This window comes from Halichoeres trimaculatus, unplaced genomic scaffold (genome assembly GCF_033239565.1).
Source record: "Halichoeres trimaculatus isolate MK-OKI-2021-1 unplaced genomic scaffold, fHalTri1.1 fHalTri1_scaffold_7, whole genome shotgun sequence".
Taxonomy (NCBI): domain Eukaryota; kingdom Metazoa; phylum Chordata; class Actinopteri; order Labriformes; family Labridae; genus Halichoeres; species Halichoeres trimaculatus.
In genome coordinates, this window is record NW_027437185.1 from 4085827 (window position 1) to 4157915 (window position 72089).

A 72089-nucleotide genomic window follows, 5' to 3' on the forward strand; every position below is an offset into this window, starting at 1 on the left:
GGACCACAGCTGAAAAAAGAAAGTGTAAATTTTGTTAGAAAGCCGAGGATTTAAATATAATCCCTCACATCACAGGAGCAGTTTGTGTAGAGTGGGGATTTCAAATCCCAACACACACACACACAAGACCACACACACACAAACACACACTGTACTGAATAAACACAAAGGCTAAAGTAGCTGCACGCACACAGACACACACACACACACAGCCTTCATTAGCTAGTCCCCTCAGTGTCCTCTCACTGTTTCTACAACAAATATTTACCTGCAATAACATTTGAACACGCTCTGATGACATTCATATAACATGGTGCTGTCAGTCATACTGAGCAGGGTGGATCTGTGCGCTAAAAGTGACTAACACACTCACACACACACACTCACACGCACAGGAGCAGGAGCAGGGTGTCATTCAGAGGATCTACAAAGTATTTAAACCCTCAGACTGCTTGCTCTGCTGAGTTTATCTGCCAGCTGGGGCAGCCTGTTACTTAGAGGAAGTGTGAAAGCTTCACACTGAACAGAAGATAAACACAACAAGGTCCAACCTCTGTTAAAGAAATCTGACCTTGACCTCTACTGATTTTAACAATCTACGCCAACGTGAAAACTTTCCTTTCTCCAAGGTTTTAGAAAAAGTTTCTTCTAGTCAAATTTTATCTTTCATAACTCAAAATGACCTCTGAGAAATTTCAATCTGATTTTAGAAAACATCACAGCACAGAAACTGCCCTCCTCAAAGTTCACCAATGACCTCCTTTCAACCATGGAAACAGGGAGAGTGCAGTTTTATTTTTTGGTGGTTAGTTAGGGTTCACAAAGGGCCACAGAAGAAACCTGAACTGTGTCAGAGGGCTGCACCAACAACAGTCTGAATTTAATTCTGCTCAACATTCACTTTTCCCCCATTGTAAAATGAACTAACTTATATATTTGATTAGCTGCTACTGATAACCAGAAGCATAAGGATATTCTGTAGTGAAACTTTGGTGTTGGTCAAATAGGAAATACTCCCTCTGAAGTAATAAACTAATAAACAATCACTGCATTGGTGTTTCATTTAAGTTTATTCTAGCTGACAAGCCTCTATTAATTTCAACATTTCATAGTCATTTTTTTCTGCAGTGAAACAAATCTAGTCAGTCTTGGGCCTTGTCAGTGCCCAAAATGTAACAACAGATAATGTTGTAAAAAAATGCTGAACTTAAATGTGATAACTTTTTGCTAAAAATGTAACAACTTGTTACATAAGCTGGACCACTGTCCAGCTTCAGCTTCAACATCCAGCCACCATACTGTAGCTTCACAGTGGAAAGAAAAACGGCTCCTCTGGTTCAAAGGAGCTGTTGTCCTCTGTTTGTTGATTGTTTAGTGCTGACCTTCTGTTGTTTATCCCTCCGTCAGCTGAAGTTACGTCTTCACTGCTGTGAGCCTGGATTGCTTTGAGCACGCTCAGTTCCAATCAATAACGACCATGAAAAGTACAGTAAAGCACACTAGTGCTGTAGTCAGTCTTGTATGAAGTACTTAAAAGTAGTACTTGAGTAAAAGTAAACTTTGGTAAAAGTGAAAGCTACCTTTTAGAGTATAACTCAAGTAAAAGTCTTGAAGTACCTGTTTTTTATTGTTCTTAAGTATCAAAGCTAGTGCTGTCAGGTGATTTAAAAAAAGTAATCTAATTAATTACAGGATTTGTAATTAATTAATCTAATTAATCGCATTTTAATCTCAAGGTCCCAAATTAAAGAATTTGGATTCTGGGACATTAAAATTACATTAAAAGACATTAAAAAAGTTTTTTTTAAATAAGGTGGGAATATATACAACATATTTTTAGGTACCCTGGGGCATAAGGAACACATGAAAAAAGTTTTATGGTTCTATCTTTACAAAATCTACACAGTCCTGCACCTAAGATAAGCTGATTTGATTTTTAGGATGGTTTTTGCTTCTGTCACATTTTTTGCTCGATGTGGACTCAATTTTCCATGCAATATGAACTTCTATACTTCTGTGAGGTCAGGAGAACCAGGGCTAAAGGCTAAAAACTGTTAAAAACTGTGAAGAACTATGTAAAAAAAACATTTTATTCAAGTCTTGGATCAAAGAAGAGTGAATTATTTTCATTTTAACATGCTCTGAACACACAAACTGTTGCTCATTGGTGCCGAGCAGCCTCAAACTGAAACATGACCCCAGGAAGATGGAAGCAAATTTTCAAATAATTCTTTATATTTGAATATAGGGCAAATATTGATTATTCAGGGCTTGTTTAATGCAAGAAAGAGTGTAGAATTATATGTTTTTTACAGAATTGAGCTAGAGCAAACGGTTGATTTTCTGTAGATTTTCAAAAAGGACATGTGAACAAACGGGATGTGGACGGCAGTTCCCCAAAAATTGCTTCCCCCCCCAGTTTAAAGCATGTTGCTGACGTCATGTGTGATACCTTCAGGGACCGTCAGAAATTCGAAAATCTGACGAGAACTCCACTTTTTCCAAGTAGGACAAACGGTTTGTAAATGCCAGACATTTGAAAATAAGTGCGTCTTTGAACGCCCCGCGGGTTTATTTTTATTACGCGTTAATTTGCAGTGTAATTAATTAATCTACTTAACGCGTTAAAATGACAGCCCTAATCAAAAGTAATTTCCTGATTTAAAATCTACATAAGTATTAAAAGTATAAGTAAAAGTATTTTTTTGAAAAGTAAGCAGTTGGAATTATGATTTGGAAATTTATTGTGACTTTCCTACAGTAAAGGGACAATATCCAGGCTTGAACTTCTTCAACGAAAGCTTTTATGCTGCTGTTTCAGTGACTCTCGGCCTTTCATCTGGTAGGAAGAATCTTTCACTCCAACATAAGAAACCATTTAATGCAAATACAGCCACGGTTGTGCAATGTTTTCTGTGGTAGCACCACAGAGTTCACAGAGTTCACCACTGTGGTCGACATGTTTAACAGATGCTACTGAAGTATCGTTAGCATCAGTGCCTGCTGCAGGTGCTTCCATGATGGTATCAGTTATGTTATACAATCTACGGGCATGTCACATTCAGGACATGCCCAGACAAGCTGAATTTCTTCTTCGCACCTGGCGGTTCGGTTGACTTGACAAACAGGCATTACATCACTATCTTAAATTTCTTCTAATTTTATTTTGTAGCAACGAGTAACAGAAATGACTAAGAAAATGTATTAGAGTAAAGGTACACATTTTATTAAGGAAATTTAGTGGAGTAAAAGTAAAAGTTGTCAGACATAAAAGTAACGAAGTCAATTACAGATATGTAAAAAATTTTTACTGAAGTACAGTAACTGTGCGTTCACACCAAAAGAGGCAAAAGCGGCAAGCATGCTCGAGAAAATGGACAGCGGCCAAAGCGGATAAATACTTTAACCTCCTTTGCTGCTCGTCACGTGACTGACATCAAAGTAAAATCGCGCTTGTCGTTTAAAGGAGCTGCAAAGTGGACTTCTTCACAGAGGCAGCTGCTTGCTGTTGTTCAATTTCAGTTTGAAGCATAGCGTGAACATAATGTAAAACCACCATCTAATCAGTGACGAGCAGATTGACAGGCAGAGAGCAATTTACAAAGGAGATAATATTGATTAATCCACCACATCTAACGTTTACAGTTTTGAAATATACTTAAATTCTGTGGTGGTAAGGAGCGCCCATTTGCGCATTTGCACAGTGTGTGTGTGTGTGTGTGTGTGTGTGTGTGCGTGTGCGTGTGTGTTCTTACTTATGTCCAAATTGGGGAATGTCATCAGCTCACACACCAGTTGATTGGGGGCACCATTGCCTTTGGGGGCCAAAACCACGGTCCCCAATTAGATTTCATTGCAGTTGCATTCAGCATGCTCTAATATGGGTTTCTATGTTAAAATCTCCATTGTCCCCAAAAATGATATTTTTCAGAGATTTTGTGTGTGTGTGTGGTCCTCTGCCCCCAATCTGTGTATAACTCTACATTTCCCCTAGTGGATGTGTGTGGAACTGCACGACCCCAAAGGCAGGGTAATTGGAAGGATACACAGTAAATGATAACTCAGCAAAAATAAAGTCTGACTGTGAAGATATCACGTATTTATTCAGTGCTATCCATAGCTAGAAATGTAGCTGGCACTACAGTAGCACATGTACCGGTGTCATCTGCTCAAGTCATGTGTATTTGTCTAGGGTTTGCTTAACTTTAAACAAACCCAACTAGCTTAAAGTTAAGTACAGTTGTGAGTCATGCTTTTTAAATTTGAGAAACTTAATTCTTTTTACAAACTTTCAAGTTGCACTAACTTGAAGATCAAGTTGGCAAGATTAGCTAAGTGAGTGTTTCCTGAAAATTTTTTCATGGGGCCCTCCTTTTATAATAAAAAATATTTTCAAGCCCCATCAACCATGCAAATACATTTATGCATCTTATTGCATACATCTATAAGACCAATACAGAACTGCAACTTCAGTGTGACATCTCAACTAAAAAAGAATAAGAACAAATGTCTGTGTAAACTGTAAATTAACTTGTGCACAACAGATTTTTTTTCTCTGACATATCAACAGGATCCCTTTTGTGTCTCAGATGTCTTTACTTGTTCTACTTCAGACTGTCAGAATCTAATATTTTGACTTTTGAGACACAGCACATCATGATCTGTCTTCATTAGCCAAAGACTTCATTATATTTCATTGTTTTTGTTTTTACTTTGTTTGGTAGCTTTGCTGAGCCCCCCTTGTGATAACTCTGGGCCCCCCTGAGGGTCCTCCCCAGTTTGAGAACCACTGAGCTAAGTGAAGGTGCGCTCCTATGTAATGCAAACTATTGAAAGCACATAGATACTGTTACTAAGCCTGCGTCTTAAAGCCTTTCTGCAGAAGTTGACTGCTGTCAATGATCGCACCAAATGTACGTGACTGCATTTATGTCTGGAGTAACTGGCAATTGCAGTACAGAACCCAAGGGAAAGTGAACTAGACTGCATTCTGATTGGATGAGAGTACACAGTACGGTGGCTCATGGCAGTCAAACAGTATGATAATTTAGCTAAACCAAGCAATCACAGACTGGCATGCATTAGTGTTCAAATTCAATACAGATACTTAAAAAGATATGATACTTGATATCAGTTTTGATACCACAAGGGAGAAAATGATTACAGATCAAAGGAATAAAGACATATTTTTGATAGTAGGAACAACGCTGAATGCAGTTCTCTGACGTGTATCATTCCTGAATGTGTATCCAGCTGGTTTACCTCGCTTTAGTAAAATAATAGTAATGCATTTAGATATGAATCTGTCCAGGAAATTTTGTCCATGCAAGTAGAGTTATTTTTGTTATGTTTGACAGTGATAGAAGTGCAGTGTGCAAAAGCATTCAGTCCTGTTTCCTCTAAGTGCAGCTGATTACCTTCAAAAGTTGCCTGATGATTGCTGAATTATCGCATGCTGACCTAATGACTAAATAGAGTCTGGGGTTATCTAATCCCACTACAAATTCCGCTGTTCTGTAATGGCCTCAGGGGTTCGTTAAAAGAAAATTGAGGAGCAAACAGCATCATGAAGTCCAAGGAACACACCAAATAGGTCAGGGATAAAGTTGTGGAGAAGTTTAAAGCAGGGTCAGGCTATAAAAAAGATTTCCCAACCTTTGAACATCTCACAGAGCACTGTTCAATGCATCATCTGGAGATGGAAATTGTATGGCACAACTACAAACCTACCATGACACGGCCGTCTACCTAAACTTACAGGCTGAAAGGAGATGCAGCCAAGAGGCACATGGAGACTCAGGATGAACTGCAGAGATCCACAGTTCAGGTAGGGGAATCTGCCCACAGGACAACTATTAGTAGTGCACTGCACAAATCTGGCCTTTAGGGAGTGGCAAGAAGAAAGCCATTGTTAAAAGAAAACCATAAGAAGTCCTGTATGCAGTTTGCCAGAAGCTTTGTAGGAGACACAGCCAACATGTGGAAGAAGGTGCTCTGGTCAAATGAGACCAAAATCGAACTTTTGTGTCCGATACAAAATGCTATGTGTGGAAAAAAATTAACTCTGCAAACGACTTTGAACGGAACATCCCCACTGTCATGGTGGTGACAGCTTCATGCTCTTGGGGAGCTTCTCTTTAGCAGGGACAGGGGAGATGGTCAGAGTTGATGGGAAGATGGATGGAGCAAAATACAGGGCAATCTTGGAAGATAACCTGTTAGATTCTGCAAAAAACTTGAGACTGGGGCAGAGGTTCACATTCAAGCAGGACACTGACCCTAAACATAAAGCCAGGGCCACGGTAATACAAAACATATTTATGTGTTAGAATGGCCAAATCAAAGTCCAGTCCTAAATCCAATCAATAATCCGTGGCAAAATCTGAAAACTGCTGTTCACAAATGCTCTCCATCTACTCTGAGCTTGAACTGTTTTTGCGAATAATAATGATAGATGATAGATCACTGAACACTGAAGGACATTGTACAATAAAATAACATCACTAAAATAAAAAAACAATACAACAATAAAAAATACAACTATAAAAAACAGCAGTGCACAACAGACAATGATGAAGTAGATGAAAGTGGCAAAATGAAGTTAAAGTAAACAAGCGATTCTGAAAAGGTGTGTTCTGAGTCTGGATTTGAAGAGAGAAAGAGAGTTCAAGTTATGGAGGTCTGGGGAGAGAGAGTTCCAGAGATGGGGCACAGAGTGACTGAGGGCCCTGCTCCCCATGGTACTGAAGCGGGCAGACGGCAAGCTGAGGTGGATGGAGGAGGAGGGTGTGAGGGAGCGGGCTGTGGACTAGGATGGAGGCACTGTGAGAAGTGAGGGAGGGGCAGAGATGGTTCATATTTCGGTGGTGATAAGCAGACCCGGTGATATTAATAATGTGTGACTGAAAGGAGAGTGTGCTGTTTAAGATGACACCCAGACTCTTAACCTGAGGGAAGGAGGAGACTTGAGGAGCTGTCAATGGAGAGGGAGAAGCTGTCAATTTTAGAGAGTGATCCTATGATGATCTTAGATCCATAGCTCCATTTATGACTTGCTGATTTTTTTTCTGCAAGTTACTGAAATTAACTTGTCCCTGTCTGTATGAACCATCGATAGAGCAAACCATGTTGATAGCTTGCTATCGCTGGTTAGCCTACATAGATCTTCTCTAGACCTACATGCCCACCAACAACCATTTTACACCCACCTTCCTGCTTTATGAAAATAAACATTGTTATGTGTAGATTTTGGTTGATTTGGAATTAATTTATCATTGTTACATACTTACTAAAATGAAGGGATTTTATTAGTTATTATAGTTCATATACCACTAATTCTTTTTCTTCTTCTTTTCCTTTCATTTTTGAAGCAGGATATGTAGTATATAATTTGAAGGAACAAAAACATTAAAGACACATACTGTTCAATGACTGACAACAATAAAGCCTTGAAACTCAAGAAACTCAATCTAGATGCAGAGTACAGAATTAGATGATTTTAAATCCAAACATGAAGAATTTGTTAGCTGTGGTTGATGTGTAACAGATCACTTAGGTTTGGAATTAATCATAATAAGCTTCTACACAAAACTGATTTCAGGATATATTTCTCTATTACTCAGAGTCAAATGAATCCAAACGTTCTGGGATAGAGGTAATAACTTTTTATACCATGCATCCTTTGTTTTTGTCTTTCTCAAGCAGACTAATCCAACCTTGATCTAACCGAAGCTGAATGGAAGTGGGACACATTTTGACTTCTATATCACAAATCTAGCCAACTGCTTTGATAACTGTTCCAATAATCTTCTGATAAAACAGGCCCTAATTATCAACATGCCATACAGGGAAGGATAAAGCACTGCTGGATGGGTTTCAGTATTATGAGAATTGTAATTAATACTGCTTATGAGGTGAGCAGTATTTGTGAATGTAGTTGAACTTACTACTTATATTATTATTATATTACTAATTATGTATTGTATTCTTATTATTACTAATATATTATTATATGAATAAATAAATACAAGGCCTGCACTCTGGTGACTTGCACAATAAATGATAGTCACGGTTGACTGAAGTGTAAAACACTCATAATGCACAATTCATTCCACACACAATTACAAAGGACAACTCCAATGGGCAAAGCAAAATTTTGCGAAATCGCGCGTCATAGCCCATCCCCCGACAGGAAGCGTGTCTAACCGGCAGCCCTGCGCATGTGCTACGGTCAATGTTGTTTGGAGTGACAGCAGGATGCAAGGAAGGAGCTACCCTCTAAGGTAAGCAAAACATTGTGCTGGAATAGCAGGGTTTTGTGCAGTGTGCCAACATCCAGCCGTGTAATGACTGAGACATCAGTTAAAATGTGCCGCTTCCGAGTTTCTGTTGCATTGGTGCAGATATCTGGGTGCTTTAGCCCCGATGCTAATGACGCTAACAACGCTAATGACGCCAATGACGCTAGCTAACGACGCTAATGACGCTAACGACGCTAATGACGCTAATGACGCTAACGACGCTAACGACGCTAGCGACGCTAATGTAGCATTACCATAGCGGCGCTTTGCAGGCTAACGTTAAGGTAAGCTAGCGGAATGGATGACGCACAGGTACACTAGTTAGTTTGGAACAGATGAGTTGAGGGAGCCGCTGCGCAGATTAGCTCTGGTCTTAGTGAACCTTTTTGTGAATGACCTTACAGTTTATGATTATAACTAATGATACAGTATTTGGAGGAGGGGATGACTCTTTGAATTTCGAGTAGATTTTGCTGATTGCATTGATAAGAATGAACTGCTATTTAACGTTATACCTTGGAGGGTCTTGCACTGAGATTTTCAATCAGTTATGGCATGAACTTTAATATAAGACATTGTGTTAAGTGTATTGTAATGACAACACATTGTTTAAATTATTTGTTTGTTTAAATTAAGCATTTACAAAACTATTGAATGGTACATGTTAGTTAACTGAGAATCTGTTAACTAATCTTGGTGATACTAATAGATTAAAGTTCTCTCTCCAGTAGGTGAGATGGCTCACATTGGAGGTACAATGGAGAGAGAGAGGAAGAGAAAACGAGTCACTCCACAACAAGATGCAGAGCAACACATTCACTCGAAAATTGATAAGGCTGGACTCAAAGAGCGTTTTATCAATCTGCACAAAGGTTAGTTTTTAGATTTTTGATTTATCGAATGTTTTTTAATTAAGTCAGCACTGCATCTGATGCATATCTCATTTTTAATGGTAACTTTGTCACGCTTTGTGGATTGGGAGAGCTGGATTATATTGTGTTTTTGAGTCATTTTGGTAATATTTTGTTAAAATTTCTGTACATACATTATTAATGAATCAGATGCTCCGAGAATAACTCCACCCTATGCTGCTGCACACCCTGAATTTTTTCCCTGCTGCAAGATCATGCCCTGTCTCAATATCAATGCAAAGCCTTTATGTCGGCATTATGATGCATCTTGTAATCAAAAGATGTCCACACTTCTGTTCATTACTTGTTGTATAATTGTGAATTTAGTAATACTCCGGTTTTGAATACTTCCAAGGCACACCAGGACTTTTCTGATGGCCCAGCATTTGGAAACCACTGCTCTTACACAATATCGTTGCACAGCTTTGCTGTAGCTTCCAGAACAATAGCTTCTGATTAAAAATATGGCAGGCTGCTGTAGTAGATGAGAAATATTGATAAAGTGTTTGCTTTTTTCCTTTTTTTAAAGGTCGAGGGGTTTTTGCGACTGAGGCTTTCAGAAAAGGAGATTTTGTGGTTGAATACCGTGGCAACCTTCTCAAACAGGACAGGCCCCTTCATTTTAGGCACTATGATGACACAGAAGCAGTGTTCCTGTTTGATTTTGAGTGGAAAGGGAAAAGTTATTGGTAAGTAAAAGTGAATATGCCCCTTCCTTGCATGTGTAATCAATGCATGACATGGGTAGTTTCCCCCTTTTTTCCATGCAAATGAAAAGAAAAATCCGAACCACTGACTACTATATTACAAACAGGACCATTTAATGTAGAGAAGTCTTGCAGAGATGACTTAAACTATTATACTGGTGTCATTTGATGCATCAAAAGGTGTGAATGACACATTCTTGAAGTACTCTTGAGGAGTTTTTAAATTATTGAGATATTGTGTACCGTGATATAGTCAGAAATTAGCATGACTACATTTTTAGGCCATGTCGCCCAGCCATAATTTGTACAGTTTTATATACGAGAAAACTTAAATGAGACATTTGATGGTTAAATATGTTTAAATGGCCATTTTTATGCTTAAACTCCTAAAACTCCTTCCTGTTCACCTGATCTCTGTGAAACTCCGCACTGAGCTGCTTCACAAGCACTTTGAATTAGAGTTCTATGTCTTCACTAGCCTCATGTAAAAGGGATATTCACTCTAAATAAAGTACAGTTTTTCAGACGAAAATTGAAATATAGTATAAATCTTCATTTTATCAGCCCTAGTAGATGTGATGCTTTCACCTCTACAATAATTCCACAAGAGTAACCTTTGTTTTGATACCAAGATTATTCATATAGGTCTTGTAATTGTATAGATTTTCTCTTTGTTTTTGCCCAGCTTTAGATTTATATCATACTTCAATGGCTTGCTCAGCTGTGAAATCAAACATTCCCTTCTCTCCAATCATTCTTTTTCCAAATTTTACATGATATTTTCAACTTTCTTACTATGCTAACCACTGCATACAAACCATGTAGGCAACTTCAACTGGACTTTGTTCTTTTTCTTTAGTCTTGATGCATCAGTTGAAGATGAGTCGCTGGGAAGGCTTGTGAACGATGACAACAAAAAGCCAAACTGCAAGATGAAAACGATTGATATTGGTGGGATGCCACATCTATGCTTGTTTGCAATAAAAGACATAACCCCAGGTGAAGAAGTAACCTACAACTATGGAAATGCAGACTGGCCTTGGCGCAAGCAGGTACACCAGCAAGTCATGGATATTTGAACAAATTAAAGAAATGTTTGAATTTTGTTTTCAATTGATGGAATTATTACAAAATGAATTGTGATAACATTTGTTTTGGTTGACTGAAAACTAATGTAACATGCTTTTCCATGATGTGCCCTGGAGATGGGTGGTATCATGCTTTGGATGCATTTAGGCCTTAAATGAATTTAACTTGGTTGAACATTTTTTTAGCAAGTGTGTGTGTATTGAATGACCCCAAAAGTTTGGTATGACTGTCCAACTTAACTAAGTTCATCATGGTTGTTTGTCTGTTAACCCTGAGTAGTTAAAATATTCCCAGACTTGACATGAATGGAGTCACCTTCATCCTCACACACTTAAATTCAAACTTAAACTCTTGTTGGTTTCTAAAATTGTGTGTTTCTTCTTTTTCCAGCAGCAATCAACACCTGATGTTTTGGAGCAGACTGTGGATGACAGTGACAGACCTCAGGTAGGAGCCAGATTATAACACACTACTCAGTCTCTCAGAGATAAGAAAGTATTGGCTATCTGTGTTGTATATAGTGGATCAGTGAGTATAAATGAGCCCTCTGCACACTCTTGGAGCAGACCAAGTAGCCTTACTCTGTAAGTTCTTCTCTTGTCAGTTATTGGGACAGATTCTGTTTGTTAGTTACCACACAACAAGTTGGTTTGTACTGAGAAAATGGTGTCTGACAGTTTCATCCAACGGGACGTCCCCAAACAGGGTTTTTTTTTAGCAAGTGTGTGTGTGTTCAAACGTCCCCAAAAGTTTGGCTTGACTAACAAACTGGTGCCTGACAGCTTCATCTTGCTGGATGTCCCCAATTAGGTTTTTTTTGCAAGTGTGTGTGTATTGAATGACCCCAAAAGTTTGGTATGACTGTCCAACTTAACTAAGTTCACCATGGTTGTTTTTCTGTTAACCCTGAGTAGTTAAAATATTCCCAGACTTGACAGGAATGGAGTCACCTTCATCCTCACACTCTTAAATTCAAACTTAAACTCTTGTTGGTTTCTAAAATTGTGTGTTTCTTCTTTTTCCAGCAGCAATCAACACCTGATGTTTTGGAGCAGACTGTGGATGACAGTGACAGACCTCAGGTAGGAGCCAGATTATAACACACAAACTCAGTCTCTCAGAGATAAGAAAGTATTGGCTATCTGTGTTGCATATAGTGGATCAATGAGTATGAATGAGCCCTCTGCACACTCTTGGAGCAGACCAAGTAGCCTTACTCTGTAAGTACTTCTCTTGTCAGTTATTGGGACAGATTCTGTTTGTTAGTTACCACACAACAGGTTGGTTTGTACTGAGAAAATGGTGTCTGACAGTTTCATCCAACGGGACGTCCCCAAACAGGGTTTTTTTTAGCAAGTGTGTGTGTGTTCAAACGTCCCCAAAAGTTTGGCTTGACTAACAAACTGGTGCCTGACAGCTTCATCTTACCGGACGTCCCCAATTAGGTTTTTTTTTGCAAGTGTGTGTGTATTGAATGACCCCAAAAGTTTGGTATGACTGTCCAACTTAACTAAGTTCATCATGGTTGTTTGTCTGTTAACCCTGAGTAGTTAAAATATTCCCAGACTTGACATGAATGGAGTCACCTTCATCCTCACACACTAAAATTCAAACTTTAACTCTTGTTGGTTTCTAAAATTGTGTGTTTCTTCTATTTCCAGCAGCAATCAACACCTGATGTTTTGGAGCCGACTGTGGATGACAGTGACAGACCTCAGGTAGGAGCCAGATCATAACACAATACTCAGTCTCTCAGAGATAAGAAAGTATTGGCTATCTGTGTTGTATATAGTGGATCAGTGAGTATGAATGAGCCCTCTGCACACTCTTGGAGCAGACCAAGTAGCCTTACTCTGTAAGTACTTCTCTTGTCAGTTATTGGGACAGATTCTGTTTGTTAGTTACCACACAACAAGTTGGATTGTACTGAGAAAATGGTGTCTGACAGTTTCATCCAACGGGACGTCCCCAAACAGGGTTTTTTTTAGCAAGTGTGTGTGTGTTCAAACGTCCCCAAAAGTTTGGCTTGACTAACAAACTGGTGCCTGACAGCTTCATCTTGCCGGACGTCCCCAATTAGGTTTTTTTTTGCAAGTGTGTGTGTATTGAATGACCCCAAAAGTTTGGTATGACTGTCCAACTTAACTAAGTTCATCATGGTTGTTTGTCTGTTAACCCTGAGTAGTTAAAATATTCCCAGACTTGACATGAATGGAGTCACCTTCATCCTCACACACTTAAATTCAAACTTAAACTCTTGTTGGTTTCTAAAATTGTGTGTTTCTTCTTTTTCCAGCAGCAATCAACACCTGATGTTTTGGAGCAGACTGTGGATGACAGTGACAGACCTCAGGTAGGAGCCAGATCATAACACACTACTCAGTCTCTCAGAGATTAGATATTATTGGTAATGTGTGTTGTATATGGTGGATCAGTGAGTATAAATGAGCCCTCTGCACACTCTTAGAGCAGACCAAGTAGCCTGAGTCTGTAAGTTCTTCTCTTGTCAGTTATTGGGACAGACTCTGTTTGTTAGTTACCACACTACAAGTTGGTTTGTACTGAGAAAATGGTGTCTGACAGTTTCATCCAACGGGACGTCCCCAAACAGGTTTTTTTTTAGCAAGTGTGTGTGTGTTCAAACGTCCCCAAAAGTTTGGCTTGACTAACAAACTGGTGCCTGACAGCTTCATCTTGCTGGACGTCCCCAATTAGGTTTTTTTTTGCAAGTGTGTGTGTATTGAATGACCCCAAAAGTTTGGTATGACTGTCCAACTTAACTAAGTTCATCATGGTTGTTTGTCTGTTAACCCTGAGTAGTTAAAATATTCCCAGACTTGACATGAATGGAGTCACCTTCATCCTCACACACTAAAATTCAAACTTTAACTCTTGTTGGTTTTTTAAAATTGTGTGTTTCTTCTATTTCCAGCAGCAATCAACACCTGATGTTTTGGAGCCGACTGTGGATGACAGTGACAGACCTCAGGTAGGAGCCAGATCATAACACACTACTCATCTCTCAGAGATTAGATATTATTGGTAATGTTTGTTGTATATGGTGGATCAGTGAGTGTAAATGAGCCCTCTGCTCACTCTTAGAGCAGACCAAGTAGCCTTACTCTGTAAGTTCTTCTCTTGTCAGTTATTGGGACAGACTCTGTTTGTTAGTTACCACACAACAAGTTGGTTTGTACTGAGAAAATGGTGTCTGACAGTTTCATCCAACGGGACGTCCCCAATCAGGGTTTTTTTTAGCAAGTGTGTGTGTATTCAAACGTCCTCAAAAGTTTGGCTTGACTAACAAACTGGTGCCTGACAGCTTCATCTTACCGGACGTCCCCAATTAGGGTTTTTTTTTGCAAGTGTGTGTGTATTGAATGACCCCAAAAGTTTGGTATGACTGTCCAACTTAACTAAGTTCATCATGGTTGTTTGTCTGTTAACCCTGAGTAGTTAAAATATTCCCAGACTTGACAGGAATGGAGTCACCTTCATCCTCACACACTAAAATTCAAACTTAAACTCTTGTTGGTTTCTAAAATTGTGTGTTTCTTCTATTTCCAGCAGCAATCAACACCTGATGTTTTGGAGCCGACTGTGGATGACAGTGACAGACCTCAGGTAGGAGCCAGATCATAACACACTACTCAGTCTCTCAGAGATTAGATATTATTGGTAATGTGTGTTGTATATAGTGGATCAGTGAGTAAGAATGAGCCGTCTGCACACTCTTAGAGCAGACCAAGTAGCCTGAGTCTGTAAGTTCTTCTCTTGTCAGTTATTGGGACAGATTCTGTTTGTTAGTTACCACACAACAAGTTGGTTTGTACTGAGAAAATGGTGTCTGACAGTTTCATCTAACGGGACGTCCCCAATCAGGGTTTTTTTTAGCAAGTGTGTGTGTGTATTCAAACGTCCCCAAAAGTTCGGCTTGACTAACAAACTGGTGTCTGACAGCTTCATCTTACCGGACGTCCCCAGTTAGGTTTTTTTTTGCAAGTGTGTGTGTATTGAATGACCCCAAAAGTTTGGTATGACTGTCCAACTTAACTAAGTTCATCATGGTTGCTTGTCTGTTAACCCTGAGTAGTTAAAATATTCCCAGACTTGACATGAATGGAGTCACCCTCATCCTCACACACTAAAATTCAAACTTTAACTCTTGTTGGTTTCTAAAATTGTGTGTTTTTTTCTATTTCCAGCAGCAATCAACACCTGATGTTTTGGAGCCGACTGTGGATGACAGTGACAGACCTCAGGTAGGAGCCAGATCATAACACACTACTCAGTCTCTCAGAGATTAGATATTATTGGTAATGTGTGTTGTATATGGTGGATCAGTGAGTATAAATGAGCCCTCTGCACACTCTTAGAGCAGACCAAGTAGCCTGAGTCTGTAAGTTCTTCTCTTGTCAGTTATTGGGACAGACTCTGTTTGTTAGTTACCACACTACAAGTTGGTTTGTACTGAGAAAATGGTGTCTGACAGTTTCATCCAACGGGACGTCCCCAAACAGGTTTTTTTTTAGCAAGTGTGTGTGTGTTCAAACGTCCCCAAAAGTTTGGCTTGACTAACAAACTGGTGCCTGACAGCTTCATCTTGCTGGACGTCCCCAATTAGGTTTTTTTTTGCAAGTGTGTGTGTATTGAATGACCCCAAAAGTTTGGTATGACTGTCCAACTTAACTAAGTTCATCATGGTTGTTTGTCTGTTAACCCTGAGTAGTTAAAATATTCCCAGACTTGACATGAATGGAGTCACCTTCATCCTCACACTCTTAAATTCAAACTTCAACTCTTGTTGGTTTCTAAAATTGTGTTTTTGTGACCACTCAGTCTCTCAGGGATTAGACATTATTGGTAATGTGTGTTGTATATAGTGGATCAGTGAGTATGAATGAGCCCTCTGCACACTCTTGGAGCAGACCAAGTAGCCTGAGTCTGTAAGTTCTTCTCTTGTCAGTTATTGGGACAGATTCTGTTTGTTAGTTACCACACTACAAGTTCGGCATGTAGTGTGGTAAACTGGTGTCTGACAGCTTCATCTAACGGGACGTCCCCAATTAAGTTTGGATAGCAAGTTTGTGCTTTTTGAACATCCCCAAAAGTGTGGCTGATTGACAAACTACTTAGGGTTAACTTGATTGAAAGTCTGTTAATAGACTTGACATAAAGCCCACTAAATAGCTTTTAATAGAATTTAAATAGATCCATTTTTTAATGAATTTTTAACTGGGCTTTTACACACTTCTGATTATTCCACTACATATGTTCCTTATTGGACTGTCAGTTCTTCAAAAAGGTCAAGTTTTAAAGGACCTTGTAAAATCTTTTGAATACGTGAGCCCACAAGTTTGTATTAGCGGCTGCTCAACGTTTTTGTTCCTTCGTGTGCACTATCGAGTTCTCATCAGCAGCTTTTCAAAAGTATTTCAGCAGTGGAGCGTTTTCCCTGCCTGATCATGTTTACTTGCTTAGATGTTTTTTGATTAGGTCCTCCTCCCTTGTTTATGTGCGTCTGCTATGGATGAGCAGGCTACATAGTAAAATCGTTTATTTTCTGTGTTTTTATGATCGTGAGTCAGGGTGTTTTATTTAGAAAAATAACCAGATTCTACTTCCCTTTTCTTTGTCTGACTTCATACCCATTCAATCTGCTCTTTGGTAATTGTAAAAACAGGCTTGCTGCGTATTGTCCGCAGAGACCTAAGCCACTTCTGGGGCAAAGCTAAAACGTGCTGCGGCGCTTCTGGTGTAAACACTAACTGCATGACTGGCTGCATATCAGCTCGAGTGCCATCCATCCATTTTCTTCCGCTTATCCGGGGTCGGGTCGCGGGGGCAGCAGCCGAAGCAGGAAAGCCCAGACCTCCCTCACCCCAGCTACTTCGTCCAGCTCTTCCTGGGGGATCCTGAGACGTTCCCAGGCCAGCCAAGAGGTGTCGCTAGAGAGATAACACCTCTCAGCTCGAGTGCAGCCATGCCAATTAGCTGCTTTTTACAAAGTTGACAAACGGCTTTATCTTTGTCCATAACTTTGCCATCCACAGTGTAGAACCCAAAATACTTCCACAAGCTGCTTCTCAGATGTTTTGGTGTTGTGACTGTCTGCTCAGGACGGCTTTGCTTGCTCTTGTCCTTAATTATTGTCCCTCATTTAGTGATAGGTCAGTAGGGCATGCAATTATAGTGAATTCTTAGTGCGCCCTAGTTTGGATCACAAGTCAAACTATATCACACTGTCAGATGCACTAATAGAGACTGCAGCTGACATTTCAAACAGGTAATTACAGCTCAAACATGAACTTTTCACATCGTGTCCCAACGAATGTTCGAAACTTGAAAATAAAATGACAGCCCTTGTGCCTATGATTTTTTTTATTTTGAAATCAACAAATATTTTCTATACTTTATATAGAAGTTTTGTACACTTCCTGTGATCTCTACAAAAGTGGTTCTCCACCTGGGGTCAGGGTTGCCAGAGAACAGGATGAACTTAACTTAATGAGCTACAGTAGAAGTGTGAATGTGCAGATTGCAGGATATCAAAACATTGCAATTCATAATCAGCAATGCAGTGCAACTTAAGTTGTCAACCTGAAACCACCAGTTTTTTTTCCTTCACATGGTGCATAGGGTCCAAGTTTGATACATTTTCATGTTGGTCAAAGGGTGTTCATGCATATATATATATGCTTTTTGTCTTTTAGCTTTTATCTGGTCCTGTGGATACATCAGTAATGAAAGATAAGATCAACTTCAGCAGCAGTCCAGGGGCAAATAACAGCCACTTTTCATCTTTCAATGTAATCACTATTACACCATTGCACATTTTTGACTGTTAAGTGTCTTGATTCAGGTAATTTTTGTTTTGCTCAACAAGGTCTTATCTAATTTATTTCTGTCCTCATAGTCTCGAATGGCCAAACTGAGAAAGCACCACGAGGAATGCTTCAATCAACACAAAATTGCAGAGGAACAGCGAAATGCTAAAGAGAGACAACATACCGCGATTTTGTTAAAACGTGCACGGCTGGCTCAAGAACTGGCAGAACTGGATGCTCTTGTGAGTAGTGTGAACACTGCTATCTGCCAAACTCTTTTCATCATGTGTATTACCAGGAGATTCACTGCAAGGGAACTGAACTTGAAGTGATTATTCCAAAATTCTGCTGAAATATTTGCAAGTAAATGTTTAATGATCAAATTAAAAGTAAATTTGAAGGTTAAGGTACTTATTCAGTTCAGTCTACTCAACCTCCTAATCAGATGTGTCACTCTGTACAGTGAGTAGCTGATGACAGCTGCAAATGTGGGGAATAAGGCTGAATTAATTAAAAAAAAAACTTGCTACTTAGGTGCTGATGTAATTAACTCTCTGTGTAGGCACAATTCTGTAGTCTTGCTTAAAGTCTTGCCCACTCTACTACCTTATTTTTATATGCCAACTCAGTTATATATACTGTGTACAACTTATGGGGTTTATACAGTTCACAATTGTCTTGTCTATCTTGTCACTGCAACTCTTTAGTCATGGAATCATGACTGTAGAAACTGACAGCTGTCAAACTGTAACATAGAGAGAGGACAGAACCAGCCCAATGGGATGCAATGGGATTCCAGAACATGTTTCTCCTTTTTTCTGCCTGAACAGTAAGCGAGAGGGACAGATATGGTTTACTGACCAAACACTCTATAATACTGATGACTATTAGAACTATTCAACACTTTGATAAAAGTATATCACTTAAAGCAGCCTTGACAGCTCCAAATTGTACTCAAGAATTGCAACTCTGAACATGCATACACACTGATTTAAAAAAAAATGGAATTAAAAGTCTTTGGTCTCTGAACTGGGGACATGTTTATTTTCAGGCCCCAATTCCAAATTGGTGAAATACCTCTGGCACAAAATATTTAAATTGGGACAACTATGTAAAGAAATTCCCAGCACAAGATTTGTGGAATGTTTGGATGAATATTTTATGTTACTTAATCTATTTGTTTCTAGTGCAAACCAAGGCTATAAATGCAATGCAGCTTCCTCACTTCATGCAGTACATGTTAATAGCTTCTAGAGACAGGATACCGTGCCTTCTTTTATGACTAGCTGACTTAAGAGCAAGGCATTATCAACATTTTGATTTTGATAACAGTTGGTTTAATATTACTGAAAGTTTTGTCATTGTAGTTGGATGGAATTTCATATTTGCTTTAGTTGATTTTCTCTCTTTTCTTCAGCTGACTTCACAATCTCCCCTGGATAATGCCATTGAGGACGAGTGTGATGATATTCAAGTATGTACAAACTTGACTGGGGCCAATTTTTACAATTACTCACATGTTCTTAATTAATCAAGCATTATAATAGAAGTGAAAGGGTTGCTATGCATCTTCCTTTTTCTAAATACAAACTGAATTTGAATATTTCAAATAGAAAGTTTGGTTTGTCTTTTTAGCCACTAGCCTCATCAGACGCTTCATTGGCGGATGAATCATCAATGGCCAGTGATCCAGTGGACAGTGGAGAGCCAGCAGCAATGTCAAAGGTGACACTACTCCATTTTAACTTTAGCTTGTTATTTGGTTTTCAGCTGTTTTCCACAAGATGGATGACATCAGTGTTATCATTTGGCATCATAAATAAATACATAATTCTATTTATCACTATTTTGTCGATTTTATAATGCTGTTCAGAAATAAACCTTCTTCTTTATTTCCATAATTGTATTATCTGGGATGAGGATAGAAGTGTGATTTATTATCATGGTAGTGAATGGAAATGGTCATAAATCATTCCGCCAAAACACCACTATCACTAACTCTTACTTTAAAAGGTCTGTATTGCCTATTGTTTTATACAAGATTTATTCATACTGGAATGCTTTTATCTTTTTGTTTGTCAGACAAGAGCTCCTGCTATGTGTTCGTCATCATCATCATTGTCAGCTTGTCCGAATTCTGAGGATTTTTCAGCAGATGACTCTAAATGGAGGTCATTAAGACAAAGAAAGGTATTCTCCTGCAATAATAAGTCAAGTTGTAACAGTATACAGAAGTCCCAGTTTGGTGTGTACCTTAACACATGGATTTACAATGAGTTTGGGTCATTAATGTTTAACTGGCAGTAGTGCAGTTAGTGTTTTTGACCTACTTAAATATGAGATTTTTTTAATTTGGTGTAAAAAAGACAATAAAACAAAGGACTTTTTTTTTTAAATGTTTCATTCAATTGATTGCCTTTTAAATACAATAACGAGACCAAGCAAATAAATACAGATTATAGAGGCTGATACTAAAGCCACGGAGAACAGAAATGATTTAAGCCCTACTTTAACTATCAACTTATGGTTATTGGTTTGAATTTAGCAAACCTAAAGTCTTCAAAAAGATTGTTTTGCAGGTGGAGAGCTTCGAAACAAAAAGCTGCTTCACCTTGTTTGGGTATGCATTAAGCAGTGAGCATAGATTAGAATGGTAACGATCTCACAAATTCTCTTGCCATTTTACAGCCAAGTGTATTCGTCATAGGAATTTGTAAACCAGACCACAATGTCTATATTCACTTGGTACAGGATAAACACCTGTACTGTTGCATCCTGAGTCGTAACAGTAGTGTACAATTTGATGTGTAAATTATCTCTTATTTAAATAGAATTTGGTATATCTACCCTGTTTTTCTCATATACAGCTAAAAGAGAGAAAGTTTATGTAATAAGAGTGCAATCGATCAACACAGCGCAGTAACCTTTGCATTTTTTTTCCTCAAGGCCCCTGCATATAAGGAAGATTCCCTAGATGAATCTGATCACACAGACTATAATGATTCAGACTACGTTCCAGACTCTGTGTCTGATGAGGACACAGAAATCCATCCAGCTGCAAAAAACCTTCCGCTATCTCTGCAATATCCCCTTTTGTCTTCAGCAAGTCAAGCCACTGATTCTGGAACTCCTGTGAAAAACCCAACCAGAGACAACCCTGAGAAAAGGAACTCCAACACTCCAAGGAAGAGAAAGAGCTCATCTCCTCATTTAGAGAAGATAATGTCAAGCACTCCAAAGAAAAGCAGAGTCCAACATCTTTCTGACTCAATCAAAGTATGTCCTCCTTCAAAGTCTGGAAGTCGTCGAGTGTATAACAAAAGAAACTACTGTCTCTATTGCCTCAAGCCTTCTTCAAAAATTGCACGACACCTGGAAGCTGTGCATGGAAATGTAAAAGAGGTTGCCAGAGCAGTTCTATTTCCAAAGAACTCAAAAGAGAGACGTAATGCATTAAATATTCTGAGACGACGTGGAAACTTTGCCTATAATGCTCAGGTTGTGAGTAAGGGAGCAGGAGAGCTCCAGGCCTGCTACAGACCTCGAAAAGCCAGATCTGCTGTTGAGTTTATTCATTGTTTTCATTGTCAAGGACTCTATGCCAAGAGGACTTTGTGGAAGCACATGAAAATCTGTCCAGCACGAGAAGAAACCGATGATGAATCCAGGACTGGGAAGCAGCGAGTTCGATCCAAATGTGCCCTTAAAACTGCTGTTGTCCAAGAGATTAGTGAGGGCTTGAAAAGTGTGATTTCCTGCATGAGCTATGATGAGGTCACTCAGACCATCCAAAATGACAAACTTCTGTTGCAGTTTGGTCAACACCTCTTTGATCTAAATGGGTCCAGAAAGAACCGACATGACTTGATTAGACAAAGACTTCGAGAACTTGGGCGACTATTAGTAGTTGCTCAGAAGAAAACTCCTATACGGAAAGCAGAGGAACTCATCTATCCATCCAACTTCAACAGAGTGATATCTGCAGTGAAAGAGTTGGCTGGATACAACACAGAGAACAACACATTTCAGACACCTTCCTTAGCCCTAAAAGTTGGCCACAGTCTGGGTGTACTTTGTGAGCTGGTGGAGACTGAGAATCTGTCCACAGTTGACAGGGATGACGGCCTGGTGGAATATGCTCGCGAATTCAAGACCATTAAAAAATTCAGATGGAAGGCACTGATAACCAGAGGTGCAACAACCACTATGAAAGAGTTGAAGTGGAATGCGCCACCAATTTTACCTTTCACTGAAGATGTCAAATGTTTGGACTCTCACTTAGAGAAGGTTAAAGATGTTGCTGAAAGAATGCTGAAACTGTCTCCCTCTGCACACAGTTATGCAACGCTTGCCAAAGTAACGCTGGCACAGGTCATTATTTTCAACAGAAGAAGAGAAGGAGAGGTGTCAAGAATGGAGCTGGCCACTTTCATGGCAAGGAAAAAGTCAGAACTCAATGCGGACATGGAAGCCTGTCTCACCCCTCTTGAGAAGAAGATGTGTGATTTCTTCACTAGAGTAGAAATCAGGGGAAAACGAGGAAGAGGAGTCCCAGTGCTGCTAAAGCCATCAATGCTGTCAGCCATGGAGCTCCTTGCTGAAACTCGTGAGATGTGCGGAGTCCTCAAAGAGAACATATACATGTTCGCTAGACCAGGTGCCTTGTCTGCTTATAGAGGGGGAGAATGCATCCAAAAGTTTGCAAGGGAGAGTGGTGCTAAAAATCCGGAGGCCTTAACATCAACAAAGCTGCGAAAGCACATAGCTACCATGTCTCAGGTACTCAATCTTCAAGAAAATGAATCAGATCAGCTTGCAGACTTTCTCGGTCATGACATTCGTGTGCACAGGCAGTATTACCGCCTGCCACAGGGAACGCTACAGCTCGCCAAAATGAGCAAAGTGCTTTTGGCAGTGGAGAAGGGGACCCTCTCACAGTATAAAGGTCAAGCTCTTGATGACATTGAGATTAACCCTGAAGGTATGGATGTGTGTATATTAGTACAACTAAGGTTAGATAAACGCCATGGTTATTATCCCATGAGAAATGCATCATCACTGCTCTTTACCTGTACTATACTCTTTGTACTGTATTTGGTTATTTAAGTTTAATGATGAAGAATTGTAATAGTCTGTTTCACACTGGAGGGATGCAAATTTAGTCCATCAGTTATTTTTACATATTTTTCCTCATAGGCATTGTGTATGATCATGTTATTTACAAAATTATTTTGTGTAAATGTATAACTTAAGTAATGCAGGAAGTCCATTGAGAGTTTTTGTCTCAAGGCTACTTTTCCTAAAGTGTCCTTTTTGTACTTTTCTGACATTGTCACTTCAGAAAAAGTTGACTGTTCACAAGAACCAGATGTATCAAGTGATGAGGATGAGCTTGCCAATGTCAGCTCAGCCATAGAGACCACAGCTGAGGACGACCATGAGGCAGAGGTCACATCTCCACCTCTCTCCACTTCTTCTGATGCCTCTCTAGATCAAGGTAAAAATGAAATAGGAATCATTTTTTGTACTAAGTGACAGTAATGTATCCAGTAAAACCCCAAAGTTGGGTATGACAGAATATACACAGTAGTCAGCTGCTGTAGCCATCCTATAGCAGGTTGTTGTTTTGGAGAACCAGGTGGGAAGTAACAAAGTACAAATACTTTGTCACTGTACTTAAGTAGATTTTTCAAGTATCTGTACTTGATTGATTAATTTTTGACAACTTTTTACTTTTACTCCCTACATTTGAACACAAAAACCTGTACTTTCCACTCCTTGCATAGTTAAAAATAACCTGTTACTTTTATTCAACTTCCACGGACATGACAACGCAGCTTAAAAACGACAGAAGCAGAGTTGTACTGACTTGTCACCTGATATCACATCACAGCTCCACAGTGACTGACAGCATCAGACAGAAAGCTGTGGTCCGGTCAGTCTTCAGCAGCTTCAGTCTGTTCAGTAATTTCTATCTCCAGTAGAGTCATGTTACCTTCACTGTCTGTGGGATAAAAAAGCTCTGTCACCTCTTGCTGCTCCTGCAGCTGCATGGGATGTCAGCCTAAAAATATGATTAAGCAGATTAAAGTTTTCAATTGATTGACAGCACTTTTAGTTTATTTTTCATTTTGCCAAGTTATCAAGCAAGTATTGTGTATAATTAACATAGTAATCATTTTTACTTTTGTACTTAAGTAAATTTCAGTGTGTTTTTTTTTTTACTTTTACCCTTAATTAAGGAGTTGGATAACTTTTTTTTTCCAACTTTTACCAGTGACTTTTACACAAGTATCTGTACTTGTTAGTACAGAGTGTAAGTACTTTTGCCACCTTTGTGGATAATTAGTAAAAGTAGTTAAAGAGCATATTGAAGGTTCAATTTTTTGTAAATTAACACTTACCATTGTCAAATAATGACTGTAGAATAAGTCAATCATTGATTTTATGTGTTATACATCGATAAAGGGCGACAATTAGAGGAAGAAGTGGCTGTTTTCGGCATAGCTGTTCAAAACACTCTTTTTTTCAACATGGTGTCATTTAACATCACCAAAGGAACTCGCGTCACTTCACTCCGCTGTGAGCCAATATGAAAAACAGGTGGTAGTGAGTGAGAGCGGACTTTAGGGGTCGATTTTATTGTTTTATGATTGAATTTGGCCATTCATTAAGGCGTTTCCTTTAACTGCATTTGTGATGGATACAGATAAATTAGCTTAACAGGACATGGAGTCCTCTTTTTTCCCCAATAGGAAGATGAATGGAGTTAGCTTTGTGCTCGGATTCACTTTGGGCAGGTGAGAAGACAAGACTTTATTTCTGCATCGGTCACCACAACACGGTTCTCTGTGGTGCTCATTTTCGTGAGGATTTTGTGCCTGGCGATATTATGGAGTTTAGGATGGGATACCAGAGCCAGGTCCAGGTGTCAGACATGGGTGCAGTCCCATCAATGCAAATCGCTTCGCTGGCGGCAGCAGCAGCAGCCCGAGCCCAGCTCCCAGTGGCAGATGACGTAAAGACAAAGTTGTCAGAGATTCAGCCCGACAGAAACGTGAGCTGAGCATTGTCTTGTTTTCTGACTCTAGATTAGTTGATAGAGCGCTGATAAACCTCTGTCTTTCTCTATGTGACACATTATAACAGCTGCTTATTTTTTAAGTCAGCTGATCTTATTTAAAACTGTTGATGTGAACACAGCATTCGGCTACATATCACAAGCAAACAGCGGGCACTTACCGGTACAGCTGCTCAGTTCCTCTCTGCTTCTCCTCGCTTCTCCTCCGCTGCTCCTAAGGCTGTTATTCCATCCTATTTATCTTGCCAAACAAGCTCATAATAATAAGTCTGAGGACCATAAGAATGCAGATTTTCTTCTTCTTTATTGACAGGAGTAACAGTCTGATCCATGTTTATTAATGTTAAACAGAGGCAGACTCAGAGTGACCCCCCTGAGTGAAGTTGCATTCAAATGCTGGTTTTTAATGCAAAAGTAAGAAAAATTATACTACAACGTCTTCAGGAGACTCTGTGGTTTCAGAGTTTCTTTCAGAATATTGTTTTTAAGGTTTTTTACTATACATTTCTAAATGGTTGTCTTTAACCAGCAATATGCCCTTTAACATGCCTCATCCATAATTTATTTATATAAGTTCAAATTAATTTACATGTAATTTAAAATCACAAACTATGCCCCTTTTTTAGGAGTGTTTTAAAATTGAAAACTAGTGTAGTAAAACCTATTCATGGTCTTCCATTATTTGTCACTTGACCACTGTTGACCTTGCACATTTAACATTGGTACTGACAGAAAGGTAACTTGACATCACCTTTTTTTCTTTTCTTTATAGACATTTCACTGACACTTCCAAACAGAGACAACTCTAAACGTAAGTGGGATGACCGTGAGGTACGTGCTGTGGAAAGACACATGATGGACTTCATACGCACTTGCAAGGTACCGCAAAAGATTGACTGTCTGCGGTGTATCAATGCAGAGCCCGTCGCACTGAGAGATCGCAGCTGGACTGGTGTAAAAAATTACGTCAGAAATCGAATCACTGCCTTGAAGAGAAGGGTTTGTGCTAAACAATAGTTTTTGTTCTTTACAAAGCATTGTTCATTTTATATTTCTCTTTTGGAAGAAATGGACTCAGTTTGTTACTTGGACTAATGGACAAAATCTTGAACTCTTGTTAAAATGTACCCTAGTAAAGTATACTTGTTGGTGTACACTGATAGTTGAAGTGTTCTTGTCATCTCAAGCTGTTTCTGTTTACAAAATAGTAGCACTTTTGAGGCTGGCCCCTCCTGTTACCTAAACAGCAACTTATGGAGCCATTTGTATGTGTCTAACCATGTTAGTAAAACATGTTTTGACAGCAAAACTTAGTTTGTTGTGTGATGTTCATTTTCATGCAAATTTGATTCTGGTGAAAATGTGGCTAACATATTGAGTCTAATCTTATTTAGAACAAATTGTTTCCAGTAGAATTTTATTGAATCCCAACTGTTGTTGATAGTCTTACCAACATAAAACGTGTAAGTATGGCAAGGATTGGTCTTTAGTTAAGCCATCATCCTTCAGTTGTTTTGGTTTCTGTTGAAAAAGTTAAGTAAGAATAAGTTTCTTAAGATATGTCAAGAGCTACTCAGGAGCAGTGTTGAGACTGATTTTGAAGGTTTTATATTCTCATAACTCAAACATAGCAACAAATAAATGCTAAAATTACTTGCATAGACTTCTGTCCCCAAAGGACTTTGAGGCACCTGAAAGTGACTTTTATGAGTTTGTGTATCTGTGTACAGTTAAAGTCCCCAAAATTGACATTAAAATTATTTGTCCTCAATCTCAAGGTAAAAATTCTAATTGGACAAAAGTTATTTTAAATGAAAATCTGAGGTGATTTTCATAATCTAGATTTTTCTGGTGATACATCCCACTTGCTGGCATCTCTCTAAACCATTCAGAAAGTGGTGTTCCCAAAAGTAGGGTGTTTTCATGTGCGCCCCCAAAGAGGACATAAGGCAGTATGTGTGTGTGTGTGTGTGTGTGTGTGTGTGAACGTTCTATAATCCCTAAAGAAAAATACCCAGGAGCCGGACTCAATGTTAATCTTTTTATCAATGAATTAAACTGCTGTGCAGCCCGTGCGTATTTCCCGTTTCAAAATAAATCACAACCAAATTAAAACAACAATCTCAATGTTCATAAAAACAAAATCATGAAAAAGTTCCCAACTAACGAAAAAAAAAAAAAGCTGTCCTTCTTCACACTATTTTAATCAGTCCTTTAATTCAGTTTTTTTCCGGTCCTCTTAAGTCCGGAACACATAACGACATTGATCCACAAGACACGAAAGATAAATCTTAAGGAAGAAAAAAGGTAGCCCTAAACAGGCAAGTGATAACCAGGTTACCGGCATCCGTTCAGTGCTGGCGCACAGTCCTGTATGAAGCCATCCACGGAAGGATCCAGAAGGATCAAGTGGGAGACTGTTTGGTAATAAAAGTAACCTGCACCCCCGGTGTAAACCTCAGATCGTTGCTGAAAAAAGTAAGTCTGGAGCCCTGGTGTCATCTCATTCAGAAGCATGAAATGCTAGCATGCTAGGCTAGGCTATGTCTTTGCCATAGCAATTACTGCACATTTTTTTGAACTCACTAGAACAATCTACCACCTCCGCGACACAATTTTTTTGTTGTTGGTGGCGGTGGCTAAAAAGACGGATATTAAAAAGAATAGGATGAGCCCGAACACAGTTTATGAGCTTTTCTGTATCCAAGACGGAACTAGGAACCTAAGTTACATGTGTTGTTCCTTAGGGCCCGCTCGGTCGAAGGACATCTCGACTTGCTGCTGCACAGCGTCATAGCTAATTACCATAAAGTTGACCGAGGCTCAACTTCTCATCTGGTGCCTCTTTTGACGCTTTGGCCGCTTAAGCCGCTTTAGCAGCTTTAGCCACTTTAGCCACTGTAGCCACTTTAGCCGCTCAGGGCGCTTTGGCCGCTCAGGACACCGTGCTCTCATTGAAAATGAATGAACTTCCGGCGTGCTTGCCGCTTTTGCTTCTTTTGCCTCTTTTGGCGTGATACACAGTAACACAGTAATTGTACTTTGTTACATTACAACACTGGCTGTAGTATAGTAGAGCCTTGTCCAGTGATAAAACCAAAATACTTAGTTTCTATTAATTCTTCTGACTGCTCTCATTTAAATGTCTGCCAGTTATGAGGCTTTTTCCACCACATTAACAGCGGCTCGTCAACTCCCGATGTTCTTCGGGATTTTTCTTTAGCTTTTTCCCAATCAAGTGACACAGCTTGTATCATTCTTTCTGACTGTGCGCTAAGGTTTGAATTGAGATGGCTGAAGAGAAGACATTGTGTAAAAGACCCATTAGATGGCAACACAGATGCATACACCGTTACACAAAGGGTTATCAGTTAATGGAGCTGATGGTAAGGTGTGAGAGATGAAAGCAGAAAGGCACTGTGTGGGTCTGAGTGAGTTTGTTATCCAGCCTTTGGATTGAAAGTTACATGGTGAACCTGCCTTACATCATAACTCCAGCTGTCTTCTTCACCTCCCTGATAATCCAGCTCAACACTCTGCATGCAGTGTGAGAGCTGGACTTTTATATCCTCATTTAAAGTGTGTTTTCTTCTTTAATGAGCCACCTGGAGTTCTTTCCTCTCTGGTTTTTACCCACCTTTGAAGGCAGGGCAGTTTGATGTCACCTGAAATATACACAGGCACACACCGGAGGAGCTGATTGGTCCACAGGCAGCCTAAATGACGACAGCTCTGCAGATAGCATCTCGTGGAGGGTCAGAGTCATTTCTCTGCATTATCTGTGAAACACCAAAAAGCTGTGCGGCTGTTTCCTCTGAGTGCCAGCTACAGCTGCTAACAAGCACAACAAACTCCCACCAACAGGTGTGTGCAAACACCTGGCTCTGTGCATCAGCCCACACTGGACTCTGAGCACAATACAGAGGATGTGTCTGAATGTGTGAGTGTGTGTTTGAGTGTGTGTGTGTGGAGTAGCTGGAGGAACTGCAGATGTGTGAGTTTGAAGGGAAATGTCATCACCGTGGCCTTTTTAACAGACCAAACCGAACCCACACACACTTTGTTGTGAAGCTGAGAGGGAAGAGAGTGAAAGGAAAACAGTTTGTTGTGTTTGTAAAAAATGAAGAAATGATGAGGCTCACTTGCTTTTCTCAGTCAGGATGTTCCCCTGCAGACCTTGGTTGTGAGATGGTGAATGTGGTGTGTGTTTAAAAGGTGTTATCAATCCACACTAAGAATGTGTGTGTCATCTCTGCTGTAAACATTGGCCGTTTCATGCTCTCTGTCCTGAGGTCCTGCAGAGGAGCACAGGAGTGTGTACATGCTGCAGGTCGTCCTCTGGATAAAATAAGATAGGATACACCTTAGTTCGTCCCACAACGGGGAAATTTACAGAATTACAGCAGCAAAGAAAGTGTAGAATGCAAAAATCAAAATAAGAATATATAAAAAGAGTGATTTAATAAGTGTCACATAGAAAAAAAAAAAGTCCATCAGAGACAACGGCTTGGCCATTTTTCTCCTGTCAGCCTCCACCTCCACAGGGTCCAGGACTGAACTGACGTTAGCCATGTCTGTGCATAGCATGATGCTACCCTGCCTTCTGGTATTCCCTCTGGTGCAGGGTTAGCACAGCTAGCTCGTCCATCTTATTGGAGATAGATCTTACATGCCCCGTAACCATGGATGACAGGACAGGTCGATGTAACTCACACCGCAGTACCAGCATATTGTCCCCCCCTCCTTCTCCTCAGCTCACAACAGTGGGGGCTGGCCAATAGAGGGCGCTCAGGCGTTGCCGCCACCACCACCAACACTACCTTGAGTAAGATAAAATTAAAAAAAAAAAAAAAGAAAGAAGAAGAAGAAATAATAAAATAATACTCTGAGATCTATGAATGTATATTTTTGAACAAGCTAGATAAATAATATATAATTAACAATTTTATAAAGTTGTTTCATTCATCTGTTTAATTGGTGACTTGTTTCCTGCCTCAGGTGCAAAACTCTTTGGCCATAGACTTTTGTTATAAGCTGAACATGCACAGTAGCTTCTCTTCAATACAAGAGATAGAACGAGGTGTGGGTGCACCCTACCTGCACCCAGAGCTGAATGCATCTTGATTTACATATCAACACCCTCCTGCCAATGTCACAGACGTCAGTCACAAAGTGCAGCTGATTGACAGGTTGAGCTGCGGAATTTGGAGACAATCAAAGAGACGCAAAACAGAGAGAGAAATGAATAATGCAGTTACATCACTCCAACACCACCTTTAGAGGAGGACACATCAGGTGAAGCTTGATGTGAAAGGCCAAGGCCCTAATCAGACGGACATCTCAATCACTTCACTGTTTTCACTTATGTAAATACACTGGTGGGACACATTAATAAGTGTTTGCTTGCTTTTTGATAAGTGTCTATTTTGAAGTTATAGCTCCCCTGGAGAAAAACTGCCAGCCACCACTGGCTCACAGGGAACATTGGACATAGCACTGGCTAGCATTGACATGCTACGGGCTGCTAATGACTGATTTGATACTACTAACTTACTATTGCAACCATGGTTACACGTAGGATCCCCAAACACAGTGTCCATGGCCAACAAATGAGATGTAAAAAAAATAAAATAAAATAACAGTAATGGCAGACTCCACATACAAAGAGAAGTAAACAAGAGAAGAAAAGCAAAGCAGACTGTGTACATTCAAGCATGTTTTGATTTCTCTTATTTTTCTGTGGAAATTACAGTGTATCAGATCACTTTGTGCCAAAAAGTTGAAGGTAAATTGAGTTTAAAGAGGGGGTGTTTAGCTTTCCCATATTTTAAACATGGATATATAGTAATGAAGCTGGGTTTTCAGGCTGTGCGCAGATTTAAAAACCTCTATGTGTCTATATGTTTACAAATCCCTGAACTGATCACAATGCTCTGTTCTAAAAAAATAACCAGATCTGCACCAAATCTCCACCAGGCTTGGTGAAATGCTGAGTTCATCACACGAGGATCTCCTAACTGATTCATGACATGTGGAGGGACGGGCCTCCAACACCAAGGTCTGCCCATAGCTCCACCACTGACAGGCAAGAGGGCTATTCCAGACAACGGTTGTAACTTAAACACCCAAGAGAGAAAAAAATAGAGATTTATTTGAGTTGTAAATCATGAAAAGATACTATGTTGGCACCAGAGGGACAGAATAAGGACTAAAACTAACAGAAAAACCCCCTCTCTAAGTAATAGCTATGAGCCGAAGGTGATGAAGCACAGATATACACAGAAAGGCTGTACTGAGAGTCCCCAAGTGAGTGAGTTTTTATCCTGTTTTTGCTCCATCAGGCCCTAAAATCATCCCATCATTAAAGCTCCTCTTTCAGAAAGCAGCAGCAGCAGTGTCTGGTGTCCTCCTAACACTTGCAGACTTGGAGTTCAGTGAGATGTAGCAGCGTGTGTCCTGCAGGAGTCTCCAAGTTTCCACAAACACCCACTAAGTGGCTGCCTGTCAGCCTTCCTGCAGCTCTGTCTGTGCCTGTCAGCTCTGTCATTATGCATTCATGTGCTGTCACTATAGAGGAATATAGGACAAACCCACCACCATAAAATCCACATTTGTTGGGCAGTGAACTTGGAGAAAGTGGGACTGTAGCAGGCTGCTGGCGGTGAAAGTGGAAAATCTCTACTTCTGTCTCTGACTTTAAAACAAAAGTCTTCAGGCTACGACTTAAAAGTGTTTATGTGATGGTATATCCTTCGTCTGTTCACTTACTGATTCTTTTACTGTAAAACCTCCCTGCCTCACAGCGCCCAGCTTTAACCACCACACTTAAAAACCTTACGTCATAAAAAGCTGTGGAACAGGTAACATGGCTCCTTGGCCATGGGACTGTAAGCGCCAGAACCCAAACACAGGCAGCCTCTAAATCACAGAGGCTTCATTTTGGCTTCCTTCAGTGAGTGGAGCTGAAGGAGAAACTCAATGATCCTGATACTACAGAGAAATAAACCAACAGACTCAAATAAGGAACTCTGAAAACCAAACCAGAACTCTGGACATTAATTTAAACACCTTTGTTTTTTCTTCTATTTTTGATGAGCTGAACTCAAAGATCCCAGACTTTTTCTTTGAACACAAAAAGACTATTTCTCTCTGACATTGTTCATTAGCTTGTCTAAATATGCAGTAGTGAGCATGTTTTTTTTTTCTTTTTACAATATAATCCATCCACCTCACAGATGTGGTATATCGAGATGCAGATTATTGCACAGGTGTGCCTCAGGCTGGCCACAGTAAAAGCACACTCTGAAATTTGCAGTTTTATCACACAGCACTGTGCCACAGATGTCCCATGTTTTAAGGGAGCATGCAGTTGGCATGCTGACTGCGGGAATGTCCACCAGAGCTTCTGCCAATGAACTGAAAGCTTGTTTCAGCTGTCTCTGGGATTTTGGCAGTACAACCAACCTGCCTAACAACCCCAGACCACGTGTGACCACACCAGCCCAGGAACTCCACATCCAGTATCTTCCCCTTCAAGATGGTCTGAGACCAGCACCACTGACAGTTGCTGAATCAATCCATTTGCATAACCAAAGAATTTCAACTCAAACTGTCAGAAACCACCTCAGGGAAGCTCATCTGCATGTCGTCATCCTCATCAGGGTCTCCACCTGACTGCAGTTTGTCCTCGCAACAGGGGAGAGTGGGCAAATGCTCACGTTAGATGACGTCTGGCACTTTGGAGAGGTGTTCTCTTCATGAATGAATTCCACTGTCATTGTGAAGAGCAGATGGTTGGCAGCGGTGGCGATTGCTCTAAGACTACAAGAGAAGCTCAGCTTCCCCTAAAATGTCCCCAAACAAAGTGGTGAAATGTTCTGCTGTGTGTACATTTCATTGATAAAATATGAGCTAGAATTCCTTCATCTTTTGTTCAGAATCAGCTACCTATCACAGGTAACTGGCTGAGACGCTGAGCATCTTCTGACTTCACAGTGGGGAAGCATAGAGTGGGTTGTTCCACTGTGGAAACTGGACGGTCATTGGATAAACACTGGGCTTTGTCCCGCCCATCGGACACTCAGCGTCTGTGGGGGTCTATGAGGCAGTGGGCTGGCCTGGACGCTGGGCTTCTGCATGATGATTGGAGGATCCGTCTGAGGCCGAATCCCTTTTTGATAGACAGTGAAATGAGCAGTCAGTGATCTTGAAGTATAACTCCCCACTGCAGCATCTTCTCAGTTGTACATTTTATTGTTCTGGACTGATCCAGAGGCTTTATTGATCGCCATCGAGTTTACTTTTCTTGAAAACAACGAGCGTTGTGTTTAAAGATCTTCTCTCTTTTCACCAATAAGCAGCTACAGCTACAGCTGCAGAGCTTCTCCCCCTGTCACTCACACTTACAGCCTGTCGTAGTCTCACGTAGCAGCTCCAGCTGCAAGCAAGTTGGCACGGAGGGTAGAATTTGCATTTAAATAAATAAAAACTTATGATGTAGGCTGTAGAAAAATGAGCTTCCACTCCTTGACTGACCAGCAGCCGCCACTGGTAGGCAGTGTGTATGGCATTGTGGGGTAAGCAGTTTGCTGGTGTAAGCCTAGTGAATTGTGGTGGCCTGTGGTGGCCTATGGTGGCCTGTGGTGGGGTTACGGTATGAGCAGGCATTTGCAGTGTTGTGCCAGTTTACACTAAAAGTAGAGTTGGGCGATACTGGGAATTTTGATATTGTGCAATACCAAGTGAATGCAGGGCCAGTATCGCTCATACCGATACTGATACCGATACTTTTCAATATTAAAGGTTGTGTTTTGTGATTTTTTTTCTTTCGATTATGTTGTTAAAACCTGGGACAGAACTTGGCCAAAGTTCAGAGGTGACTACAGATTACTTGGATGTCATGATAAGGATTTATGTTCAGAAAAAAATACAACAGTAAAGAAAAAAAAAAAAGAATTTTCTCAAAACATTGTGTGGAATTATTTTCTCAGTGCAAAAAGTTACCAATTAAAGGTAAAATAAAATTGTTTTTTGAGTGTCAGAGTTGAAGACTACAATACCAAAATATAGAAAAACAAAAGTTCCCCCATTATTGCACCCTTTAAAAAAATAATAATAATAAGTATTGATAATTATCACACAAGAATAAATTTTGAAAAAAAAAAAAATTCAAACAAACTTCTTTTTTGGAGTCAATACCAACGTTGGTATCAACATTATTGATATTTGGATCAATCTGCCCACCTCTAACAAAAAGTGAGCTAGCTCAATGTTCAGTTCACACCAATTTAAATGAACTAGTTCACATTCACAGTTCATTTTTGGTAATTCTGAACTTAGTTCAAGGTCAATAAATGAACTAGCTCACAATCATTTTGTTCCCCACAAGTTTTCTTTTTCAGTAGAGCCATCTGAGCTTTGATCCCTATTCCTCAAGCCAATTCTGAAATAGACGAATCCCTGTAAGCTAGTGTAGCACAACTGAGAGTTCAAAAACAGTTACCGTAAAGTGAGAACTGTCTGCAGGATGAGCCATGATGATGATGATGATGATGATGATTTGATTTATTTCGGTCATGTCAGCACACTTATACAATATCACACATTTTCAATAGATCATATTGTACATGTCCGAAAGGGAAGACGGGAGAAGCAGAGCTTATCTAGTCCCGTCCCCATTTCCTCAATATTTAGTCTCCTCTTTTTCACATATCATCAGATTATTATGAATTTTGATTCCATTTACAGATGTATGACATAATTCTTGATTGTCTTTTAGTGTCCATATTTGATCGTTAATGTCCATGATGAATGCACTGTGAGCGCCATAGTAGATACGACTCCTGTTGCCACAAATCACAGTGCTTGGCATCTCCCATCACCTCTCGACAGCTCCCCCCTTCTCTCAGCACCTTTGGGTCCCTCTTTGGCAGTGAGTGGCAGTTCACTGCCCCAGGATTGAAGTACACTCAAATTCCTGTTACTGAGTTATAAACTAAGTGGTTCAGTTCACTGTTCATGAACACGCTCATGTTCACTCATTCACACACAACACTGGCTGTTATTGACAATGAAAACAGGGTGGTAGAATAGAATAGAATAGAATAGAATAGAATAGAATAGAATAGAATAGAATAGAACTTTATTGTCGTTGTAACAAGTACAATGAAAATGAAGTCACAGCAGCAATCAAGAAAACAAAAGTAAGAGTGTAAAAAGTGCAAAAAGGTCCATAAGAAAATAGATGGTGACAGCTTGTCCATCATTCTCCAGCCCAGCCAGTCTCCACCTCCACAGGGTCCAGGACTGAGCCTCCCCTGAGCAGTCTGTTCAGTCTCTGTCTCCTGGATCCTGTCTGCTCACAGCAGGTGAAGCTCCTCCATCTTATTGGAGATAGATCTCACGTTCCCAATAAACGATGGATGGAAGGACAGGTCGATGTCGTCACTTCTTAACTCACACCTGAGAACCAGCATGTCGTCCTCACCTCCTTCTCCTTATCTTGTGGGAAGGCATCAGGCCTTACACCAGTTAGCATTAACATGCTACAGGCTGCTAACAGCTGAGTTCACATGTGAACAACATGGCCATGGTTACATGTAGGAGAAAAGTAGTAAAAATATCACTGAAGCCACAAAAAGTTTGGTGTTCATGACCAACAAATGAGCCATACAAAGTAATGATCCAAATACAAAGATGACGAAAAAGGGATGAAAAAATTACAAGAAACGGACAGAGAAGAGAGTGCTGCTGCAAAAGTCAGCCATAGCCAACAGGGTGGCGCCTAGCAACTAAATGCTCAGAGATCCTGTGGCAAAATTTTGAGTTCCATTGTTGCAGCATGATGATGCATGGCCCCATGTTGCAAGGTTCTGTATATAATTTCTAGAAGCTGAGAAGTCCCAGTTCTTCCAGGACCAGCAAACTCACCGGACATCCCACTGAGCGTGCTTGGGATGCTCTGGATCAGCGTGCACAACAGCGTGTTCCATTTTCTGCTGATATCCAGCAACTTGGCCCAGCCATTGAAGAGTGGACCAAAATCCCACAGACCACAATCAACAACCTGAACCGACTGCCTGGTTTTCTGACCCCCCAGGAACCAATCCATGCAGTAAGGCTGCACATTCTAAGCCCGTTGACACTAAGCAGTGCAGTTCAGTTTGTCTTGATACCGCACTCACTTTGTGACGATTCCTTTGACTAAAACTGGGACAGGTCCCCAAATTACCAACCTGTACTGTCCCACTTTTTGGTTCCCTTCATTTGGGGTGCCAGACATACTGATCCAATCCCCAAAAGTGGAACTAGAAATGACAGCAGTCATAAAGAGAAACATATAACTCTGCCATCTTCTAATCTCCAGTTGACTTTGTGAATTTTTGTTTGGAAAATGGCGTTGTGAAACAGTTGCTCTTTGTTTGCTGTGTTTTTCTTCTTCATTAGCCAGGTACAGTGTATTGCGCTGCCATGCCATTGTGCTATACTGTAGTAGATGCAGCTATCGGCGTCTGGCTCACACGCCATCTGCCAAGAAGGGCACGGTTGGCTGTGAAAACACAAACGGGATCAGGTTTGACCAATCTGACTCGTATCAAACTGTACTTATCCAAACCGGATGGCGGAAACGGGGCTTCAGAGTGTCTTTTTACTGCCGGCAGCCTGAGGCACACCTGTGCAATAATCCTTCTGTCTAATCAGCATCTTGATATGCCACACCTGCGAGGTGGATGGATTATCTCGGTAAAAGAGAAGTGCTCACGAACACAGATTTGGACAAACTTGTGAACAATATTTGAGAGAAAGAGGCCTTTAGTTTTCATTGGAATAAAAAAAAAATACAAAAAAACATGGGAGCAAGTAATTTTTCCATCACCTGGATAAAAGTAAAAAACCTCATCTGGAGGAAAACTTCATTAAGGTTCCTGACCAGAAAGTCATCATGTGATGATGAACACTGTCTGAAAATAAGATCCTGTCTTCATGATTTCAGTCATTATTAACCACACCGACCATTATTCACCTCCTGTGAGTTTGATGAGCAGAAACACTGAGCTGCAGCATCTAAAGCAAACAGTCCGTTATTGATTGTTGACAGGTCAGCAGTCCTGGAAAGGTTATATTTATACTGATGGATGTTTATGGTGAAGATGGTTATTTCTAATGATTTTATTGATGCTCTGACCTTTTTAAGGTCAGAGCATCAAACATTTAAACTCATTTATTTCTACAGAGTATGGGCGGTTTTTATAAAAGAAAACAAGAAAAAAACTAAAACAAAAGAAGTCAAGGAAAAATCGTTGAGTTCACTGCAAAAACTGAAATCTGAACAAGTGTTTACGTCTTATCATTTCTGGTTAAAAAGTGGTGTCATCAAACTCTATATGAGCCAAATTCACCTGACGAGTCCAGATAAATGTTTTATATCAAGGATGGGCTTTAAATGGCAGAGAACACTGACCAAAGGAGGTGAGGCCAGTTTTTAAACTGCCTGCTCCACACTGCTTTGAATGCAGCGTGTAGTCTGACTCTGCTGCTGGATCTGATGTGTGCCCTTGCTGGGTTTTGAAAAGCAGAAGTAAAGCTGACAGGACAAACTTGTGTAGCATTGGTTAATGGTTTGATAAAGACATCAAATGGTGTAAAAGGACTAAGGTAAATCTCACCTTTAAGAAATTTATCATTGAATTAGCATCCCTCCTAACCACTAGAAGTGGCATGGTTAGGTTAATGGGCCTAATCTCTAGTACAATAAGACAAATTTGACTAAAAATATGGCAGAAACTTGCTTCAGTTTCATTCTGTGCAATGTGAAGAGGTGCTGGGGAATCCTGAATCCTTAAATTCAGTTAAAAGTCATGCTGTTGTGTTTTTTTTTCCTTTTTTTATTTGCTTTATATTTTTGTTTGTTGTTTGTTTGTGTTGACTGATATTCAATTAAAATATACATAAATAAATTAAGCTGTTTAAAACCTTACTGCTTTAGGGCTGGGTTACGCATTCCACACAAACACAACTCTCAGAATCAGCTCCCAAGAACGCTTTTATACTTATATACTCTCTGCACAGGATTTGTTCCCAAACTGCAGGGGGCAGTGTGCCAAAAAACACACATCTACCACAGTACTAAACTATATTAGAAGAAGTTGTTAATACTGTTTACTGTTTGTGGGTTTTTTTTCCCAATACCTCACCTACATCAGGTATTGTTCATCACACAGTTATCATGGGGATTTCTGTGTGCTGAATCATATAAATCCCAATATTTTTGTATTTCAGACACTAGAAGCTCTGGTTTGCCTGTGCAATTCTGTACGAAAGTTAGAAACATTCCCATAACATCATTTGTCTGCTCAGATTACTTCATGTGCACCCATAGGTAGATTTGTTTTGCAGTCAGTGAGATTACAACACCCTTTCCAAAACGCCAGAGACAAAGGTAAAACATTAAAACGCTTGAGGTTCCATCATTAAAGCAGAAATAGACATGAAAGAGGGTGGTCCTTCCAGACATGTCAAACATACACCTAGCTTTACTCAGAGCCATCATGTGATGAAGACCAGCTGGGGGACATGCAGAGATTGAATGAACTTCCTGTGAAGTAATGTTCAGATTCTTGATACCTTTAGCTCCATTTCCACCATTTATGGTGTTTCCACTGACTAATCCTGATTGGTTGATAGAATCGTCACTTACCATACGAAAGCAGCTGCTGTATTTCTCCTGGCGGCTCACAGCCTTCTCTGAAACAAAGCTTGATTGTTCTTTGTATCAAAGAGCCACATGGAAATCACAAAGAAGACAAATTGCTGGATGTCTTCCATCTGTACTCTTTGTTTACTGTGACACGTTTTTCTTCTTTGTTGGTATTATTAACTGGGTACTATGTCACACTGCTATGGCGTCACACTATTATTTACCTGATGCGGCGATCGGCCACAAGGGGGGCACAGTTTTGCTGTGGAAACCCCAACAATACCAATACCATACCAAACTGTACTGATCTGAACCAGACTGGTTGGTGGAAATGGGGCTTTAGACTGACCTGAAGCCATGTATTGCCTCACTAACATGTTTCTGTTTGTAGCCTTAAAAAAATCTTATGATACCACTCAGGCCCCAAACCAGACCTCAGAACACTTCCCAACCCAGAAGTGTTTTTTTCTTTCTTTAACTTTTCAGACCCCAAAAACCAAGACCAAACCAAAACCAAGACCAGGGACCCCCTGCTGTGAGAATACACCGATAGGTGGATCCAAATACAGACAACAAGAAGAGGCCTAAGCTGAAAATGAGACTACCTACGGCCGCAAGTCGCTGTGTTTCCAAATTAATCTGCCTTCACTGGTACCGTTGTTAATCCTGGTTTAGTCACTACGGGGGCTCTTCAAAAAAAGTGGATCAACATTTTTTTTTTTTTTTTTTTAAGATTTCACATCAAATTCAACCTCCATTTTGGTTTATATCTGGGCTCACTAACAGTGTTTCACCAACCCCCAGGTGGTCCATCACTTGTGGGTTGAACATGTTTTAAATAAGTGTCTGAGAGCTGCAGCTCTGTGCCTGTCACACTGTTTGCTCTTATACTGTATCTTAATTTTTCATGTTTTCAGTCAGTGTTATGTTCCAACATGTGGTTTGTTAATGTTTACCACTCCACACCTCTCACACACTCTCCTCTCACAGGAAGCCCTGTATATACTTTCCTCTGAGCTGCTCTGCTCATCTTCAAGGCTCTTGTCACGCCTCTGCCCCCCTCACTCTCTCTGTCCTGGAAAGTAAGAGGTCATCTTCAGACCATGAAAACTATGCTCTGTCTGCAGCAGAAATGTGCACAGGCTGCCACAGTTCCTGAAATAGATCTTATTCTGTGTGTTTTCATGGTGGCAGGGGTCAGCTGTGCTCCTCCCTCTCATTTCATTTATTACAGAAACAGAGGTTTGTGTGAAGCCGTGAGCTGCACTGCCATCTACTGGCAGCCGTCAGACCGCATCAGTCACAGAGGCTGTTCACATCCTCTTTTTCCACTCAGATCCACTCTAATGCAGGCTGGGTGCTCAATACCAGGGATGGTGTCACATAAAATGCACTCTTTGTGTGTGTGGAGCGTGTCACCAGTGACCCTGCTGCCCACTGAAAAGGCAGTGGATGAACAGACGAGCACAGCCACAGGATTTCACTTCCACTGAATTTCCTGGTTGAATAAGGACAGCCTGTTGTGTCTGTAGAGCTGAACCTCAGCAGTGAGATAAAAGCATTAAAGCAAACATTACACCTCAGATTAGAGCAGTCACAAAGAGGCATCAATCTGAGGGTGTGTGTCAGTGTTCCTCTGGAATATGTGACTGAAGAATCAAGTTTTTCTCCCATACAAACCACACTGAGAGACTGATTTTAACAGAAATCACTCAAAGAAATATTGAAAAATAAAGCACTCATGTGTTGCTCTCAGGGTTAATGAATACATCAGGAAAAAACTGCCTGTTTTGGTGATCTCCCCAAAATTAACCATGGTCCTCTGTGGAAACAGTTTGGATGCTGCTGGCTTTGACCATCAGGACCAGGAGATCCCTACACCACGTTTCAGTCACATGGTGGGTTAATTGATTTAAATCTGAATTAAATGATTTTTTATTGTCCACCAGAGTAGAAAATTGACTTTGGCTCAGCAGCAAAGCAAACAGAAGCACTAAAATACAAACACTGTCATACATGAAATATCACTTTTTTTAATTCAGGATGGCGATGGTGTTTGGTTTAGAGGAAGAATAAAAAAAAAAAGAGAGAGAGACCTTTGGCCAGGGGAGCTCTGTAGTGCCTTCCAGACTTTAGAAGCTCAGACTGACTGGACAGAGGATGGGATCTGTAGGGCAGGATTCTCTGAGCATTCCTCCTTACCTCTAACCCCCAGTTCACACATGTAGCGTAAGCACAGGGTAAGCACAGTGTTGCGCACTATGCCGTACTTAAAAACCACTTTAGTCAATCATTGCATTCACCCAAGATGCGCTTTGGTCTGCTGCTGCCACAAGCCACAAACGCTACTTGCTGATGTCACTCTGTGCGTCTATTTTTGCTGGAGTGCGCTGCAGAAACAGGTCAATATCCGCAGAGCAGATGATACCAAACAGGAAATCTGACACAAAAACGATCAGAGTATCTGGTCATTTCAAAATAAAACACCATTTTTGACTCCTGATCATAAATTCCATCCTTGTTTATCAAAACTACATTTATTACACAAGACATTAGGAAATCTGATGGATTGGAGACGATTTGGAGGTGGGAAACTTTATTATTCTATAGGACACCCTTTCTATAGGGACACCAACAGAAAGAAGAAGGCATGGCTGAAGGAGGTGAAGTTTTAGGAGGACCAGGTGAGTTTACTCAATTTAATTCATAGGCCCCAGAGAAAACCTGATAAACAGCATCTAGTTAGCATTAGCATCTCAGACAACAAGACAGAGGATCAGCATTGGTCAGGACAAAAATATAATCTCCTTTTTACCATCTTTACCAAGAGTGTGTCTCTGTTAGTTTGGAGCTACAGGATTTACACTGAATCATACAGCACAATGTTTGACAACCTTTGTTATCTCAGTTATTACAGATAAGCTAATGAAGCTAAGCTGCAGAAGCTAACTTTAGCTTAACTCGAGCCCTTTGGACAACAGCTAGTAATGATAAAAAAAGAACAAAACAGGCCAATGAACTCCCAACAAACAAAGAGACATGATGAACAACACAGCTAGGAGCTAACACTAGGCTAACTTTAGCTAACGTCAGACTGCAGTGGTGGTTCTAGTGTTAAAGATAATTTTATATTTCTTTACAGCAAAGTCACAATCTGCTGCCTTAAATACGATGTCAGTTTACCTTAGAGCAGATGGAGACATCCTTCTTCATTTGATTCACACAGAGCTGATGTTGGTCAGCTGCACAACTTTATACAAAGAAGACACTTTCCTCTGTTCAGATGTGTCTGAGGAAAGGATTAAAAATGCACCCCATCACCCAGACTCTCGGGATACTTTGTCAAGGTTGCATGAGCACCATTTGACTGTTTTTAAACTTAAAATCTTGGAAAACCCTTGTAAAACTGGATGAAAACAGTTCATCTGCCATGTATTACAATAGACGCACTGGCAGAGAATGTCCGAGTGTATTGTGAGGCCCTACCCGCTGTGATTGGCTCATGGCGTTTGTGGGCATGACTTAGCCATAGGTCAATTACCATGAAAGTACACTGTTATGGGTGTGATTCCTGCAGGAACATGTGGTTGTCCTGTCATCTCGCGTATCCAGCTGCTATAGAGTGTGTTGTGCTCTGCTGCACTCCAGAGACCCATCCAGTGAAAATTAGCACATACTCATTAACGGGCGCAGAGCAGCACATACACTGTATCTGTAAACTAGGGGTTAGTGTGGGCCAGAGGTATCTGGGGTAATCTTCTATCTAGCTTGCCCTTACATTTGCAGCTCAAGTGACCAAACCAGGCACAGAGATGAAATGTCATGACACTCTAGATATGGGCAGATTACACAAGCTCTAAAATCTGTGGACTGACACCAAGACAGTTTAATCTTCTCAGAAGACTGAGTTGCTGTGAGCATTTCTCAAAGATAACATCTGTGCATGATGTTGGTCTCTGTAAATAACTGAGCACAGACAATGCTTCTCAGCTGCTTCCTATACACACTGTTCTCAACCTATTCCAACTCAGGGCCTACTTTTAAGTCTCAAAAATGTTTGCAGCCCACCTCTTACCTCATTAATACAGACCAGAGGCAGTGTAACGCTACTCAGAGTATGCTTTAAAAAAAATAAATAAATAAATAAAAAAACGTGCAGTCATGGAAAAAATGATTAGACCACCTTTGTTTTCTTCAATTTCTTGTTCGTTTAATGTCTGGTACCACTAAAGGTACAATACCTGAAGAATACATTGAACATGACAAATAAACCCAGCGAGTGGCATCATATTTAATGTCCTATTTGACATGCTTAAGCTTACTGCTTTCTGGTTAGGAGGAGGTCTGGAGAAGCCTACAAACCAGACTGTCCGTCTCTTACCGTAAAACATGGGGCTGGATCAGTGATGATCTGTGGTTGTTTCAGTTTGGGTGGAATACCCAGGGCTACTTTTGAAAACAGCATTCTTCCATCAGCCGGAAAACTCATTCCTGACTCAAATGACTAGATTTTCCAACAAGACCATACCCCTTATCGCACGTCAAGGTCGGTTAAAGCCTGGATGGTAAACCTGAACAATCAAACCCTGCATTGGCCAGTTCAATCACCAGATCTAATGAAGCATTCTATTTACATCAGAACTTGGAAATGGAAATGATTTCATCCCCGAGTTAGAAGAGTTTCAGCTGCCAAGTCAGGAAAACTTGCCATAACAGCAATAGTTACATATATAAACATCAAATAATATTATGTATACGAGTGATTTATTGCTTCAAGCACTAGTCAGAAAAGCCTAACTAAATGGAATATAGCAGGAGCTTCATTACTGTTTACACCTGGGGTAGCCATCTTTGATTGTAAACTCAAACTCTGTGGATCCGCCCACTTCCCTGTGGGAAATTCCAACCTCAGGGGGCGATCAGTTAAAATTTCCCACTTAGAACTCGTGAATTTCAAATTCTGAGTACAAATGGAAGGCACCATTCATTCAACTGAAAACCTGTGGAACATCATCAAAGTCTAAATGAAGAACCACAAAAAACAAAGACGATCTGTTTGAATGTTTGCAGCAGGAATGGGCTTCTGTGACAGCAGAACAGAGTCAGAAGCTGGTGGAGAGCACGCCAACATGCATGGCTGCAGTCATCAAAAACAATGGTTATACGATTAGCCTGTAGCTAATTAGCCTTTAGCTCGGGCTGTATCACTCTCACACAGGGGCTGAGCTGTGCAGCAGTTATTCTGCAGTGGTCTGTTCAAACTTGAGAGTCTATCAATAAAATGAAGAGTGAGGTTACGTTAGCTCTGATTGGTAGATGACTGGCAGGACAGAACCAGGATTCACTAACGTTACATGTTACAGACATGTCTTAGAGCACTGGGCTGTCAGCTGAGCTAAATATAGACAGCTACTAAACTACTTACAAACTGACAGTGTTCACTTGTTGTCACATTAGCCTACAGATATGTAGTGGCAGCGGAATGCTGACAGCGCTAACATATAGCCAGCTACTTGATATCACGTTTCAAACTGTAGCACCACATAAATGTACTGATTAGTCCCTTACCTTAGCGCTTTGTATCCAATAAAAAGTTGTCTTTAACAAAGAAAATTTGTCGAATCTCCATATAATTCCAAAACAAACACACCTCGCTAAAAGTAATTTACGACAGTGTGTGGAGACTCTGGGCCTGAAGGTGGCAAGAGGTTTTCCCATGCTTTTTCACCAGGCCCATTTCCCCACAGCTCCCTGATTACCCAGAGTGAGTCCACCTGTGCCTGGGTGGCCAGTGTGCAGCTCCTGAGTGTGTTTTCTCAGCCTTACGCCAAACCTTTGTCTTAGTTTTGATTTCTCTTTGCTGCTAATTGTACATGTTTTGAGTTTTGGACTTTAAATGGTTTGGGTACATGGCAGTGGCGGCTGCTGGTCACTCAAGGAGGAGAAGCTCATTTTTTTCCGACCTACATCATATATTTGTTTATTTATTTAAACGTAAATTCTAAACTAAAATTCTACCCTTCGTTCCTTTCCAAGAAAATTATATGTGACCCTGTCGTTCCAACCAGGTGTTTTTCCAGGGATTTTACCAGTGTTCTCTCAATGGCCAACAGGGCTAGACTGCTTAAAAAGCCTTGGCCCATCGTGTTACGGGTGTAAGACTTGAGCCGCTTCAAACAGAACAAGCCCCTCTCTATAGTAGATGCTCTGGTGGAGGGTTATACTTCAAGATCGCTGACTGGCTCATTTCACTGTCAATCAAAAAGGGATTCGGCCTCAGACAGATCATCCAATTACCATGCAGAAGCCCAGCATCCAGGCCAGCCCACTGCCTCATAGACCCCCAGAGACGCTGAGTGTCCGATGGGCGGGACAAAGCCCAGCGTTTATCCAATGACCGTCCAGTTTCCACAGTGGAACAACCCACTCTACGCTTCCCCGCTGAAGTCAGAAGACGCTCAGCGTCCAGCTGTGTTAAAGCACTGAGACGCTGCGGGGATGAATGAGAAGGAGGTGGAGCCAGTTACCTGTGATAGGAGCTGATTCTGAACAAAAGATGAAGGAATTCTAGCGCAGATTTTATCAATGAAATGTACACACAGCAGTACATATTTTTTTACACACTTTTTTGGGGACATTTTAGGGGAAGCTGAGCTTCCCTTGCAGTCTTACAGCAATCACCACTGGTACATGGTGTTTAGTTGTGTTTTGGTGGGATCTTTTTTTCTTCTGGTTTCCCTTTCACCCAGTTATTTCCAATTAGGGAAGGCCAGGGGTAAAAATTAAGTAACCACCAAATCTGCCTCCTGAACTCTATGTGTTGTTTTTGACTTTTCTTATGGCTAAATTCTCTGCTGTACAAGGACACAGAAATCCCTTTTTTGATTGATTTACAGGGAGTAAATCTACAGTGAGTGTTTGTCAGGGGCTTTTCTAGTTCACTGTTAGTTGTCATCATACAGAAACATTAGGAGGTAACAGTTAATTGTGTTTTTGTGCGCCACACATAAAGGTGCACTAATTGTCCACTGTGTAGACTCTGGAAGAATGAATCAAATGTTGATCGGCTGCTGAGTCTTTCCCATCATGCACTGAGGGGTAAAAACAGAGACTTCAAGCAGAAAACCTTCATCCAATAAAACTCAGTGATTACAGAAAAACTTTCTTCGTCCTCACACAGAGACGCTGTGTGTGTGTGTGTGTGTGTGTGTGTGTGTGTGTGTGTGTGTGTGTGTGTGTGTGTGTGTGTGTGTGTGTGTGTGTGTGTGTGTGTGTGTGTGTGTGTGTGTGTGTGTGTGTGTGTGTGTGTTTTATTCTGAAATCTGTCCAACCTGCTTCTGAAGTAGAGCTCCAGCTCTGGGCTGATTTTAAACACCACTGAGTCTCTTATTTTCTCTCTCTGCGCGGCTTCAGGAGGAGCAGAGAGAGGAGAATATTTCAGGTCTGATGCTGAGAGAAAATAGAAACCACTCTGGATCCCATAAACATGTCTGACTGCTTCAAACAGGCTGAGAATTAACCTTTAGATTAGACTGAGGAGAGGGACACACACACTCACACACACACAGGCGCGCACACACACAGAGTTATTATTTGAATGTATTCAGAGGAGGCTTTTTATTCCTCCTCTCTGCTTCACACAGGGAGAATGTGTTTGATTGGATTTGTTAAAGCATGCAGATACAGTGGGCATGGAAATGAGTTTGTGATTACATTTCTTATGCGTGACTGGCTGTGAAAGGAACATGGACTTCCTGTTGACTCTTATTTACTTCAGATAATGTGACTTTTAACAGTCAATTTGCTGTTTAAAACCTCACAGGAGGAGCAGACCGCAGCAGTTTGCTGAACAGAGTCAGAGCAGCCTTTAGAGGGAGCTGACCATGGACTCACAGTGGAAACATTCAGGGGGGATTTCACCATCACTGCTTCCTGTAACACCCCAAGTTAGGAACCATTTGTCCCCACATTCATCCAGAATACTGCCAGAACACAACCAGATCCACTGGACGAGCAGATGCATTAGCTCCCTTTGTAACACTACTTGAATATACGGTAAATGTATGTAAACTCCAGAGACCAATTAGTTGTCTCTCTGATGATGAAAATAGTTTGCTGATCTAAAAATGTCAGTCGGAGAATCAAAAGATTGAAAACACATTAAATACTACAAACAAACAGAAAAATACAGATTGAAAAACTTAACAATGAAGCAGTTTTAAGGTAAACACACACTTTATGTGGCTGGTTCTACCCAGGCCTCTGACAAAATAGGGGTATTGTGCTATTTTAAATCCTTTTTTTTTTTTTTTGTCCCTCAGGCACCCCCATAGTATCTTTACCTGGTTTACAGCTAATATAAATCTCTATTTTTCTCTCCTTGCTGTTTTAGAAAACCCTTATATCAGCTTCTGTCTGAAACTCTTTGTTTTAGCTGCTGTCTCTTTAAGGCTCCCTGCTCCATGCACCCCCTTCCCTCTGATTGGCCATCCCTCTGGAGGCCTGTTGAGGGGGAGACATATGGACAGACCTTGATGTTTAAGGCCCAACTCTGTAATACAGACCTGATTAAAATCTTAAGACCAGTTGAAAAATTGCTAGAATTGACTTTTTGCACATTTGGATCTTAATGAGGTTTTAAGTAGAGCTTCAATATGAAAAAGCAAGAAGGAGGAGTGTGACAAAAAGCACTTTGAAAAAGTAATAGTAGTACTGAAAAATAGGTTGTTTATCAGCTGATCAAGAGTTTACAACCATTGCTCAAAAATTAGAAAACACTCTCCAAACCAGAAGAAAAGTTTTTCTCAGTAGGACTCAGTAATGAGTAGCTCCACAGTTCTTGTTAATCACTTCAAAATTTGGTTTGGGCATACTGATGCCAGTGTTTCCAGGAAGCTTCTGGGAACATTTCTCCAAGTGGTGAAGACGGCTTCATGAAGGTCATCAACTGTCTGGAACTGACGGCCATTTTTATAAACTTCCCTTGTCATCCATCCCCAAATGTTTACTATTGGATTTAAATCAGGGGAACATGTGGGATGGTCCAAAGAGTGATGTTATTCTCCCTGAAGAAGTCCTTCATCAAGCCAGCATTGTGACCTGCAGCGTTGTCCTGTTAAAAAAACAGCTGTTCCCACACAGACCAGGGGCCTCAGTCATGAAGGATGCCTGCTCCAACATCTACACGTAACCAGCCGCTGTTTGACCACCCTGCACCACATGAAGCTCCAGTGTTTACTGAATGAAAAAGCCCCAGATCATGATGGACCCCCTCCACTGTGCCGAGTAGAAAACATCTCAGGTGAGATCTCCTTGTCATGCCAGTAATGTTGAAGCCATCTGGACCATCAAGGTTACATTTTTCTCATCAGAGAATAAAACTTTTTTCCACCTCTCAATGTCCCATGATGCTCCCTGGCAAAGTCTAAACAGGCAGTTCTGTGGGGTTGAAGGAGATGAGGTCTTTGAATTAGTTTTTTGTACCCTTTAATGCTCAGGATCTTTCAGAAAATGTAGAATGACTGTCTTACTGTGTCCACCCTCAGCAGCAATGGCACACTGTGAGAGGCCTTGCTTATGCAGCTCTACGATCCGACCACGTTAAAGAAGGGACAGCTTCTTAGCTTTAGCCATCAGGAGGGCATGACCGTGTGAATGCCTGACAGAAAATGAACATTTTGAGCGGATTTTGGCTTTAACAGCCGGTGGTCTTAAACTTTTGATCAGGTGATAAATAACCCATTTCTTTTTTCTTTTTTTTAATTACAAGTTCCATATGTTTTTTTTTTGTTTGTTTGTTTTTTCCACACTCCCCCTTCTTGCTTTTGCATATTGTAGCGCTACTTAAAACCTCATCAAGATCCAAATTTGCAAAAGGTAAATTCTAGCAATTTTTCAACTGGTCTTAAGATTTTGATCAGGTCTGTATGTCATGAACTATTAAGGAGATCTTCGTGTGATGACCTCATTATTTCAGCAAGCCTGGTGAAGATGTGGTGCTGTTTTTTTTTTTTTTTTTTGTTTTTTTTTTAAGAACAGAGAAGCTTGCTTTGCTCACAGGTTCAGGGATTTCTTCAACATGTGAATATGTAGAGGTTTGAAAATTTGCACACACTCAGTCTGAACATCCAGGATGGGTACTTCATATCCATGTTCAAATACAGGAAAGCAGAATACCCCCTCTTTAAAGCAACCTCCACAACAAAAAGTGTGACTGAAATAAAAAAGAAAGGCACATTCAAAGTGCACATGCAGTTTGTGTTAACCTTAAAACATGTCTGTGATAAAATTTCTCTGAAGCAGTTTTTTTTCTCTTATTATTATTGTCATTTCATTTTTCAATAAATATTATTTATTTCTATTTGATTTGATTTTTCTATATATGTTTTGTATATTCTATATCATAACTTGGAAGGATGAAGTGAGAGATCGACAGGCGGATCAGTGCGGCGGTGTCCGCAGTAATGCAGACTCTGCACAGGTCTGTCGTGGTGAAGAGGGAGCTGAGCCAGAAGGCGAAGCTCTCTGTTTACCGGTCGACCTTTGTTTCCACCCTCACCTATGTTCATGAGCTTTGGGTAGTGACCAAAAGAATAAGATCACGGGTACAAGCAGCTGAAATGAGCTTCCTCCGTAGGGTGGCCGGGCTCTCCCTTAGAGATAGGGTGAGAAGTTCTTATTTTACAGAATGTACAGCAAGTAACTCTGTATTGTTTTCTTGTTAATTGTTGCACCAACACAGCAAGAAAAATTCTTTTTATGAGCAAATGTACTTGGACATAAAGCTTGATTCTGATTCTGATTCTGATTCATCTTCCAGCTTACACAGCTCTAAAACCATGGCCTCAGTCTGTTCCATTTTCCCTCTTTCTCGCTGCCTGAGACGGTCAGCTGGGAGATTAATACTCTGAGAGGATCACACCTGATGAAAGGTGCAAACTTTTTCTGTCATTATAGAACATTATGTGAAACAAAAGAAGTGTGTGTCAGCTGCTGACAGCTCAGCGAGGACTCCCTGCTAATATCACGCTAACGCTAACACCAGAGAGACTCTGGAGGAGAAGCGTTGGACCATAAATATTCTGACTTTGGAGAAAAGGAGAAAATAAGCAGCTCTGTGGCAGAGAGCCAGAGAATAATTAGAATTTCACTTTTGCGCGTGTGTGTGTTTGTGTGCGTGTGTGTGTTAGCCTAGCTGCTAATAAACTCTCTGTTTCTGACACAAACACACACACACACAGAAACAGGAGGTGAGGTGGTAGCAGAGACAGATGGAGGAAAAGCTGCTCGTTGCCTCTTTAGTCTTATTTTCCATTCTAAAGCAGCCTGTTTGGACTTTAATTGCGTACTTTGCATAGAGCCCAGCGCGTCACGTTCAGGGGTCGCAGTGTGAAACGACACGCAGGTCACCAGATCACTGCTCTGACACTGAAATGTTCTTTTGTCCAAGTTTCACAGAGTCATTTTATTCTTTCCAAGGATTTACACACACACACACACACACACACACACACACACACACACACACACACACACACACACACACACACACACACACACACACACACACACACACACTCACACACAGAGTGAAGACCTTGGGAGGTTTAATGTGTGCAGAAGAGTTCGGAGAAGAGGATAATAAGTCTGTTTGTTGGTTTCCTTGGATGTGTTCTCCTCTGTCACCTTTGACTCAAGCTGTGATTAAATTCATAGCCCTCTCCATAAAGATGAAGCTCATGTTGAGTTTTTCTGACTGAGTGTATGAAAAACAGGACAAAATCAAATATACCAGATCATACCAATTGTCCTCCATGTCCTCTGACCTGAGGACTGAGGATTTAGTGAGACATGAACTCTGAGGAGTCCCTCCACTGTTTGATATGACAGTCTGATGTGCTCAGTGACAGTCAAACCTGAGTTAAGTACGGACATCGGGGCACATAATGACAGTCAGCTGTTCTCATATTACTCCAGGTCTGTTTTTTTTTTATTTACTGTGTACAGGTATCCAAAGAAACCATCACTAACCAAGGTTTTCCCTCAGGCCTAAATTTGTGCTCGTGTTTGGACAAAAGTCACTTGGTTGCTTTGGACAAAAGTGCTAAATAAAATTGTACAACTGTAAAATGTGAGTTGAGGACTAACCTGTCAGAAGCTGAGGCCAGCTCACCACTCCAACACTTTATCTAAAACAAAACTTAAAGTGATACTCCGGGATGGAACAAGTTGGGTCCTATCACAAGGTTTGGGGCAGAAATTACCCCTACAGCAGTGTTTTTGTGCAGCAGAAGCCCAGAGCGCTCACACCAAACACCCCCTTCCTGCTCCTCTGCCGGTTTTCTCTGCACTCAGACGGGGCCATATTTTACTTGACCAAAAACACAAATAAACGGACTCCCACGGAAAAAATCTGATATCGGTCTGCATTCACGCCTTATTTAGAGAATTTTCAGCGTGTTACTTTCACACAAAAACACAGCTAAATAAGGCTCTGGTTCTCATCTTGTTGTAAAACGGCGCTACCTCCACTGCAGAGCCACAGCTGGCTACAAGGCCGCTTAGTGTATCAGTCTGCGCGCGGCGTGCCAGATATAAACAAACACAGGTAGTCTGCCAGGACGAAGAGACACGATGAGAACTAGAGACTTATTCAGCGGTGTTTTTGTGTGAAAGTAACGCACTGAAAGTTCTCTAAATAAAGCGTGAATGCAGACAGATATCAGATTTTTTCGGTGGGAGTCCGTTTATTTGTGTTTTTGGTCAAGTAAAATATGGCCCCGTCTGAGTGCAGAGGAAACCGGCAGACGGGCAGGGAGGGGGTGTTCACTTTAATGTTGTCAGCAAGTCACCAAATCTGAAGTCCCAGTCTGAGTGGTGTCCTCTACAGTGATTGGCCTAAACCAGTGTTTCTCAGTTTTTTCAGACCAAGCATCACTTATCCCCCCCCAAAAAATCTCACGGACCACCAAGCTGGATAGGTTCAGAACAACACCCCAGAGAAAAAAAACTGGTATATTATAAACTCAAATCATACAGGTAACAACCTGATAAGGCTACAATTATTTTGTTTTCATTGATGACTCCCAGCTTGGAAACTCTACACCAGTGTTACCCAATCCTGGTCCTGGAGGACCCCTGCCCTGCATGTTTTAGATGTTACCTCACTCCAACACACCTGATTCAAATGAATGGCTCGTTATCAGGCTCCAGCAGAGCTTGATGACGAGCTGATCAGTTGAATCAGGTGTGTTGGGGTCTGGTAACATCTAAAACATGCAGGGCAGGGGGTCCCCAGGACCAGAGTTGGGTATCACTGCTCCACACCCATGTTCACCTTCCTTTTAGTCGTGTCTGTTCTGGTTTCCTTTCATTTCTCACTGATCTTTTTTAACCCTTGTATTATGTTCGTGTCACCCCCTGCACCTCTCTTCCTCTCCACCTGACTTCTGCGTAGATTCAGGACCAGGCTTGTGATGAAAACCATGTCTTTCTGTTCCCCAAAATCTGCCGTGGACAAACATGGCCTTTTATAATGCCTGCCTCCAGGAACAGGACCTGCAGTAGTGTGTGTATATAAATATATATATATATATATTAATCCAAGTCATCAAATCTGCCCTCTTTTTGCAGAGATCGCAAGAATCCAAGTGCAAGTCAGGAGTCCTGAGTGTTGGAGTCCTGGACTGAATATTTTTAAAGAAATTTCATTTCACTGCCGTTTTATTTCATCACTCCTGTTTAAACTGTTTTTAAAAAGCGTTTTACTGTTTCAACTGGAGCTCTCTTCATCAGTCACATTTGAACAAAAGGCTGAAGGAGAAATGTCCGACATCAGCAGCTGCCATTTATTTAAAAAAAAAGGTTTTATGAGTTTCTGTTTCATCTCCAACCCAGGAACATTTACTGAGTCAATGACGTCTTTGAGAAATTCAGATTCTCTCTGTAAAAAGGAAGCAGTGAGTCAGATCCCTGTTGTGTTCCTCTGGAATGAAGGTGATGGTTGTGTCTTTTTTTACCTGTTGTACAGCAGCCTTTAATGTCTGAGAGCAGAGAACTCCTCTCTCCTCTGGAAACACCTTCCAAAGTCGACTTCTGAAGACGCAGCGTCGCAGAGCAGACGAGCCTTCAGTTCATGGAAATGAGCAGAGAAATCAAAGAGCTTCACACGAAGCCAGCAGGAGAGCGGCAGGAAATACAAACACATCAACACACAGCACACACACAGAGACACACACAGACACAGAGCAGGGGAAGATTAAAACATCACACACACCAACACACACACACACACAGACACACGCACACCAGCGCCCTTCACACACACCGCATGCTCTTCACCAACCTTGTTCCCGACATGATAAAAATCCACCTCACTGACACCCAGGGTGCCACTCACAGCGCTGACAGCATTGATTCTGCTTTTTACAGGACACACACACACACACACACACACACACACACACACACACACACACACACACACACACATGCACATAGAGAAACCTGTGGATGCTGTGATTGCAGATGATGTCCTCAGAGAGAAAACATCAGAGATAAGAGGAACAGGACAGAAGAGTGAAAAGTTTGGGGGGCTCAGTGTGTGTGTGTGTGTGTGTGTGTGTGTGTGTGTGTGTGTGTGTGTGTGTGTGTGTGTGTGTGTGTGTGTGTGTGTGTGTGTGTGTGTGTGTGTGTGTGTGTGTGTGTGTGTAAGGCTCATTTGAATCTGTCCTCTTTGCCAGGCGGTGATCCACAAAGGGACTCCTAATACCACTTGTAACTGAAGTATTTCTGTAAAACGTATTTATTTGAATCATATTATTTTGTCACAGAGCAGATTTAAACTGACCTGATCCTTTGACTCCAAACTAAGAGTTTTTGTCCAGTTCTGGGGGGGGGACAGAGTCTATTGTGGAACCATCAACAGCAGTGGTGATTGCTCTAAGACTGCAAGGGAAGCTCAGCTTCCCCTAAAATGTCCTATAAAAAGTGGTGATATGTTCTGCTGTGTGTACATTTCATTGACTTCATTGAATTCCTTCATCTTTTGTTCAGAACCAGCTCCTATCACAGGTAACTGGCTCCACCTCCTTCTCATTCATCCCCACAGCGTCTCAGCGCTTTGCCACATTTGGACGCTGAGCGTCTTCTGACTTCAGCGGGGAAGCGTAGAGTGGGTTGTTCCATTGTGGAAACTGGACGGTCATTGGATAAACGCTGGGCTTTGTCCCGCCCATCGGACGCTCAGCATCTCTGGGGGTCTATGAGGCAGTGGGCTGGCCTGGACGCTGGGCTTCTGCATGATGATTGGATGATCTGTCTGAGGCTGAATCCCTTTTTGATTGACAGTGAAATGAGCCAGTCAGGGATCTTAAAGTATAACCCTCCACTGGATCATCTTCTCAGTCCTACATTCAGTTGTTCACGATGATCCGGGGGCTTTATCGATCCCCAGCGAGTTTACCTTTCTTATAAAAAGCAGAGCGTTGTGTTTAAAGATTCTCTCTTTTTTTTCACCAATAAGCAGCTACAGCTACAGCTGCAGAGCTTCTCCCCCTGTCACTCACACTTACAGCCTGTCATAGTCTCACGTAGCAGGTCCAGCTGCTAGCAAGCTGACACGGAGGGTAGAATTTACGTTTAAATATATAAATAAATTTATGATGTAGGCCAGAAAAAAATTTGCTTCCCCTCCCTGCCTGACCAGCAGCCGCCACTGATCAACAGTCACGACATGTTTTCATCGCTCCACATGTTGACACACAGCTCCAGTGAGGAAGGATGGGAAATGTAGTGTCTTTCTAGACCAGGGGTCTGCAACCTTTACTATCAAAGGAGCCATGTTGCTTTGTCGCAGAGCTACAAAACCTACTCTATCTTCCCCAAAAGCCAAAGGCGTACAAAATGTTTAAAATAGTTAAAATATGATGAATAATTAAAAAAACAAGAAGCTTTTTTAATTTATGAAATTGTAAAACGAAAAAAAATCGAACTTGATGACTTGGTCTATACTGATAATTTCACTCTACTCGTCATGTTTTTATTCTTTTCCAATTTCTGTATTTTGATTTGGCACGTTGTCAGTTAAATGAATCCATCCAAACAGAATCAAAACCTCTATTTTTTCCTGATTTGTCCTTTTGTTGATTTTGTTATTAGTGCTGCCTGGTGATTAAAAATATTAATCAAATTAATTTCAGAATTTGTAATTAATTAATCTAATTAATCACATTTTAATCTCATATCGGCTTAAGGTCCCCAAATAAAGAATCTGAATTCTTGGACATTACAAACTTGTAGTGCATGACTAATCAAATAAAAACACAAAGAAGAGAAGATGTTTAAAAAATTAAAATGTCCCCCCTCACTGCCATTGACGTCTACAGATGTAAATTGTGTTTTTCATCGGGGGGGGGGGGCAGGGTCTGGTCAAGCATGTCAAGCAAAACCCTGCTCGTAAACTACTGTGGGTGAGAGCCGAGCGCTCTTTGGATAAGAGCTCAGCATGGATATGAGGAGAAGATGGGAGACAGACATAGAGAGACGCTGTAAGTAAAAAAAGTTCAGGCAGCTCACGCTCCAACTGAGGATGTGTCGCTGTATCTGAGAGAGAAAAAGCAACATGATCATGAGAAAAGACAACAGAGATCATGGAGAGGATCAAAGAATGGAGCGTGATCAAAAGAAGTTTGATTTGTCTGTTTTTTTTGGATCAAAAACAGGAAGAGAGACATAAAGGAAGAGAGTCCACTCTTCTTAGGTAGTTTTGGTGTTTACACTGTTACAGAAAACAATATTATTTGGGTCTTGAAAGATTGTTTAAGATGATCTGAAAATGGCTGGCAACCAATGAGTTAATCTGTTTTAATTTTTAGAATGCATTAATTTGCAAAGTAATACATTTATTTAATTAACACATTAAAGTGACAGCCCTATTAGTTATCTTCCCAGGGCTGTTAAACTTGAGGTTAGCCACAGGTGCATGGAGAGTTGGTGGGCTGTTGATGTTGTAGGAGGTGAAGTGGCAGGCTTTATTGACAGATGGGATGAAGATTTAGTTCAACAAAATGTTAAATCATGGTTTTGTTTAGTGTTAGGGTTAGGTTAGGGTTAGCATGATTTTGTTTAGTGTCAAGGCATCATTAATATCCTGTGTAAGAAATTTTTTTAAAAAATCCTTATTTTAATATTTTTTTGAAGCTACAAGGAGCCGTTTCAAAAGAGTCAAAGAGCAGCATGAGGCTCCAGAGCCTCAGATTGAAGACCCTTGAACTAGACTAAACACTCAGAGCCAGCAGCTCAGCCTCCTTTTGATAGTGAACTATGTGTCAAAGCGCTGGCGCTGAACACTGCTTTACAGCTACAACCACTTCACTTAATCATTTTACTTAGGACATTTTTCATTTTATTGTTTGATTTATTTCCACACTGCTGACATTTAAGCCACCCAGTTGCTAATGCTAGGCTAACAGACTGTCCCATGCTTGTTTATTTTTGCCATTTTGAACCGTATGCCCCTGGAGACAAACTGTAGGGTGCTGTGAAGCAGACGTCAGTGCTGTAATGTTTCTGGCTGAGTGTTCAGTAATAGAGCTTAATGTGGCTGTTGTTCTGCATTAATGTGCTGCTTATTTGATTTACTGTAGCATCAAGCTCCGGAGGTTTGGACAAATCAGAACGCTTGGTTATTCTGAGGCGTTTGGCAGTGAACGTGAGTGATCAGATAGATGGCTTGTTAAGAAAAGTTTAGCGGTAATTAAAAGGTTCTTATATTTAAAAATTGACTTTTATTTCTGTCTCCTGGAGGTTGTGGAGGATTTGAATCTTTACAGTTATTAATCCAGCGAGTTTGAGCTGAGCCTGTAACACCTGTTCCTGCTCCTCCTGCTGATTCAGTAACACTCTTTTCATTGTCCTGACCTCAGCCTCCTGATTGGTGCTGTGCATTTAATTCTGCCCCTTATTTATTTATCACACACACACACACACACACACACACACACACACACACACACACACACACACACACACACACACACACACACACACACACACACACACACACACACACTGGTCTGTTTGTGTGTCTGGTCTGATTGTGGCTCTTATCAGCGGATCCCGACCCGTCCTTGTTCTCTGCTGTCAGGACCGTGGCCCCGCTGACCACCAGCCCAGGACACAGCAGCCTCAGACAGAGCGTGGTGGTGCTGGAGTCCAGCAGGCGGGTCAGTGCAGCAGAGTCCTGTTGAATCGATGCTCTAATTAACAGTCCGGGCTCCATCCACACTCTTATCTCTCATCTGTCCTGATAAGGAAGCGGCCGCCTTATCGACTCCCAGCGTCCCTGCTGCTGAAGTTTAGAGAGGTGGGACAGAAAAAGAGGAGGACACAGAGAGGATAGAGCTGTTGGTATGTTAAAGCAGATAAGGAGAGGAGTCTTTTTTTACCATAATTAATCCTAGACTACTTTTCTGGAGCGCACACTGTAGGATCTGAGGCTGTTTGTCCATTGAGCTAAAATACATGTACGAGGCAGATCCACATCAGATAACATCCTCTGACCAGTGAAGCTGATCCTCCCCGTCAGCTCGCCCAGAACTGAGAGTTTTGTCATGTGACCACAAACCACATCATACTTTGGGGTTCAGATCCACAGCTCAACTCCACAGGAAAATACCAAACCCTGAATCCGTCTGTGAGCTGCCCAAAGTAGTCATTTAAAAAAAAAAATATAAAAAAAAACGCAACATCTTCACAAGATGTTCATAAGGTGTTTACAAGATCTTTAGGTGATATTTACGGGATCTTTGAGAGATCTCTATGGGATCTTTACAAGATCTTCCCAAAAGGTTTACAAGAGATCTGATCTGATCAGATTCAAGAGAGATCATCCCCAGACTGTCACAAGATCATTACAAGATCTTTGGGACATTTTTACAAGATGTTTGTGTTATTATCAAGAGATATAAATGTTATATTTTCAAAATCTTTATCTTTATGAGATATTTACGAGATGTAAAGTAAATGTTTACATGATCTTTGCAAGATTTTTAAAATATATTTGCAAGATCTTTACAATATCTTGACAAGATGGCAAGATTTTATTTGAGATCTTCAAGAGATGTTTGTAGGAACTTCACAAGATGTTTATAAGATATATAAAATTGCACAATTACACAATCCTTATCTTTAAAAGAACTTTACAAAAGTTTTACAGATCTTAATTTTTATAATGTGTTTTTCAAGATGTTTACAAGAGGTTTCCAAAAATTAGATCTTTGGCACATTTTTGGAACATGTTGACATTATTTTCAAGAGATATAAATGTGATCTTGACAAAATCTTGATGAGTTCTTTACAAGATGTTTAGGAGATGTTTACAAGATCTTTGCCAAATCTTTACAATATCTTTGTGAAATCTTTACAATATCTGTTCAAGATGTTTAGATCTTTTTGAGATCTTCAAGAGATGTTAACGAGGTCTTTACAAGATGTTTTTACAATTTAAATAGAATCTCACCAAGATCTTTGTCTTTATGAAATGTTTATGAGATCTTTATGAGATATCTGTGAGGTCCTTGTGTTAACAAGATGTTTATGTTTTTTCTTAGTATTATTATTATATCCTTTATTCAACCAGAAAAAAAGCCTCATTGAGATTTGAAATCTCTTTTTCAAGACGGACCTGGTATGGCAGCAGCAGACAGTTTAACAATAAGAATAACAAATACATTCAGACATCAGCACATCGAAACCAAGCCGTTCTGGGAACAGCAATTTAAAAAAAAATGAGAAGCAGTCAAGAATTAAAACAGTCACATTGTCTAAGACTAGCTCTCTCCTGGTCCCTTCAGAAGGTCTTAAATTCACCAACAGTGACCATTTCTGTTAGTCTAACATCCATCGAGAAAGTAATCCATGTAGAGAGGGCGGCATATTCAAAGGTTGTCCTACCCAGTTCTGTTCTGACTCGAGGAACAAACATTTTCATAAAATCCTGTGAGCACAGTCCACGACGGTTGTTGGACCTGATCTACAGACAGACAGGGAGGGACGGTTTGCAGTAGCATACAGCAGACAGTGATGGACACCATATCCACAGCCAGTAATAAAACGTAGAGCACAGTGATACAGTTAATCCAGTTTTTTCAAGTATTTTTCAAGTGCATTCATAAATAATACATCGCCATAGTCCAACAACAGTAAGAAGGTTGTGGAGATGAAATAGTCTCTGACCTGACGTGAAAAACAGAACTTATTTCTAAAGAAGAATCCCATTTTAAGTCAATGTGCACATGAAATTACAGGTTATTATCAACAGTGATACCCAAACACTTGTATGAGGTCACAATTTCGAGTCCTGCCCCTTGAGCTGTGGTGATTTTGGGAAGGTTGGCAGGTAATGCTTTGCCACCAGAAAAGATCATCACTTTACATTTACCTGCATTAACACCATTTTCATGTCAGTTAAACAAGACTAAAACCAATCAAAAGCAGACTGTAGAAAGTCAAAGGGAACGAAATACACAAAAGAGAATTGTGTCATCAGCATACAGGTGATACATGCAATTTGATATATCCTGACACAGATCATTAACATAAATGGTGAACAACAAAGGTCCTAACATTGAGCCTTGGGGAACACCATTTAAAACAGGAAGAACTGAAGAACAGAGCCCGGCAGTGTGTGTAATGTCCAGATGTAGGGACTAGTTAAGGCTGCGCAGCGATCTTGGATTGTAGGCTATGAGAGCCGTAGTACAGGCATGCGCAGTAGTACTGTTTACAACCGAGAAGGAGGGAAACTCCTGTTTCGTGTTCCTGACGGAATTCACACATTAAAGTTCATAAACTCGGACACCCGGAGTGTTTATTGAACATTACATGGTGTCAGAAGTCGACCATGGCAAAGTTCCCACCGCCAGACAACTTTGACTTCACCCACCCGCATCTGTGGCCTGAATGGAAGCAGATGTTCCGCAGGTACAGAAAAGCTACCAAGCTCGACAAAGAGGATGAAGACGTGCAGGTCTCGACTCTGTTGTATTCCCTTGGAGGTGAGGTCGAACAAATAGTAAAGACTTTCGTCTACGATAACGCTGCGGATGCGTAAAAGTATGAAGCCGTTATGGATAAATTGGACCACTATTTTGTGCCTAAAGTGAACGTAATCCACGAGAGAGCAAGGTTTCACCAACGAGCACAGAAACATGGAGAAAGTGTGGAGGAATATATACGCTGTCTGCACGAACTGGCCGAAATTTTCAGGACTTTGCTAAGGCCTATGACTTTCAGCATGTCACGACAAGCCCACACTTCCCCCAGGCAAATGGTGCCGCAGAGAGAGCTGTGAGGACGGCGAAACATATTCTAAAACAGAAGGATCCCTCACTTGCTCTTCTCAGCTACAGAGCCACCCCCATTCAAGCAACCGGCTGCAGTCCGGCTCAACTGATGCTGGGCCGGCAGATAAAGACTCCTGTTCCCGTACTGGAAGAAAAGCTCCTACCACAGTGGCCGGACATCGCCCTGGTGAAAGCAGCAGACTCCAGAGCCAAAGCCGCCTACAAACACCACTATGACAGACGTCACTCCAGCCGCCCATTACCACCTCTCAGGCCAGGTGACTCTGTTGCTGTCAAACTTGACAATCAGAAAGGATGGACTTCAAATGCTGTTGTTCTGCACAAACACCACACCCCCAGATCCTACATCATCCGTACCGACGATGGCATCCTGCGCAGGAACAGACGCCACCTGCGTCTACAGCCTGTGGAGGAGGAGGAGGAGATGGAGGAAGGCAACATGGCAGAAGAAAACAGTCAGCAGCAGATCGATGAACCAACAACAATGCAAACACCAGCAGCTGTCACCACATCAAGAGGCAGAGTGGTGAAACAACCAACCTACTTGAAAGACTTTGTTACTTAAAAAAAAAATAAAATATGCAGATACTCTGTAGAAATGTTTGTCTTTGTTCAGTTTAAAATGTAAAATAAGACAGAAATACACTGAGAAAATGTTCATAACAACAAGGGTCATAATATAGACTAGTTTGTTCAATTTCATATTTTGGTTATTTAACACTGCTAGATTTTGGTTTATTATGTCTCATATTTGATTAGTTACTCAAAGGAGGGAAGGTGTAATGTCCAGATGTAGGGACTAGTTAAGGCTGCGCAGCGATCTTGGATTGTAGGCTATGAGAGCCGTAGTACAGGCATGCGCAGTAGTACTGTTTACAATTGAGAAGGAGGGAAACTCCTGTTTCGTGTTCCTGACGGAATTCACACATTGAAGTTCATAAACTCGGACACCCGGAGTGTTTATTGAACATTACAGTGTGCACACACTGAGCTCTGGCTGTCAAACAGTTTCTAAGACAAAAAAAAAAACAAAAAGGAGAGGTTCGCAATATCTTAAAGAGATGTTTACAAGATGTAAATGAGGTCTTTATAAGATCTTTTAGAGATGTTTACAAAATGTTCATGAGGTGTTTTTCGCGATTGTCACAAGATCTTTATGACATAATTGTCAGAAATTTACAAGTTGTTTTTGAGGTGTTTGTGAGATCTTTATTTTTTAATAGTGACAACTTCCTCCACTCCCTTTCTTTATTTCTGGATTATAAGAATCTAGCTGGAGTCTGTTTTTTCATCATGGCGACCTTCATCTTGAGACATTATGTCTTCAGGAGCCAAAGGATGACATATCGGAGTCTGCAGAGAGACCAGATCATCCAGGGGTTCTCTTCTGAAATCAGAGATCTGTTTGTTTCTCTCGAAATGAATGAAATTCAGAGCAGGAAACCTTTAGATTTCAGATGTTAACACTCCTTCAGTTCAGACCCCCCCCTGTCTGACTCATGGCTGGCTTCAGTCTGTTACACACTTCGGTTAATCTGAATAAGAAATCACCTCTGCAGGCCTGATTTATTTCTGCATCTTGCTGAAATCAAGTTTCAGGCTGACACTCTGGTAAAAACCAGTGTGAGCCTTTGAAAGGCTGATACAGAAACAAAACCCTCCATTAACAGAGTGTGAAAAAGTTTCAAGCCCCGCCTGAGAATCAGCTCATTTTCTGAAAGTAGGAGAAGCAGCGAAGGTCACACTGCTCCACTTCAGTGACACAGTTACACAATGACGGGGGAATGAGCTAAAAACTTTCCCTCTCAATCTTTCTCTCTCTTTCTCTTCAAATAGACTGAAACAAATTAATAAGCCCTTAAAGAGGAAATGGATTATTAGCAGAGATAGCATTGTGTGAGAGTGTGGAGTGTAATACAGATTAACTCTTCCTCTCAGTTGTCTCTCAGTTCTGTGTGTGCTGGAGGAGGGACGTGTGCAGACTCAGCTAAAGCCCTCAGACAAAAAGAAAACCTGTTAAATACCAATGAGCTAATCACTACCAACATACATACATTAAAATAATGTTAGCATGTGGCTGAGAGTGCACCAGTGTATCAGGCCTCCTTCTGTCAGTCCAGTAAAGTGCAGACACACACAGACAGATCATTAGTCAGGTTAACGGTCAGTGAAGTCCACCATGTGCAGTTTGTGTACAGCTCTTTGAGAACAATCTGTTTCCAGCAGAAGTTTGACAGCCTGCTGAGCTCAGCCTGGACTTACACTGAGAAGAATCTCCAATCCAACACAAGTCTTGGTGTCAGCAATTCAACCAGCTGCTGAAACCTTCCTCAGAGATTTTGCTCCATATCATCATGATAGCATCAAACAGCTGCTGGAGATTTGTGAGCTGGACATCAATGAAGAGAATCTCCTGTCCCTCCACATCCAAAAGGAGCTCTACTGGATGATGATCTGATCTTTATGACATGGAGCGTTATCCTGCTGGAAGTAGCATCAGAAGATGGGTACACTGTGCTCATAAAGGGATGGACATGGTCAGCAACAATACTCAGGTAGGCTGTGGACTTTAAACCATGCTCAGTTGGTACTAAGGGGTCCTTTACACCAGCAGCAGCTGAAGCATTGATCCGGGGCTAGATGGATCCATGTTTTCATGTTGTTTCCTCTAAATTCTGACCCTACCATCTGAATGTGGAGCAGAAATCCAGACTCATCAGACTGTGGTCTTCTGCTGCTGTAGCCCATCTGCCTTAAGGTTGGACGTGTTGTGTGTTCAGAGATGCTCTTCAGACCAAACCCTTCCTACATCTCCAACCAGTCCGTCTATTCTCCCCTGACCTCTGGCATCAACATGGCATTAAGTCCTAGAGGACTTCTGCTTTCTTGCTGATTAGATATTTGTGTTAATGAGCAGCTGAACAGGTGAATCTGGTAAAGTAGCTTTATGGTTGTCCCCTAGGAGCTCCCGGCCCTTCCTTAAAGTGATACTCCGGGATGGAACAAGTTGGGTCCTATCACAAGGTTTAGGGCAGAAATTACCCCTACAGCCTAGAGCCTTATTTAGCGGTGTTTTTGTGTGAAAGTAACGTGCTGAAAATTCTCTAAATAAAGCATGAATGCAGACAAATATCAGATTATTTCGGTGGGACTCCGTTTATTTGTGTTTTTGGTCAAGTAAAATATGGCCCCATCTGAGTGCAGAGGAAACCGGCTGACAAGCAGGGAGGGGGTGTTTGGTGTGTGCGCTCTGGGCTTCTGCTGCACAAAATCACTGCTGTAGGGGTCATTTCTGCCCTAAACCTTGTGATAGGACCCAACTTGTTCCATCCCGGAGCATCACTTTAAGTCCATGTGGAATGCCAAAGCCTGAGGTAGGAAACACCTCCAACTGTCTGTTAGTTAGGGTTTTCTTACTTTCATGTATTGTCTTCAAACATCCAGCTCTGTGTTGTTTCACCACACCATTGTGTAAGCTCACATTCTGAAAAGTTCCTCCTTGGGAGGTGTCTTGTACAGGGGACAGGTGTTGATGTGGTCTGCTGTCTGCTCAGGTTCCCCATGCTAAACTGTCTGACAGGCCCCACTTTCTCCTGGATGACCCCCCTGTGAAGGCAGCTAAGGGGGGTCCAGTGTTGGCAGGGTATCAGTTCTCCATCAGCGCTGTCCCTAGGTACTGGTAAGAAATCTCAGTCCTGCTGACTCCCACTCTTGCTCTGAAGCTTTTCACAGACAAGTTCTCCAAGATGTAAGTGAGCAGCTCTTGAGCCGTCATCTGGAAGGAAAGTCAGGACTTAGGGGCTTGCTGTGTTGTTGTGGTATACATGATGTGCCAGTGGTGTTGTCTGTCTTTCCTTGCCAGGGCAAGGGTGGCCACCTTCCACTGTAGGCCTGGTGGGGTGCTTCCTGAAAGGACTGGTAGGTAGAACACAGCAGGGAGCTTCAGGCAGCCAGTCATGATCCTGCGGACATTGTTGAGGACCACATCTACCTACTTGGTGTGCAGGCCTCTGCTCCAGACTGGGGACCAGTACTCGGCCGCAGAGAAGACAAGGGCTAGCAGACAGCAAGCAGCTCCCACCTGTCTCTCAGAGCGCAGTCACACTGGCCATCCAAACTGTGCCGCGCTTAAGCACGATTGCCCCCCCGCAGCGCTGTCCCCCATGGCCCGCCTACGTCATCGTGAAGCTTCTGTTTACATGAAGTGCGATCTCTTCAGAGTCACAATGAGTCACAGAGAGCACTGCTACTACTTTAGAGACTTTTAGACTTATGGTAAGTCCATTTCGCCCGACACAGCCCTCTAACACCCCTGCTTTGTTTAAAATGATTGTCGAGAGATGTGCTCGCAGTGATCATACGTAATAGATCCCACTTGCTGTCCGCATGCTTGTGGTCGTGCATGAAGTAAACCGTGCCGAAGCCCACCTCTTCGAAGCGTGCCAAAGCACGGAAGCGAATCGTGCTTGAGCACAGCGTGGTTGCGGTCACACTAGCCATTCCAAACGTGCTTTAGGGCTGAAGCGTGCTTAGGCACGGCACGGTTGGCCAGTGTGACCGTGTCCTCAAAGAGACCACGCCCCCAGCTCTGTATAACTTCAATCCTCGATGTGATGTAAACAGGTGGGCTGTGTATAGATCCAGTTTGTTCAGGTGACACTGCACAACTTCTGAGATTAGATACAGAAAGGTCAAAGGTGAAAAAGGATACTGCAGGTCTTCATGCAGAGAGGGGGAGGTATGCAAGGTAATATTGCATGAGGTATAAATACTGGTTTCTGTGTGTGTGTGTGTGTGTGTGTGTGTGTGTGTGTGTGTGTGTGTGTGTGTGTGTAACTCTGTTTTCCTTTTAATCCCGGTGTTGATATCTACCAGATGAGATCAGGTGCATCCAGGTGTCTCTTTTAGTCTTCATCCGGAGCAGAAGCATGACCCCCCTCCCCCTCCTCCTCCCCCTCCCCCTCCTCCTCCTCTTCCTCTGATCATCTACGACATGATAGTGCGTGTCCAGGTCCGTGTGCCACCACTGACCCTGCCGGCATCGTGTCAGCCTCTGTCAGGCCGCAGCTGCAGGCGGGGGCCGGGTGGCGTAGGACATATGCTGTGTGTCTCTGAGGCCATCTGGACATGAACCCTCCGCTGTCTCCTTCCTCCCTCCTCTTTCCTCTGATCCCTTCCTCTTCCTCCTCACGTCTCAGACTCCTCTCCCCTCATGTCAGGCGTGTTGTGTGTCTCCTGCAGTAGAGCGCACACAGAGAAAACACAAACAGACAGGCTCGGATAAAATAACTGTTGTTTTTGACTCGGTGGGAGTTTGCACTCACTGTGTGTTCATCTTTGAGCTGTTAGAGAACACAGAGAATCATCCCACCAGGACATAAAGACTCCAAAACGCTCCTCACTGTAGCAGTTTGGATAAGAGAGAAACAAGACGCAGAAAGAGAGCCAGAGACAAAGAGGGGGAGAGGAGACAAGCAGGGTCTGATCATCCTGGAAATGTGCTTTTGAAAACTTCAGGGAGTGGAATAAAGCATATTTAAGAAGCTGAAAACACATTTCTTTATTCAGTCTGGTTTGATTAGTTATTAACAGGATGCATTATCATTCTGAGTCATACACGTCTCATTCAGGGCCAGGCTGAGTGAAGAGGAACAGGAGATTCAAAGAAGAGAAAAGAGATGGTTTAAAAATGTGGAACTTCAAAGGTCACGGCTAAGGATCCTCTTTAGTGTTTTTATTTCATGAAAACAATTCTTTAAAATAATAAAAGAAATCAGAATGTCATTTAAGTGGTGTTGAATACTTGATCCTGATTGGTCAAGACTCCCAAACTACAGTGTTGAGTCCTGTGTCTCCACCTGTTTGAAGAAACTAGCAGTGGGTCAGAATTAGAAATCATTTATTTCACCAGAGGAAATCTGGTCATTCCAGCCGCCTTCATACACAGAATAGGAACATCAGAGCAGTCGTGGATGCTATAAATAAAATGAGGAATGAATACTGCGTTCAGCTGGAATAAGCTTTGTACAGTTGTAGAGTTATTGTACAGAAAGCTGTCAAAGGTAAGAAAAGATGGTGAGTGATATCCAGAGGGAGCAGTTGTACAATTTGATGGACTCAGGCAGGAATGACTTCCTGTGGTGTTCATGGTGCGTTTAGGGGAATGAGTCTGTCACTGGACGTGCTCCTTTGTTTGATCAGCACGTTGTAGAGCTGTGCAGTGCAGTTTTGGCAGCGTCCTCCTCTCTATCACAGCTACTAAGGCCTTTGCGCACTGAATCCATTTTTTCATCCAAAACTTATTTATTTTAAAAGAAATTTGATCCCACGTTACATCAATTTCATTTGTGCATTCACGCCAAAACTTTGGTCTGTCATTTTTTCTTTGAGAAGCAGGTTTGATTTTTCTGCATCATCACCAGCTTGTTTCCAGGGCTTTTTGACTATTCAGATATTCCATAGGCTAGTTTCAACGTCACATTTCCCATTTTCAGTCATTTTCAGTCATTTTGGGTTGATGAATGAAGACTTGTATACCTGTGTGTGTCTGTGTGCGTGTGTGTGCCACTGCTCAGTTTTTTTTCACCAGCTGGTGAAACCCTCTGTCATGAAACCCGGGGGAAAAACAAAGGAGTTGGACCCAAATGCAGATTGAAACTTAAAAAAAAACTTTTATTTTAACCAAACTCAAAAACCAAAACTCGACAAGGCCAACAAAAGAAACAAACCAAAACCACTAGAAAAACTTACAGGAAAAAAACAAGAGGCACTGAAGACGTGAGACACGAGGCAACAGCGGACAGCAAACACTGAACCAACAGAAAGCACAAGGAACACAGAGACTACATAGACCAGTGTTACCCAATCCTGGTCCTGGAGGACCCCTGCCCTGCATGTTTTAGATGTTCCCCCACTCCAGCACACCTGATTCAAATGAATGGCTCATTCTCAGGCTCAAGCAGAGCTTGATGACGAGCTGATTCTCACTGTACAGGAACCGCCACAGGGCCCGAATGGAAGTGAGCCGAGACTACCTATTTTAGGCAATCCCGACCCGCTTGTTTTGTCCGGCATCCGAGCACCATTACTGTGTTCACATAAGCCCAAACAAATCAGACTTTCTGGGGGGCCGCTCACTGCTTCGGAACAACTGCCCCCAAACAATCCAAGTGTGAATACACCCTTGGACTCTTTTTGTAGAGTTCTTGCCCCAGTTCACTTTTCTTTAAGTACACCACCAGGTTCTCACAGTCCTCCATTAGTTACCCATCTACTTCTACTTTTCAAAGGTGGTTACGCCAATTAGAATCTGGACAGGGTGAGCTCCCTGTCACTCCTCTATTTGGGAAACTGAATGTAGCTTAGGTGAAGCCCCTCATAGGTCAAGGCACTCAGACTGTATTGACTTAATTGCCTCCTCATTGTTCCCTCCATGTCTGCTTTGTGTCCCTGTACTTTCCTCTATGCATCATCCTGAAGTACCTGGTGAAAGGTCTCTACACTAACAGCTGAATTACACCAGATGAGTCTTCAGTCCATCTCTGTTCTGTCACAGCACTGGATCAGACAGGTTTTCCGTTCAAGTGAATTTGTGAACTCACACTGGATCTGTTCTGTTGTAGTCCGTCGGTGTGGCAGGTACATAATGTTGCAGGTAATACACAACCATCCTATTTTTGACGGACGAAGAGCCGTGATGCACCAATTCAACATAGGGAAGATTGAGCGAAACAGGAAGCTGTGACGAGAAACTACCTAAAAACAGCCAGTGACTTTCAAAATAAAACAAACTGTGTCAAAATCGTTTTGTATTTATATTGACTACGATGACAAACGGACATAATGAGCAGAGCCAGACCAGGAGTCAACAGGTTTGAAGTTTTACAGCCCAACATGAATGAAGAGACTTATCAGTGGAGAGGGAAGAGCAGCTGTGAGTCATCCCAACAGGAGTGGACAGGAGTGGGAATGTCCATGTTTTCAGGACGTGTTTTGATCCCAGTCTTCAAAAGGTGTCAGGAACAGCTCCCTGTGTGTACCTACAGTCTGTTTGGCCTGTTCACTATCAGACTTGATTTCTTCTTCTGATCAGACTTTTATTCCACTTTCTGTGACACACTGTGACAGCTTCAGCTTCTTCTAATGAAAATTTACCCCGCAGCAGCTGCAGTCCCCTGAGCAGATGATGGGACATGATTCTGGTATTCAGCGCAAGCAGCCCACACACACACATACACACACACACTCACACACAGGCTGGAGGTTCTGCACCATATGTCCTCTGCGCCCTGTGTGACCGTGCTGCACCCCGCTGCTCTTTATGGGTGTAAAGTGGAAATAATTGGCTGGCTCGTCGGGGAGAGGTCAGCGAGACGGGGAATGAAAATGAGGCTGAGCATTCTGGGAAAGGTCAGAGAGAGGGGGAATAGGAATGAGAGAAAGTGGAATATTTAAGGCCAATGGAGTGTGGCTTCCCCCGAGACTGACAGAGAGAGGGAGAAATGGATGGATGGACGTGGAGGTGTGAAGCAGCTCTCCTCACACCTCCACCCTCTTCTCCTTCCTCAGCTCCATCCCTCCTCCGCTGATCAGCACCACGCCTGACCATACTACAGCTTCACTGCTCTATGGACGCTCACACCATTGTCCTGACTGGATATCAGAGTCTTTGTGTGCTTCTAATAGTCCCACTGTGGGTGCTCCATCCATCAGAAACATTCAGCTTACAGGTCAGGCACCTAAAGTTCCTGTGAATTTATTACCCCTGAACTAGATTTAGACCTTGGTTTCTCTGCGTAGTTCCTCAGAAAGCCCTGAGGTGTTTCTAAATAATCAGTGTAGAAATGTTCCTGAGTGTCTGCAGGTGTCGTCATCCTGCAGCAGGTAAACAGGCTGTCAGAATGTGTTCAGAGTGTGTTTAGCTGGTACACTGCTTTCTCAAGACTCCAGCGATGAGAAGAGGACCTGCTGGGGTTCTGCTGTCGGATCAGTTTGTCTTTCTTATTGTGTTTGTGTAAAAACTCGGGTCTGACACACTATGGGCTCTAATTTCGTTGGGCAGCACAGGGGGCCCAAGCCTGGCGCACCCTGCGCAGTGTTAATTTTGTGCGGTGCACCACCGTGCGCTGCCAATTTGACAATTTGGTAGACCGTCTGTGCAGAGATCGGTGTGACAGCGCGTCAGAGGGAGGTGTCGGCAGATTCATGTTGGTGCAGTGACAATTTTGTGCCAAAAACAGTGCACAAAGTGCGCTGAAAGCTCACCAGCTCCAACCTGGTCTATTCTCGGCGCAAAGCGGAGCGCACCCTCCGCAGCTGTAATTTGATGACAGGCACATATGTGCGCACATGTCAACAAAGCCTCAGAGGCAGGTTTCCAGAGTGTCAGACACATTTTAATGAAATAAACAATCACAGCAATCACTATTTAATGTAACTGTCTGAACCAGCATATACATTTGTATCTATATTAACTGTCCCGTCACATCTGATGTCAGATTAAAGCCGTTTGTCATAATGGAAAGTTAACCTGACGGCAGCTGGAAGTTTGATGCACATCTTACAATTAAACAATAAACAGCCTTAACATCTGATACTGAGTATATATCTGGTTCTCTCATTTCATTTAATTCAAAGAAAAGAGGGAGAGAAAAGACGAAGAAAAAAGAGACAAAATAAATGTATGTCACTCAGGATTTACCTGTGATTTCCCATATTTCTCTGTTTTAGTCTTTATTTTTAACGTGATCTAAAAAGATGGAGTACATTATTGTAAGGAGGATGAGGTGGAGACACTGGGAGAGTATACAGTATATCACCAAAGGTTCTGCTATTTGGCGATGACAAACCAGGAGTGCAGGTGGATCAAAAGTATTCTGAATGGATAAGCCAGCTGTGTAACTGTCTCTTCATTTTGTACTCCTATTAATGACAAAGGAACAGATTAAATCTGTCCTGGGAGCTGGCCCACACGGTGACGCGCTTCGTGTCCTCCGATGCACCCCGCTGTCCATTCTCCTGCTGCAGGGACAGCGGCTCTGACCGTCTCCGCTACCGGGTCTTTCCAGCACACTTTCCACTGTGGCGGGGATCAGTCAGACCAATCAGACGCTGCACCTCGGCCACAGGGCATTTAAAGCGAGGAGAGGCGCTTATTTGATTGGTGAAAACAGCGCTCGGCTGTGTTAAACCCACTCACGGCTTTTCTCCACCCTCTCTGTTATTTGCACTGAGGGAGGCATGGACGGGCTCCTCTGCGCCTCTCTGCACCTTGAGTGCGCCTCTCTTGGCACTGCAGGAAACTTGCAAAGTGCGCCGGTCACACCCTGTCCATGTGAAGGCCGACACAGGGCAGGTGTGCCTGCACTTGCGCCTGGTCTACGAAATTAGAGCCCCTTTTGTGACACATATTCAGTCAGAGTTAGTAGAGAGTAATGTGATAGGTGAGTCATGATCAGTGTTAAATAAATCCATGGGCAGTGCAACGTAAAGAAGTTGCTTCAGTGTTGAATGAAATAAACTACTGTAGATTTTTTGAAATGTTAAAATGTTTGAAAGGAGTGAGTCCCTTCAAAGAAGAGCACAGATGTAAACTCTTTGAAAGTAGAGATATCTTCCTGTTAGAGGTGATGCTTGTGATTGTTAGAGCCCTTTTATTCACATCCTCCTTTTCAGGGAACAACACTAACAGCTGTTCGAGGCCAAAATCATCTTCTTCTGTGACAAGAAGCTCTCTATCTCTCTCTGTAGAGATTTCTGTGAGACACATAAAATGAGAGTTTGAGCCAAACAGACAAAATCTTTTACAGATAGAAATATCTCTGTTGTTGGGCTGTTTCCCAAAGCCCAGGTACCTTGCCTTGCCTTGGTCTGATGTGGGCGTGGGCAGGCATCCACATCATCAGTCGCTGCCCAAGTGCTGTTCCAATATTCATGTCCTCCGTTTGGTTAGCATGTGGCTAATTGACTAAGGATACACGGGTGTATCCTTTGCTGCCTTGCCATGGCTATAACTACCCAACACGCAACGCGCAAATCTACGAGAAAAGGAAAAGAATGGAAGGAAAAGACGCACCAGAGAGAGACGCACCAGAGAGAGACGCTCCAGTGGAGGCGCGCAGTAAATTCCAATTCAAAGTCACAAAATACACCTCTGAAAATAATAACTTATACCATGTCCACCACTTAACTCTTTTGTGTGTCACTCACGTAACTATAATTGCAGAGAAGCTGCACCTGCATGGTCAGTAATGTAGCAATAAAAAAGCAAAAAGCACACAAAAGTGGCAAGCCATGACAATATTTGTAGCGGCTTGAGCATACGGTCTACTCCCACGCTTGTATAAACTTTCCAAGCACTGTCCACAGTGCAACACACGTTATGTGAGACAATGTAACTCCAATTACATATACATTTGTGACAGGAATCTGATGGTAAAAATATGCCTTTGTAGGCTGTTCCATCTCCTTTTGAGCAGAGGCAGGACACTTGCCTTGGATTGGAAGGAAGTGGCTTCGGAGGCACTGCCTTCCAAGGCAAGGTAAGGCAAGGTACCTGGGCTTTGGGAAACAGCCATGGTGTCTGAAGCCCACGCTTCCAAAACCCATAGACCAGTCAGGAGATACTATCCTGGAAGTCAAAGGTAGACAGCGCCCTCTACTGTTAGTTCTCCTCTCTGATGTGTTCAGGTGTCAAACTGTGAACGTCGTCTGATTACCTGTTTCTCATTAAAGCCTGAGTCCTTTAAGTGATTTCAGCCCTAAATTAAAAAATTAATCTGGGTTTGGAAACTGATTCAGCCTGAAGCTTCGGCTGCTTTATTTGATCTTTGTCATTGGTTAACAGCAGGAAGCATCAATATAACTGAGTGTAGATCTGAGAGTGCCTCGTTACCGTGACATCGTCTGGATTCAGCAGCTCCAACGATCTCTATTCCCCATCAGACTCAAATTAGCATTAAAACAATTTGAATGGAAATTTTATATCACTGTTTCAATATCAACCCATTCAATCAAGCGTGCCTACGAGGCATTCACTGACACTGAGAAACTTCCAGAGTGGATGGCTGTGTGTGAGTGTGTGTGTGAGTGAGTGTGTGTGAGGCAGAGTGAGC

The 72089-nt window shown here is 41.6% G+C and overlaps 1 protein-coding gene and 1 long non-coding RNA gene across 2 annotated transcripts; both read left to right on the plus strand.

Annotated features, from left to right (window-relative positions):
- Positions 1 to 8245: 8245 nt before the first annotated feature.
- LOC141793142 (uncharacterized) lies at positions 8246 to 10839 on the plus strand. The gene is made up of 4 exons (XR_012598394.1): positions 8246 to 8282; positions 9029 to 9172; positions 9741 to 9900; positions 10778 to 10839. It is a non-coding gene; the product is annotated as an uncharacterized LOC141793142 (long non-coding RNA).
- Positions 10840 to 10850: 11 nt separating this feature from the next.
- Positions 10851 to 56859, plus strand: LOC141793879 (uncharacterized). The gene is made up of 16 exons (XM_074674755.1): positions 10851 to 10970; positions 11398 to 11454; positions 12033 to 12089; positions 12669 to 12725; positions 13304 to 13360; positions 13940 to 13996; positions 14575 to 14631; positions 15213 to 15269; positions 17721 to 17816; positions 17924 to 18076; positions 19252 to 19308; positions 19470 to 19559; positions 19917 to 20024; positions 20781 to 22815; positions 23176 to 23331; positions 56723 to 56859. The coding sequence occupies exons 1-16, from the start codon at positions 10851 to 10853 to the stop codon at positions 56857 to 56859; spliced, it is 3351 nt and encodes a 1116-aa protein (XP_074530856.1).
- Positions 56860 to 72089: the final 15230 nt, after the last annotated feature.

What these genes read in the sequence shown, in the direction of transcription:
- LOC141793879 (XM_074674755.1), top strand. Translation starts at nt 10,851, where the DNA reads ATGAAAACGATTGATATTGGTGGGATGCCACATCTATGCTTGTTTGCA. An exon ending in ATGACAGTGACAGACCTCAG is followed by an intron (nt 11,455 to 12,032) that starts GTAGGAGCCAGA and finishes TTCTTTTTCCAG; the next exon opens with CAGCAATCAACACCTGATGT. An exon ending in ATGACAGTGACAGACCTCAG is followed by an intron (nt 12,726 to 13,303) that starts GTAGGAGCCAGA and finishes TTCTTTTTCCAG; the next exon opens with CAGCAATCAACACCTGATGT.